The sequence below is a fragment of the Peromyscus eremicus genome, chromosome 15 (genome assembly GCF_949786415.1).
Source record: "Peromyscus eremicus chromosome 15, PerEre_H2_v1, whole genome shotgun sequence".
Classification (NCBI taxonomy): Eukaryota; Metazoa; Chordata; class Mammalia; order Rodentia; family Cricetidae; genus Peromyscus; species Peromyscus eremicus.
The window spans coordinates 39,489,385-39,561,270 of NC_081431.1; the positions used below are offsets into that span (position 1 = coordinate 39,489,385).

At 45.4% G+C, this 71,886-nt stretch overlaps 2 protein-coding genes across 2 annotated transcripts in view; one reads left to right on the forward strand and one right to left on the reverse strand.

Annotated features, from left to right (window-relative positions):
• Window positions 1-4,574: 4,574 nt before the first annotated feature.
• Window positions 4,575-44,654, reverse strand: Stx6 (syntaxin 6). The gene is made up of 8 exons (XM_059280381.1): window positions 44,467-44,654; window positions 31,842-32,011; window positions 28,776-28,870; window positions 19,435-19,497; window positions 16,075-16,197; window positions 14,476-14,582; window positions 10,514-10,608; window positions 4,575-4,894 (listed from the first exon to the last, which is right to left on the reverse strand). Exons 1-8 carry the CDS (start codon window positions 44,499-44,501, stop codon window positions 4,818-4,820), a joined length of 765 nt encoding a protein of 254 aa, XP_059136364.1. The 5' UTR covers window positions 44,502-44,654; the 3' UTR covers window positions 4,575-4,817.
• Window positions 44,655-63,301: 18,647 nt separating this feature from the next.
• LOC131925136 (major histocompatibility complex class I-related gene protein) overlaps window positions 63,302-71,886 on the forward strand; it is a 17,943-nt gene continuing 9,358 nt past the window's right edge. The window contains exon 1 of the mRNA XM_059280407.1: window positions 63,302-63,518. Coding sequence (XP_059136390.1) covers window positions 63,464-63,518 — 55 coding nt within the window. The 5' untranslated portion in view covers window positions 63,302-63,463. The remainder of the gene's footprint in view (window positions 63,519-71,886) is intronic.

The window sequence follows — 71,886 nt, forward strand, 5'->3', positions numbered from 1 at the left end:
GCAAAAAGAGAAAAAAGCAGAACAAAATAAAAAAGCAACTCCGAAGTCTCATCAGTGGATGCTGGCTACCCTCACCCGAGATGACCAGGGCACAGGCACTCTGCTTTCCCCGGGAATAAAGACACCTGCTTCTCCTGGGACAGAGCTCAGCTTCAGGGTCACACTTGCTGTTCACAAATTGATTCCAGCTGAATCTGCATTCGGCCAAGCCAGAATGAAAAGCCTGCTCTTGGTCCCACCCCAAGGCTCATGAAAGCTTAGATGGAGGGGGGGGGGGGTGGAGTGGAGGTGGGGGTGGGGGGTTCGCTTCCATCAGGGCAAGGGGGCAGGGCCCAGATATCTGGTCAGCAAACACTGAAGCCAGGTGGCCTTATTTCTAACAGCCCCCGAGGACCAAGTGGCCTTTCAGTAGACAATTCATAACCATAAGAAAACAAACTGCAAAATATACTTTCTCATAAAGCTCTGGCTGCAATTGGCAAACCAGGTCCATGAAATGTTCCTGTGAAACCCCAGCAGTGGGTGCCTGAGCAGCTAGTATGCACAACTAGGGGAAGAGCATTTCTGGATTAAGGTCAGAAGAATAGCACCAACATGTTAGCTGACAGCAGGGACACAGGCATGCATGTGCACACATGCGCACACACGCACACATGCACGTACGCGAGCTTTTTTCTTCCTTTCTCACCCTGCCCTGACAGCTGACTGTGACATATGGAGAACCTCCAAATGCAGCCAGCCAGCAGCCACCTGAACAGGCACGAAGCAACGCTTGGCTTCAGCGTTTGTCCCAAGGCAAAAACACACCATGGCGAGGAGTTGAGTACAAGTTAACATTGGTCTGAGTTTGTTACCAAGGCCAGCCTATAGTGCCTTGACTTGTCCTAAAAGGCCCCGGGCTCCCAATGGCTAAGCCCTGCGGCAATGGCTCTTCATCTTCTGATGGCACCCTGTCTCCTGTCCCACAGTCGACAGTGAAGACCGTATGGCAGAGGTGGCTCTTTCACAGCTTCATTTTGTCCTGGGTCACAGCCCTGCTGCTCAGGACACAGGAGCTCTTTCACTCCCAACTCACACTTTTCTGGATTCAAAACCAGGCAGCAAAGCTGCCCAGTGAGCTTTAGTAAGAAGTGGATGACAGCGGCATCCACGTTCATATACAACAGACCACTGTCATCTTTTTTCCTTTTAAAACAGTGTCCGTTTATGTACCTATTTATTGTGCACGTGCGCACACCCACAATGTAGCATGGGAAGACAACCTGTGGGAGTCGGCTCTCTCCTCCCACCAGGTGGGTTCTGGGGGTCAAAGCCAGGTCACCTGGCTTGGCAGCAGGTGCCCCTCACATTTCACCAGTCCCCACTGCTGTACTCTCAAGAGTGAGACCACCTTCAGGCTCAGCATGGTTTTTGGAGGTTGGGAGTTGAGTACAGACAGCTGGACATTTCAGACAGACCACCTCGTGTCTTACCACGCCCCCTCGGAAGCAAGGGTCCAGAGAGGATGCTTTGGCTGGGTCTCCAGTGGCCTAGGAAGGCCTCTTGTTAGGGAGTCTTCTCTTCAGGAACTGACTGTGGAGGGCAGGCCCAGCGATGGAGAGCTGATACATTTGGGAATTCTGGTTTTGCCTTCTCTCTACTTTTGATGGACAAAGTACACTTTAGAAAAATAAACAGAAACCCATCACTCCTACCATTTGGGAGAGAAGGCTATTCATCGAGAGAAAGGCAGAGGGAAGGGACGGGTTCCGTACTCCCCATCTGATACCCCGCTTTCCAGACCCTCCATGCCTGCTCTGCTGACAAAATCACCTTGTGGCCTAGGGTGAAGCCAAACCTCACCGAGTCCACAGAGGTGAACTCACTCCTCCCTTGAGCTCCGGATCTGCAGACGCTACGAATGCCCCTCTGGTCTCCCTCTGTGGGCAGAAAAATTTCCAAAGGGAAAACCTTGGCTGCAGCACCTTCCCTTACAGAAGGTAAAACACTCGATGGAGACAGACTCCTGCTGGATCAGACTGGATTTCTCTTCACAGCCCTTATTCGCACGAGGTGAGAAGGCATGGGAGTTGCCAAGTTGTTGGCTACCAGACCCACCAGTCTGTTTAACTCTGGCTAAAAGCAGAGAATAATGGGCAAGTTACCAAATTTCCCTGCTTCAGCTCTAGCATGAATTCTGAAATGGAAGAAAATACAACATGCATGCTCAGACATACACGACAATTCCCTTTGCCTCCCAGTCCAGAGCATAGATAGCATTGTGATTTCCCAACAAAGACAGGACCCAAAACGTGGGCTGAGAACTAAAGGTATTCTGGTTTTCCAGTTGGGTCTGCACTCTGGCAAATGCTCTCAATGGATCATCCTCCATCTCACCCCCAATCAGTTAAAGTAAAGTGTTCTTCCAGTAAACACACTAAGCTCTCTCTGTTATCCAGCATATTCTGCCAGTTCTTTAAACGTGATGGATGGAGGATCACGTGCAGAAGGCTGGGGGGTGGAGGGCATCTGCAAGAGACACTCCTGAGCAGTGTGGGCACCCTGCTGCCCACTTCCCTGTTTGAGGACACATGCTGGAAGAACCCTTCGGCTCTCTGGGTCACGAAGAAAGAAAGCTATGTCCTTGCTTTCTTTGCCACAATTTCACAGGAGCCCTGGCTCTGCAGTGACTGCCCGGGCACTAAAGGATGGGCCTGGACTAAGCCAGCTGCTGCGGGAGGATGTGGCCCAGGGAAGACCTGCATATCAAGTTGACCTTCTTTCTACATACTCCATGCTCAGCTCCAGCCTGTTTCAGGTCTACAGCACTGTTCAGCAAATAAACCAGTGAGGTCAACACGCCAGTTCAAAGTAGAGCCAACCAAACTAAGCCCCGAATCACGAAACTTCATCCCTGAACTGATGCGGAATCTTCCTGAAGAGTGGACATTTCTGAATGGGTCTGACACTCTTCTAAGAGCAGAAGAGCATGGCTTTAAGCAGGGTAATTTTAATTCTTTGACTGCTCACGGCTTTGTAATGTGGAGTGTGGGTTACAGTACTCAGACAAGGCCCACATTGATTTTTAACAAAAGGCTTCTATATTTTAATGCAAATCTAAGGACTATCTATGGTCTAAGTTCACAGAAGACTATTCAAAACCTTAAAATTCCGTGAAATATAAATAACACAGAAGCCTACATTGAAGCCCTTTGTAATATTCACATTTTCCCCTAATCTGAAAAGAAATAACGTCTCTCTATCAAACACCAGAGCTGGATGTAAACGTGGTGCTGACGACCCTCTTGGTTTTACAAATCTTTTAGCTTTCACCAACAGGTAGATTCCTTACCTATCATAATCCTAAACGAGTTAAAATAGCCTTCTTGTACAAACTGTTACAAATGTTTATTTAAAAGTGCAATTTAAAAGTTAGCTGGGCAAGCACATCACTGGGAATAACAAAACCAAAAGGGATCCAAAAATCAAAATCCCAAAGAATATGAACAACCCAGGATTTTTTCTTTTAAGTTGGCGTGCTAAGGAATGCACAGAAAGGCAAAGCAAGGGAGGTCAAAGGTCAAAGTCTGTCCAGATGCCGCTCTTGGCAGCACGGAGACGACCGGGCGGCAGCTCCTTGGTGAAAGGCCGGCTCTGGGCCCGAGAGCAACTTTAACACCAGGTTATGCATCAGGGAGGGATGTTATAAAATCCTCTACATGCGCGTACATCTGAAGTGTCTAAAACGTCACCTGAAGCCTGAGCTTAGTGTCAGCACTTCTGTTTCTTCAACCCAATCCACCATCTGTCAGTGGAGCTGGACTGGCTGGCTAGTCAAATGCACGCTGGCGTCAAGGTGCTTCTTAGAGAACCAAGTATCAAGTTCTCTTGCCCACCCACGCTATTACTCACAGAGTAAGGGACGTCTGGTCCAGAAGCAGTCTCTTTGCATCAGGACAGTGTCTACATAAATGTAATGAATGTCTGAGCCCTCCACCTCACTCTGAGTGCCACTGGAGTAAAGGCAGCTGAGGAGAAGGCATGTCCCACCAACTGAGAACTGCTGGGCTGTTCAGTGCTGTGTGGAGGGGCACTCATAATGCCCCCGCACCTCTGGGGAGAAATCCCTGGGACAGACGGTCAGCAGGTCCGGCCTGGCCTCTGGAGACATTGCCAGCCTCTCATTAAGCTGCACCAACACAGGGGCTGCTGCCCTCAGCTGCTCCTGTCCATTACAGCCATTTGTCGTCAGCACCCCAACCCTCCAGGGACTTAGCCCTGCCACAAACACATCTGGAAAAGCAACTTCATCTCAGCTCTTACCCAGCAAAAGGAAACACTGCACTTCTGTCACGAAGTGTTTCTGAGCCTTGCGTCCTCATCAACAGCCAGCTCTCAGGGGCTAAGAAATACAACAGCAGTGGGACACGTCCATCCCCAAACGCCCTCATCCTTGCCAGGCATCTTTTGAAGGGACAGCGGCACCCACCCATCTAAGCAGGGAGAGGGTCTGAGCAGAAGGAAGGGCTGCCAGGGAGCAGAGAATGAGCGACAGAGTAAGTGGGGCTGTCCTTTCTTCTGATGACTCGGTAAGGCAAAGCAGTGGCTAGCTGTCCTCAGAACCACCGGGCAGCGGGGCGTCTACTCTCCAGCAGGGAGTGCGGTCACCTCTTTCCTCTTCCACCCTTGCCCTTCCAGCGCTGGAGAGAGGCTGTCTCAGTGGTGGAGTCACACAGAGGAAGGGGCAGAGGTGTGTCGGGAGAGGAACGTGAGTGGCGGAGTGCTTGTCCCTCCTCTCCCCTGGGTCCGAGTGCAGAAAGGCCTGAGGAGGGCCGACGTCACAGCACCAGGAAGAGGATCAGCACGACCAACAGGATTGCGCAGAGGATGGCTATGGCACACCACTGGCGCCGATCTGGAAGGCAGGACACAGACGTGACCCTCACGGGTTAGGCACTCCCTCCCTGGGACGCAGGTTCGCAAACATGGCTAGCAGAGGAGGAGCAGAGCAGCCCCGCCCAGGCCCCAGGCCCCGCTGCTCTTCTGCCACTAAGTGCAGGCCCTGAGTCCACGGCCTGTGGCTCTCTGCGGCGGTCTGGGCACGGTGAAGGCTGCTGGCACTAGTGTGGCAGACAGAGTCCACCTGCTGCTGCCACAGAGTCTCCCGAAGAAATGTAACTCGGCAGTGCACACGCTCTCCATCAGTGAGGACGGGAGGGAGCGGGAAGGGGTGAAAGCCTCTGCCGTCACTTGAGGAAATGACAGCAGAGACCACAAGCTCCCACGACAGAGAACGAGAAACTCCGTACCACACCTAGTCAGGTAAGAGTCCTCAACCAGTCAGTGTGTTCAAACGGCCTACACAGTGTATCTGTGAAGGAAAGCCAGTGTCTTCTGTAACCTTCAGCCCTACCAACGCTTGTGAACAACTGGCACAGGATACAGAGGCTGGACTTCCTCTGTACGGGTGGGAGCAGGGAAGCCCTCACCAAGACAGAAGGACAGGGATGCCTGCTGCAGCCTGCCATGCTGGTGGGCGATACCAGCTGCCCCACCGGGCCCTTGTGAGGGGTTAATAACAACTATACCACATGCTGGCAGGGCCCAAGCTTGAGACGCTGAGACACCATCATCATTAGGACACATAAGGAACTTGGAGAGAGGTGGACCATGCAAGTGGCATCTCCACAGGCAAGTCCCAGTGGAGGATACAAAGAATGTTACTAAGGAGCTGGGCATGCTGGGCATGCTGTTAAGTCAGCACTAGGAAGGCTGAAACGGGAGGATTCCCACAAGTCGGCAGCAGCCTGGGCTACACAGTAACAAATCAGCCAGAGCTACACAAATTCTGTCAATAAACAAAAAGGATGACTGAGTATGCAGACTGTCCACTGCACTGGTGTGAGGACTGAGTCCAATACCCTGAGCCCAGGTGAAAATAAGGCATGGCAGCAGGAACCTAAACCCCCGGGGCTGGTGGGTAACAGGGGCAGGTGGGTAACCTTGGGACTTCACTGGCCAGCCAGTGGAGCAGAAATGACAAGTTTTCGGCCCTAGAAAATAATACTAATAAAGGAAAGTGGTAGGGAAGACAGCTGAAGCTGACCTCTAGCCCCCACCTGCACACGCACAAGTCACCGTCTCTGAAATGTAGCTGAAGCGGCAGATCGGAACAGCAGAATAAAGGGATGAGGCTGGCCAAGTCTACAGGAGAGCCTACAGATTCAGGAGCCACAGTTTGATGATCATCCTGTAGCATGGTCTGAATTTAAGAAAAATAACCATTAAAACTCTCCACAGAGCAAAACATGTACTTAGTAAATGCCACGGATATCAACATCTTAGAACTCTTCAGTGGCCAAAAGATGGGAACGCCAATAAGCACAGCCAATCCCTTTTTCCTGAACCAACACCTTGTCTACTTAGACACACCAGAAACTCACTGAGTAACTAAGACCCCGAGTCTACCCATTCCTTTTTGTCTGAAGCAGGATGGTCTGAAGGGTGTGAGAAGGCGGAGTAGGCCTCTCCCAGGGAGCAAACGCCGGTGTGTGGGAGGCGCTCGCTAGCTTTCTCTGATCTCTCTGGAGATACTGGACTACTGTTTGCAGTCCAGTGGAGGACCGTCCCTTATCACTCGGTCCTAACGAGAAAAGGTGAGCACAGTAACAAAAACAGTCCTTCTTCTATCTTCCAGAGAAGTAAAGCCACAGGAGGGCAGGCTGCCCCCCTAACAACAGAAAACCTACAGTAGACAAACAGTGGGAATCACACAGCAGAGCAGAGCAGAGCCCTTCCCCTACCTTACCCCCCCACCCCCCCCCCAGCAGTGACCACTAGAACCAGTGTGGAGCTGGGAAGCCTGAGCTGTAACCGACCAGCTGCTGGGGAGTCTGTGTGGACAAGTCTAGATCTCACCAGTTAAGGGAGACACATACTGCTGAGCTTTACTTCCAGAAGCTCCTCAGGCAGCCTGACAGAATGGGGGAGAAGTGGAAACACGGTAAGATGCTGGCTATGTCATGCTCCTCACTAGACCATTACCAACATACACATGGGCCAAACATCACTGTGTGGTTCATAAATATGTACAAATATGTGCTGACTCCAAAAGTTAAATGAACCAGGGAGTTTTAGAGAAGCACAGCTCTCCTGTATGACAGGATAATGATGCATACATGTATTTTTGTCAAAACCCATACATGGGCGTGGTGTGGTGGCACACACCTTTAATCCCAACACTGGGAGGCAGAGGCAGGTGGATCTCTGTGAGCTGGAGGCCAGCCTGAGCTACAGAGTGAGTTCCAAGCCAGCCAGGGTTGCACAATGACACCCTGCCTCAAAAACAGAAGAAGGAGGAAGAAGAGGAGGAGGGTGAGGAGGAGGAGGGTGAGGATCGAGGCCAGTTGTGATAGAGCACACCTTTAATCCCAGCACTTGGGAGGCAGAGGCAGGTGGATCTCTGTGAGTTCCAGGACAGCCTGGGCTATGTAGAGAGACCCTGACTCAAAAAGCAAACAAAAAGAGGAGGAGGAGGAGGAGGAGGAGGAGGAGGAGGAGGAGGAGGAGGAGGAGGAGGAGGAGGAAGAAAGGAAGAAAGCTCATTAATATAAAAACGTAGTAATAAATCACTGTTATTAAAAACAACTGACGCTTACCCAGGGCAAAGGCAGAAGATTGCTTCCTCCTTCCTCCCCCACAACCTCACACATACTTCCTGCCCCTCCCCGTCCAGTTCCTCAACATTCTAAGTGCCAGATTTCCTAGACTCTCTCGGCCTTGGACAGTCGCACGTTGATAGAGCACAGGCCTAGTCAAGCAGACCACCAGAGGAGCTCACCCGGCCCAGGCCTGCACTCTCAAGGCCACTTTCCTTTGAAGTGCTAAGCTGCTTCTACAGGGCATGAATGAGGTAACCCTAGGGAGCTATTACCCTAGCAGACTTCTGAGCTCTTCCTCGGGTATGGCTCCAAGCACACCGGACGGGACGGCCCTAACTACAGCAGCAGGCAGCAGGCCTGCATCTCCAGCTGAGCCTGCGTTCCACCACCAAGCTGCACCTACAGCAGAGTGTGCTTCAGTTGAGCGGAACAAAAGGAACTACGATGTAGTTTCCTTCTCAAAATATTTTCCTGTCTTCAAGAGAAGAGATGTATCCCAGACTGCTGATCGGGGAGGGGGTCTCGGCTTTATTCAAAGGAGTATTTTTCCTCTGGGTAAGAGAAAGGCAAATTAGTGTCTCTCTTGGGTCGTTTACAAAAGTGAGTGTGGTGTCTTGGCCCATTTCTCCCATGAAGCAGCCGGCCAAGAATGGCCGGGAGGGCCTGGCTCTAAGGAGCTGCTGATGTGGGCTCAGGCCTGCCCCCCAAAAAACTCTGGTGTTCTCAGACCATCTTTACATACAGGTTTGAGAACAAAGCAAGGAACTTAACCAAAAGTTATGGACAAGAAAGAGACAATTACAACACACTGAAGTGATACCATAGCAGTATTTCTTTGGTAGCAAGCAAAAATTAAAATGAAGGGTCTATCATGCTAACTGCTCTATTACCTGGCTCTTTCTGTACACAAATATAACCAAACATCTCATGTTGTTTCCCAAACTTTTCTTCCTGGCAATAGCAGAATAAAGCATGAGAAAGCCTTGGTGTTACAAACTCACTATCAGGCCTTTTCTAAACTATTCACACCCAGAAAACAAAAGACCCGGGTCACCTCTGTTCACCCACTCTTCCCTGGCAGACGTGAGGCAGAAGTGGCTACTTGAGGCTACAGCTAACACATAGACCAGTGAGAGGCCAGTGTTGAAACTGGTTATGAACACTTCCTGAAGACAACTTTCTTGGTTTTTAAATAACAGGGTACTGAGGAGATGCCTCGGTGGGTGAAGCGTCTGCTGGTTAAGCATGAGAGCCTGAGTTTGGATCCCCACAGCCATGTAAACCCCAGGAGAGTGGCATGTGCCTATCTATAACCCCAGTGCCTGGGTGGGGGAAGGGCAAGGGAGCAGAGACAGGTGGATCAGCGAGCTCACACTGGTCGGCCAGTCTAGCCAAAATGGTGAGGCCCTAGTTAATGAGAGACGCAGTCTCAAAAGAGGAAGGCTGAGAGGCTGGCAAGAGGGCTGAGTGAGGAAAGGTGCTTGCTGCCAAGTCTAAAGCCTGAGTTAGATCTCCAGACCCCACAGACTTCCTCAAGCTGTCTTCTGACCCACATGTGTATACACATACACAATACATAAATAGTAAAATTAAAATCATCTCTAGTCTACACACACACACCTACCTGCAAAAACACACGTACACACATGTATACCACATACAAACATAAAATTTACAAACAAATACATAAATAAAGTGGAGGACTAACTATATAGGTGCAGGAGAGAACAGAGGAACCAGACAATGCATTCAAACTCTTCTCTAATTCCAGGGAAGATACACTGAGCTGGTGCCTGCTTCCTGTATACTCACAGCTTAGCAAAGAACCTGCTTGAAGCATAAAGGCATTTGGCCTCGAGAGAAAGGAAGTAAATCTAGATATGAGTCTCTTTTGGTTTGGATTTGATGGTTCCTTGTCCTTTAGGGTCTTTTCTACCTTGCAACAGTTAAAAATATTTACAGAGCATAGATATACTGTTAAACACCTTTGCAATATTATTCATTCAATGCAGATCACAATGCAGAATGTGAACTGCTGCAGATTACACAGGCGTTTGTATTTTAATCTTCCATGTCACATGTACCTGACAACAGAAAACCCACAGAGGAATGAGATGTCAGGAAGGGGAAAGAGTCTCTCGATGAGAGGCATGCTACGGCCCCAAAGTACTCAAATTACCTCCAGAAATATCTCAGTTCTTCCTTTCACCAAGCAACCCCCTCCAGGTAAAGAGGAGATACTGGATAGTGACTTAAAATATCCTGTCTGACAAGGAAGGCGATTTATAGTGATCAAAAAACTGTAGTCATTAGAAAACATCTTCAAACACAGAAACTGACATGAAAACTTACTTCTCCACCCCCATCGTGGTACACATTTGCTAGGATGTCACTTTATAAGGCTTTCAGAGTCTAAAGTAGGAGGTATTTTTCTAATGATGAAGGAAGGTAGTTCAAAGGAAGGAACAACCTGGTATATCAGCTGTGGCTCTAAGTAAGATCCCCACGGCTAGTGAGATGCCTGCTGCCATGCCTGATGCACGCATGTGCTGTGGCAAGTGTGCATCCACATGCATATACACGCTAAAATAAAAATATCAAAAGAAAAACATTTAAGTTCTCTAATGCGGCAAGAGAAATAGAAAAATGTAAAAAAAGGACTTTGTAATTGCAAGGAAGTTTCTCCACCATGAGAATATTCAACAAGCGTTGGGCACAAAACCCTTCTCCAAAGTTTGATCACGAGCAGTTATGGTCTCTACACACGAGCGTTCCATTTATGACCCTAAAGTAACACAGACAAATCTGCCACAGGCAAGGGAATGTCACAGAGTGTTAAGTAGGAACTCCCAAGAGTAGTTCCACATACATACCACTGGTCATGTGAGACACTTTCGCAAGTTTCTTCATCACACTGTCCAGTCGAGACTGAGTGCTCTCCAACTCATGAGAGAAGTCATCCAGCATCCTGGAGAGGAGGAGGAAAAAGCAGGTGGTGAGCAGAACCTTGTCTTTGCTATGGATGAAGTTAGGTCTAGGCCACCATCTCCATAAAGACAAAAAGAGGCCTCTGGGACTCAGGATTGCATTCTATTACCCTAAATCCTTGGGACAACGTAACATTTTTATAAATTTGGGAAATCTACGGGTTTTTTGTTTTTTGTTTTTAAGATAAGTTACATATGCTATAGATTAGTCAATACCCCTTAGCAAGGTCTGGCGTAGTTCCCATAATCAAGCATGCTTGTATGTCTGCAGAACCCATGAGGAATCAGCGCTACAGACAGTTCAGCTGAGGTTTTTCCATCACACAAATCTGCTGCAAATTAAATCCTTGGATTTGTAGATTTCAGATTCACAGACAAGGCAGTTCGGCTCTGAGTATACAACACTACCAGCTCAGGCCATCAGAGAGCTGGCCTTTGTGTCTTGCTGCCTGGAACAAGGCACCCTATACAACTCTGAGAACCTCACAGTACAAAAAAGCACTTTATGTCAGATTCTCCTTTAAAGCACTCTTTCTTATTGTAAGTTAAAAGCCAGAGGCCTGACATCCCTGATAGTGTACGGGGTACGGTGTGGATGGTGGATGTGTGTGTGTGGTGTGTGTGTGGGTGTGTGTGTGTGTGCGTGCGCGCGCGCGCGCGTGCGAGAGACAGAGAGACAGAGAGAGACAGAGAAAGAGACAGAGACAGACACTCCATCTCTTCAGACAAGTGGTGTTTCTCCAAGGAGAACTGGAGAACCAGCTCAGGAGGCCACTGCTGTGTGTTATCCAGCACGGTGCTGGATAACACAGCACTGAATACTGCGCTTGTATTCTAGCAACCCTTACTTCGGCAATTACTGCACATTCCAGACTTCAACTTCTGACTAGAACATGATTAGTCTGAGGCTCAAATTAACACGCCAATTAGTACCAGGGCCTTCCTACAAAGACCTTACTTACTTTAACAGTGTCACCGGCAGCTAGAAAGCCTTGGTCTGGGTGCAAGCCCATAGAGGACACGTGGCAGTCCCTCGGGATCTGAAGCCACCAACCCCTCATTAAGTTACTGCCAAACTCCACACTGACAACTAACTAAGTCAGTCTTTGTTCTACACCTGAGTTCTCAGATTCAAACATGTTTAGCTCATCTCAGACTCTGGCAGCACTTTGGTCCTGTAGCTGGCAGGCATCTCCAGGCCAAGCACTGGAAGACAAGAGCTACTTGTGTGTGCTGGGTGTGACTTTTCTTTCTAAAGCTGAAACAGGCATGTCACTCAATCTTCAGTCAAGTACAGCCACAGCCAAGGTTCTGCCCAACAGAAAGACCATGAGGGTCACAAATGCCACTTTGCATTTTCTGACAACTATGCTTTTAAAAAGGTTTAAAAAAATTGAACCAGGATCTCTCATGTAGTCCAGGCTGGTCTCACACTTACAAGGATGATCCTGAACTTCTGATCCTTCTGCTTCTCCCCCCAATTGTGTGAACCACCACACCTGGCTAATGCACTGCTGGGGACTGAGTGCAGAGTTTCGTGCACACTCAACTGAGCTACATCCCCAGCCTTTGGAATTCATTTTTAACAATGTTTATCTCATCTACTATATCCAAAATATCATTTTGACATGTAATATAAAGATTATTAATAAACTCTTCCACCCCTTTGCAAACTGTAGCATTCACTTTATGCTCACAACACATCTTAGCTCAGTCTGGCCACATTCCACATGCTCAGTAGCTACATGGTGGCTAGTCTCCTATACTGCATAGAGATCAGCTCAAGGCCCATATTTCTTCTCTTTTATTTTTACCAGACACAGGAACTCCCAGTTTAAATAGGAAAACAGTCTGAGAGGGACTTTATGTTAAACTATGGTTCTCTTCTGTTCCCTCAGTCTTCCCCTGACTTCAGCCTCTTCTGGTACTTTCTCCACTTCTGAAGTAGCATGCTTGTATCTTACGATGCTGACTTTTGTCCTCAGACTTCCCTTGATGGTGCAGCACTATTAGATTAGGATTTAGCTCTAGTCCATGTAATTCCCACCTCTGAATCCTTCCCACTTCTCTGATACAGTGTGACACTATTGGATTAGATCAATACTCAACATTAAGTCACCTAAGTGCAGACTAGTCACAGCTGAGGTTTGTGGTTGGAGTCACACTGTTTCTTGTTCACACCCCACTGGCTCAGGGGGCAGCTTTCTTTGGCCTGTTGAATCCACAGCCAGCCGCCAGCCTGCTGTCCATCATCTACACTGGTATAACTGATGCTTCCTGTTCTATGTTCTCTGGAGGTTTTAAATCCTTGCAAAAACATTTCTGTTACTGCTGTGGGGACTTTGAAAGGAATGGAGCTACAGACTCCTCAGCAGCATCTTTAACAAGCTGTATCTCAGGTGGTCTCTATTCTCACACTGCCTCACCAACAACGTGGCTCAAGCCCCTCTCCATTTGAAACAGAACTCAACCTGTGTGTTTGGGTACCTGTTACTCTAGATTCCCATCTGGCATACCCGCCTGGCTCCACTCTGGTATATCATCCGAATCCCAGCTCCGGCTCATGCCGTCACTCCAAACTCCGCCTCCCCGCCCTCCCACCACACTGAAGAGGCAAAGCCCTGCCTTCTCACCACACTGACAAAGCCCTCTCTGCTGTCCACTGACTCCCTCGGGACTTCTGCTCTCTCTCTCCCCATGCTAGACACTCGACACCTTGTTCTGTGCACACCTGTACCTCTGAGCCTCCCTCCTACACACCTGCTGACATCTTTGCAGAGTCACCAGCTCACTCAACCACCTCCCTTCTCAGCATCCCTCTCTCTTGGGAAAGACAGGGCTCTCCAGTCAGCTGAACTGGCCTATCACAGTTAACAGTGGCTCTCTCCCCACCACCACCAGGAGACTACTTCCTTCATCTGTACAATGTGTGCTGTACCTGGGAAGTGACAGACACTCTGAATGGCAGGCAGAGTCTACCCAGCTCGCTCCTGTATCCCCAGAGCCTCCCAGACAGCCTGGTGCAGACAAGTACCCAGGAAGAACTGAGAGTGAGCATGTGTAACAGTGAAAATTAAGAGCGGGTAGAGTTCCTGAACCATCTTAGTAGACGCCCCACCCACCCAGGAAAAAAAAGTAGAATGGTATTATGTGGCAGCATTCAAGAAAGCTATCTTTGTTTATCATTCTTTTAGAGTGTAAAAGACAAGGCTCTTAAGCAAAAACAACTTTTAAGAGTTATGTTTCGTTTTTTTCTTTGTTTTGAGAGGGAAGACTGTTTTTGCTAGTTAAAATCAAATTTAAATGTTCTTTTATAAGATTGTAATTTATGTTTAGTGTAGTAGGGCCCTGGGATGACAGCTGAGATTCCTAACACCACCTTCACAAGTCTCTTCAGAGCACTGTCTCCAGAGTCCTATCTGTATGCCTCAAGAATCTACTCAGAGAGCCAGGCCATGGTGGCACACACTTTAATCCCAGCACTCAGGAGGCAGATTCAGGAGGCTCTCTGTGAGTTCAAGGCCAGCCTGCTCTACGGAATGAGTTTCAGGACAGCCAGAGTTACACAGAGAAACCCTGTCTCCAAAACAAAAAGAATTTGCTCAAAGAATTTTGTGAATCTTTTAAACAAATTTTAAAGTAACAGCTTTGCCTAAACAACTATTGTGAATTTTATCTGGTAGATTTGCTTCTCTGGGGGAGCTAGTCTGTGTAACAAAGTAAAAACTGTAACTCTAAGTTGCTTTTTCTCTTTCCCAGCCATGTACTTCACTGCTAGGCTCTCAGGGTCTCATGGGATGGTTCTCCCCCTCCGCATCACTGCAGATAAGGGCATTCTCACTACTCACACTGCCTGTTCTTCCAGCTCCCCTCCGATGCGCTGGGACATGTTCTTCAGCACCCCGATGCTGCCAGAGACCAGCTCCAACTGCTCATCCTGCTGTTCCACAATCAACTGGTGCCAGAGAAACGGAAATAAGCAATTAAAATCCATCTTACCTGGTTCCAAGCCCAGCACTCCAGCAGCTGCTAGTTTCTTTGCCAGCTTGGGACAATTCACATTCAAAAGCAAAGCCCAGAATCAAAGAACACAGACCATTGCCTCTGAGAACACACTGCTCCAAAGACTGGATTGTCAAGCTACCCATATCGCCTGCTGATCCAACTTGTGAACAGTCAGCAGGGCTTGAAACCACCAAGAGAGATTTACTCTGCTTGGCTGAGGTCCAGTAAGGGAACAGACGTCGGCCAAAGGCACACAAGCATATGACCACCACACCAGGGGTTGGTTAGGATGAGGAAGCCCACTGCCAAGATCGAGGTTTCAACACAACACACTGCCACAGCATGCGTGAAGGAGAGCCTAGCAAATCTCCGGATGTGGGAGGACTGCAGAGAGCCCTTTTCTTCTTCCTCAAGGACAATAACTCACCTCGATGACAACTGTGGGCTAACAAAGGCCTACTTCGATTGTGCTGTGGTCCCCTTACTCTCTATTAAAACCTTTGCTTCACTGGAACATTTTGAGAGCAAACAACTAGTTAGGCCATCACGATAATGTAAATACAACAAAATAACACAGAGTCTACATATAGACATAAAACAGTATTTACGAACCATGGTTTCAGTGGACAGGTGATTCCAATATCCTGATACCTACATAACGTAATCGCTAGCTTCCTCTTACCAGCATTGCTAGCCATCAAAGCAAGATCTCAGGCGGGCAGGTGGCCCAAGCCGAATATCTCAGCACACATGAAGCTAAAGCAAAAGAACTATGAGTTCAAGGCCAGCCTGGACTACACAGCATGACTCCGCCTCAGTAAAACAGTAACAATAAATATATAAATAAAGAATGTAACAACATGGGGACCAGCTCCTTTTCCTTCTATACCTCAACCTCCATCAAAGCAACTGGTTTTTAAATATAATGGAACAAATGAACGACTTTTAATGGACAAAACAAGAACTCAATGTTTCTGAAAGCATCTTCGTTAAAATAAACAAAATTCTGAATATACAAGGGGGGAAGAGGGATTGTTTTCTCTTTTCAAATCCTTGGCCTTATTTGGAGGTAGCACACATTTTTAAACTCTGCACCCAGAAGGCAGAAGCAGGCAGTTCTCTGTGATGGGGGCCAGCCTGCCAACCAGAGCTATACACTGAGAACCCATCTCAAAACAGCAACAAAGCCTGCACAAACCCTGGCCCTGGCCAGCTCTGATGGCAGCTCTGTGTTTTCTGAGGTCTGATCAAGTCTAGTTCTCTGGGACACCACACTTCAAGATGTTAAACCGTGTATACAATCATTACACACCCGACAACCAAGCACAGGACACGCTCAGGTCTAACCTGCTTGTCCTAAGTACTAGCCTGTGGCTGGCAGAAGAGTCAGGGGAGGCACCGTGCCCGCCACCTCCGGAACCTTGACGGGCTGTTCTCAGTACCTGCTGCTGTACCTGCTGCTCCTCGATGAAATGGGAGTTGGCCAGCTGCAGCCCGCGGTCAAGGCGGCCGGATCGGTCCGTCACTCCAGTGTTCCAGGTCTGGCTGCTGTCTCCTAGAAGCGCCTGTGTGAGCAGGGACACCCAGTCAGGAGAAACACTCAGGAGCTATTGCTGAGCACTTAAATGGTCCTTAAACCTGGACCAGGCTTTGCTGTGGCAGTGCAGGCTGGTGCCTGGTGGAACGGTTTGAGCAACACCAGGAAGGGGTCTCTCTGTCTTCGAGACATCCGGATGAGCCTCACGGAGGGACTCTGCTCCTAAGGAGAGCAGCTAGGGGAAGACGAGAAGGAGCAGTGGGGAGCAGCGTTAGGGCAGGCTGGCTAAGGTCTAGTCAAGTATCTGCCAAAGGCCCATGAGGTAAAGGCCACTTTGGCCACTGACTAGCTTCTTTGAAGGGTTCAAGGTAGAAGGGGACAAGCTGACCAATAGCCTTTCCTAGCTATAGCTTCAAAAAAGAACAGGAGGAGAGGTAGATAAGAACAACAAAAACAAACAAACAGCCCAACAAAAACAAACCCAAGCAAACAAGAAAAATAGACTTGAAGGAATATTCTACCTCACCAAAAGAAACTCAAACAAATCAGAACTTAAATTCAAGTTTAAGTTCTAGGTGATAGCTGTATATTTTTTAAAGGATTATATTTTAACAATTAGAAAGGAGTTTCTTTTCTATTTTTATCATTTTTAATTATGTGTTTGTGTGTGTGTGTGTGCGCGCGCGCATGTGGGTACGTGCATGCGGGTACGTGCATGTGGGTGAAGGCACTGGATCCCCCGGAGCTAGGCTTACAGGTAGCTGTGAGCTGCCTAATATGGATGCTGAAAGCTGAAGTCAAGTCTCAGTCCCCTGGAAAAACAGCAAGGGCTTGTAATCTCATCTTTCCAACTCCCAAAGGGGTTTCCAGTATACAAAACTCTGCCGTTTCTTAAAATACTTTCAACAACCAGGCATGGTGGCTTGTGTCTGTAATCCCAGCACTCAGAAAGCTAGGGCAGGAAGATTGTTTTTGAGTTTCAGGACAACCTGGGCTACATAGGCTAGCCATAGCTACATGCATGGCAAAACCCTGTCTCGAAGCAAACAAAACAATCCCCTCCCCCTAATCAATAACTGACAACATTTTTAAATGAAGAGGTTTAATTTGAAATGTGCTGCCAGGCGTGGTAGCCACTTGGGAAGCAGAGGCAGGTGGTTCTCTGTGAGTTCAGGGCCAGGCTGGTCTATACAGTGAGTTTCAGGACAACCAGCACTATGTAGAAAAACTCTTTCTCAAAAAAACAAAAAACAAAAAACAAAAACAAAAACAAAAAAAAAATAGGCCGGGCGGTGGTGGCGCACGCCTTTAATCCCAGCACTCAGGAGGCAGAGCCAGGCGGATCTCTGTGAGTACAAGCACTCACCTGGACTGCAGAGTGAGTTCTAGGACAGGTTCCAGAGCTAAACAGAGAAACCCTGTCTCTAAATAAATAAAAAATAAATAATGTTGAAGCACGTTAAGGATTACTCAGGTGTCTACATCAATGTCATTTATTTACTTATTTGTGAGACAAAGTTTCACTACATATCCCAGGCTGGTGCTGAGCCCACACCATGTGGACTGACTGGCCTTACACTTGTAGCCATCCTAGGAGCACAAGCAACCTCCTAGCTACATCAAAATTCAGACATGACCGTGTCATTATCAAGGAGCCTGGAGACCTGTAAAAGGACAATAAGTTATTAAGAGTCTTTAGCCGGGTGGTGGTGGCGCACGCCTTTAATCCCAGCACTCGGGAGGCAGAGCCAGGCGGATCTCTGTGAGTTCGAGGCCAGCCTGGGCTACCAAGTGAGTTCCAGGAAAAGGCCCAAAGCTACACAGAGAAACCCTGTCTCGAAAAAAAAAAAAAAAGGGTCTTTAGCAGACACCTGGCTCACAGGAGGTGCCTGAAGAGCAAAAGGTGCTGGGGGTCTGTCAGCAGGAGCAGAATTGGGGGGGGGGGGGGGAGTGGCAGAGTTGAGGAAAGCTGTCTAGAAGCTAATGTTTGTCTAAATGTCTGCCGAAGGCCAGGTGGTAAGGCCTTGGGCCCTAGCTTGTGGCACTCCTGAGAGGTAATGGAATCTTTAGATGTGTAGCTAATCACCGTAAAATCAGTACACAGATGAACCGGTATCCAAAAGCGTCTTCTTGCAGTAGATGGTAATTAACCCACGCTGGACAACATGCAGAGTCAGATTCTGGAGCACGTAGTCCTAACTCAGATGTCTGTATCATCCCCCTCCCCTCGAGGCTCAGGGACCTACACAGAAGAGGAGGTGGAAAAGATGGCCAAGGCCAGAGATGGTGGGTGACTCCAAGGAAACACCATCATGCAGACACGACAGGGCTGATGTACATACGGACTCACGGCAACTATGACAGCACGGACAAGCCCTGCCAGGGTCACACCAGACAACATCCCGGCATGGAGAAGAGGAAGTGGACACAAAGTCCCATCCCTAACAACGGTATTCACCACTAATGATGCTGGGAGAGTGAAGACCCCTTTTCTTCAATGGAGTGGCACCGGGCACTATTAACCACACTCTAGGGCAGGCAGGCCACATGCTCAGGATGTGTTCACCAACACAAAACGGACTACATGTTGTTGGCTTTGTGCGTGTGTGCTCCAGCTTGCCTTTTTGTTTGGTTTTGGTTTTGGTTTGTTTTTTGGTTTTTCGAAACAGGGTTTCTCTGTGTAGCCCTGGCTGTCCTGGAACTCACTCTGTAGACCAGGCTGGCCTCGAACTCAGAGATCCTTCTGCCTCTGCCTCCCGAGTGCTGGGATTAAAGGCATGCGCCACCACTGCCCAGCTTGGCTTCAGTTTTTTAAGAAAAAGAAAGAATATGAAATGGAGTGGGTAAGGAGGGGGAGATCTGGGAAGAGTCAGGAGATGGGCAAACAATATGAACAAAATACATTGTATAAAAAGAAAAATTTCTAAAGAAGTGGAATTAGTGAGTTTTGTGTTTTGCTGTCATGATGCCACATGCCCAAAAGCATTGAGACTAACCAATCATGGATAAAACCTGCCAAATGAGCAATGATATAACTCTGTTCTCTATAAGCTGATCAGCTCCAGAGTTTGTTATGGTGGCTTAAGTACTAGGAACAGGCAATAACAAACAAAAGACGTCACAACACCTACCCCATCACCCCTGGGCCAGTGTACACAGGTCCTGTTCTTCATCACACGATCCAGGGATGGCCAGCAATTTCAAATCCCAAATGTCTAGACACATATTTTCTTTAACGGACACTTACATTCTGATGCTTTCTCACCTGTCTGTTTTTCCTTTCAGCCAGTGCCTGCACAGATGAAGCTGACATCTGATCCTTCATGTCCTAATGAGACAGAAAGGGCAGAAAATAAAAGGAAAAATACCCTTAAAGAAAATCATGGCTAGTATTTCCCATATTAGCAAAATACACAATTGATTGTTGATCTTCAAGCAAAAAAGACAGCATTCTTTGCTTTTATTTTCAATTTCAAACACAAAAGAAATAGGAAAGACCTTCCCTTAAAAACAGGTCATTCAGACACTAAATTTAACTAGACAGAGAAAGGCAACTATCTATCAGACAGAATCAGGGCTCTCTGAACTTTCCTGAGAAGCCAAAGAGCGGATGGGATCTCCATTTTTCAGGCTGAGGGGTCTAGGTCCAGAAAGACTGATATCTTCTCAAAGTCAAACAGCCAATAAAGGACAATGTGAAGGTAGAAAACCTAAAGCCTGCGCTCAAGGACCATGTACACACATGTAAACCTGCTCTTCCTAAAGTGCACTTACCATTACTACCACGAAACTCTTGCACGTCCACTTACTTCTGAGTTGCATTCATTTACGGGACAGACTGTTTCTAACAGCACAGTGTGTTTCTAAAGTATTAGCAAAAATCAGGATATGTTATTTAACCTTAAGCAAAACTTCATTAAATATGAGTCATTTTAACTCTTACATTTAACTATAATGGAAAACACTTAAAAAAAATCTAAAGTAAATATGTTGTAATTGCAATACAATTTTTCTTTAAAAAAAGTCAAGATACTTTGGAATTTTGTTTTTTTATGAATGCTTTTCTCTGAATTTCTGAATTTCCTGAAATTTCAAGTGTACTTATTCTTACAGATGCAAATGTTAGGGTATTCAACTTTTGTTGTTGTAAACAGGGTTTTACTCTAGGGCCCTGACTGGCATGGAACTCACTACATAGACCAGGCTAATCCTGAAATCAGAGATCTGTGTGTCTGTTTCCCTGTACTGGGATTAAAGGTGTGCACCATCACACCCTGCCAGGTACCAAGACCTAAGCCAAGTGAGTGCTAGATCAGGCATGCCATGGCTTTAAAATTCCTACTATGGCTAATTCTGAAAAACCACCCTGCTTCAACTTTCAAAGTACCTGATCATTCATTCAGCAAGCATTTACTGATGTCCAATATATACCAAGCATGACAGGTGACATGTTTAGTTCTCTGCTCCCTGGAACTCACACAGTGAAGTATCCAACTCACATACCCAAGAAGTTACTAAAAATGCCCTTCTCTCTGTCCCATCCTGATCTATGCCACAGGCTCTTTATGGCAAGTCTTTATTAACAAGTCTCTCTGGGGAGTCTTAAGACTGAAACTTGAACCAGGAGATGGTGGTGCATGCCCTTGATCCCAGCACTCGGAAGGGAGAGGCAGATCTCTGTGAGTTTGAGGCCAGCCTGGTCTACAGAGCAGGTCAGCCAGGGATACACAAAGTAACCCCATCTCAAAAAACAAACAAAAGAGACTGAAACTTGAGAACCTCTGCTATATACAAATTCTAGAAACCTCAAGACAAGATGGTTATGACAGCATATCCTGGATGGCAGAATTCCCTTTATATTTATCAACTAAATTAGTTTAAGATAACATTTATTCAATCCAGAAATTACATTTATTTAATGTACATTACTATTGAGAAAGAGCAGTATCAGATATAGTCTCCAGTTCGCCAACTTTATAACAGTCTTTCTAAAACAATTCTAAGTCTTTCTAAGAAAACAATGTGCACAATACTTCCATAATGGAATCGTTGTGCATATAGAGACTGTGGCACCTTAGCCTTCAAACCTTGTTTGTAGAATTCGTTAGCTGTCTAAAGTTGGATGGTGGGGTAGGCAATGACTTGAACACACCTCCAACAGGCTCCTGAAGTACTCTATAAGCCTGCTTCATGCTTCTAGGTGCTGCTCAAATGGAGTATCCCTGTAAATAAACTCAAACTGCTTAGGACATGTGACGTTTTCTATATTGTTGTATGTCAATAAAGTATTTAAGACACTAATACTGCTCCCATATAATGGATGGATGGTAACAGGACGAACTCTTTGAAAATGAATTTTGTTGTTTTGTATCAAACAATTTAATAATATTTGCTGCCAGCTGGGAGGTGGTGGTGCACACCTTTAATCTTAGCACTCGGGAGGCAGAGGCAGGTGGATCTCTGAGTTCGAGGCCAGCCTGGTCTACAGAGGGAATTCCAGGATAGCCAGGGATACACAGAGAAACCCTGTCTTTAAAAAAAAAAAAAAAAAAGTTCCCTGTTTTGACTCCATCAATAGCAATTTATGTAAATACATTAACCAAAACAGATGTGTAAACAATTTTCTGCAGCGTCATTTACAATATAAAAGTAGAAAGAAGGAACATGTCCAAATAAGGGGAAAGAACGTACTAAACTCATACACTACAGATACACAGCATGCTTATCAGGAGATTCCTTTCTGAAAGCAGACAATATGTGAAGGACCCAGCCCACTAGTGACCAAAGCAAACCTCGAGGCCTTTTCCCAGTTAGACCAGGAGAGACCAGTTCGGGACTCAGCAATAGATGACTGGGCTAAGCTGGGAGGCTTCCTACATTCTATTTCTTCTGAGCATTTGCATTAGTAACTCACAGGGCCACTGTAGTAATTCACAGCGATCACTAAAATGGGCACATACGTAAGTATGCAGCCACTAAAAAGGATTATCAAAATTTGCTTCTGTCCAACATAGAAGTCACAGCAGCTGTAGTTCCTTCAAACAAGGTCAGTACATTATTTTAATTAACTAAAGTAAATTCAGTTATTGGTAAACTCTTTTAAGCATGCACATAAGTTGAGTTTGTAAATCTACTTTTCAATTGCAAGTTTTATAAAGTTTAAATGAAGACTGTTACTTTCTCTTTTGAGACAGGGTTTCTCTGTGTAGCCCTGATTGTCCTGAAACTCGCTATTTAGACCAGGCTGGCCTCAAACTCAGAGATCCACCTGCCTCTGCCTCCCGAGTGCTGGGATTAAGGCATTCATCACCACTGCCTAGCAAAGACTATTATTTTCAATAAAAATTTCACACTTGAACTAAAAATTTAGTTTTTTTTAAATTTTTTAAAAAAATTTAGAGTTTTTAGTATAACAAGTTAAAAAAAATAACTTTAACCTCTAATATTTCTTACATTGGCTATATGTTCAAATGATAATCTTTTGGCTATAGTAAGCTAAATCAAATATATTAAACTTGTTTTTCTAATGAGGCTACTAGACATAAATGGTTCACACTGTATTTCACTTAGACAGGGACGTTCTACATCTATCTGAATTTACACATGTATTTTGTTGTGGTAATTTGTTTTGAGACAGTTTTCACTATGTAGCTTAGGTTGGTCTTGAACTCATGATCCTCCTACTTTCATCTCCCAAATGCTAAGGCACCAGGTACAAGTCACAACACACTTTCTCCCTCTTCTGTACTCTCCTTTTCTCTTTCCGATGGGTCTGGAGATTGAACCCAGAACATCATGCATGCTAGGCAAGCTCTACAATAAAACTCTTCATAGGAAAAAAAATTACAGGACATCATATCATTTCTTTCTAAGAGTTTGTGTGTTCCAATACCAGAAAATGGTTTTAAAAAAATTATTTACTTACTTCCTTATTTAACGTGTATGGGTAGTTTGTCTGTAAGTATGCCTGTGTACTATGTGTGTGCCTGGTGCCTGTGGAAGCCAGAAGAAGGTGTAAGATCCCCTGGGACTGTACTTACAGACAGTTCGCTGAGCTCCAGTCCTCTGGAAGAGCACCCACCCAATGCTCTAAACAACTGAGCCCATTCCTCCAGCCCCAGAAAATGGTTATTTCTAAAGAGTAAATTACAGTATTGAAGGGGCATGTTCACCTTTCAAACAGAATTATTTACATTTAAAAAACACAAGCAGAGAGCATTCTGTTTGTTTGTTTGTCTGTCTGTTTGTTTTTTCAGGCAGGGTTTCTTTGTATAACAGCCCTGGCAGTCATGGAACTCATTCTGTAGCCCAGGCTGGCCTCGAACTCAGAGAGATCCACCTGCCTCTGCCTCCCGAGTGCTGGGAGTCGTAAGACTCCACATCGGCTGAGAGTACTCTTAAGACATAAACATGCACGTGATTAACAACAGGGTTCCAGTTACTCATCAACAGGAAACTACAACACAGTGCTGGGTCAGGGATTGGGTTTTTTGCTCATCTTGTTAAAAAAAAAAAAAAAAAAAAGACTCTAATTTTCTTTAATAAACATGCAATAGTTGAATGAAATATGGGTTTTAATCTCAGATTTTTAAAGTTTCTATTTGATAGAGAGAGAGTGAGAGGGTGTGAGGGTGTGTGTGTGTGTGTGTGTGTGTGTGTGTGTGTGTGTGTGTAGAGTCCTGATGGGTACATTCTCTTAATGGCTGTGTGGTGTGCCTCCTATACATGCTCACTGCTGTGGTGGAGTACAGTCTTCACGTGTGGACAGCATTTTATATAAGTAGATGGCATTATATATAGGCTAGTCACCAGACACCACACAGCAGATCACCTTCACACGGGGATATGGAATTTTAAGCTGTGTTACTAAACAGTTTTAAACATCTTGTAACAATCTATCATGCCAAACACATAATTACTCATCCTCTTTCTAACACATGAGGCTTAGGATCAGCAGTTAGTCCCAATAAAACATGATCCATCTGCCAAAAGAACAACTGCCCTGGTTATTTATGCTCCTGTTTTCATTTCAACTGCTTCCAAAGCTGAATGAACGAGACACTGTCGATCCCAGCACTCCCACTCACGGTCTCTTGTCCCAATGCTATCTGTACACCCGCTGCTTATCTTAACCTTCTAGACTAAACCAAAGCCACTTCGGCTCTAACTGATGGTAAGTTGTTCTTGGAGTGAGACACTGGACTGCTGGGTACAGGTACAGGCGTGGTTCTGAATTTCCCCCCGAAGTTAAAATCAGAGACTGTTAGTAAGGACTGTTTCACTGATAAAATGAAGGTCCAGGGAGGCTTATGGTTTGTGATGAAAATCTACTAAGGTCAGAGCTTAGCCTAGAACTCAGGTTTCTTAGGGTCTTACTCACTGTTCTTCTAGTATATGCTGCAAAACAAAATGCACTGAATTGCTAGAGTAACCCAAAGTCACTTGTGGGATCTATCTACAAAACAAACTTCCCCATGTGAAGCCTGGACTGTCGAATAGATGATTCCACAATGTAAAAAGATTGCCTGAATAAAAACAAGCCAGGATGTAGCTCAGTGCTACAGTGCTTACCTAGCATGAATAAGGACCTACCTGGGTTTGATCTCCAGCACTATGCCAAGAGAAAAGGAAGGGGCAAAGAGAGGCTGTTTTACAGAAAAAATAAAAGTTATTTTTCAGCTAAAAACTACCAGGAAAACTTAGGGAAAAAAAAATGGATAGCTTTAGAAGATGCTTAGAAAAACATACACAAAACTTTTCAAACAAGGGAAGAATATAAAGTGCATGGCCAATGAATATTAATCAGAAAGTCACTTGGGAGAAGGGCTGTGGCTGTAGCTCAGGGGCAGGGTGCTTGTCCAGCACACACAAGTAGCACACACACAAATCATACAGGAGAGAGATCTGCTTCTTCACATAAAAAGTTACCATACATCATTGACTCCTCTGTCTGACAAAGTGACACATCAAGTCAGCATATGCTCTAGAAACCAGGCAGTAGTGGTGCACGCCTTTAACCCCAGCACTCAGGGGGCAGAGGCAGGTGGATTTCTGAGTTCAAGGCCAGCCTGGGCTGCAAAGCAAGTTCCAGGACAGCCAGGGAAACACAGAGAAACCCTGTCTCAAAAAACCAAAACTAAATAAAGAGAAAGCAGAAGGATAGATGTGGTACCACACACCTTTAATCCCAGCATTTGGGAGGCAGAAACAGTGGCCAGCCAGGACTATGTAATGAGACCCTGCCTCAAAACAAATAAACAAAAAATATAGGGTAATAACTTTTCTAAACTAGAGTAACTCCCAAATGCATTCTAAATGCTTATCCGTATTCCCACAGATAAGCATAGCTCTCACTTGCATCAAAGAAGATTCTTTCTGCAGCAAATGGAGACCATGACAGGAGCCACAACTGGTCAAAACGCAGAGAACAACTGACCATGGGGTGCCCAGCCCCAGTGGGTACATCTACAACACAAGCCCACACCAAAGAAGGTTCAGGGAACATCACGGAAGAAGGGCTGGAAAGACTGTAAGAGCCAGAGGACAAGGAAGTCTGCTGTGAGATAGTGTCTCCATATATGACAGGGAAATGCAGCCATGACATTTTAACAATAGTCACCTAACAAGACCTGCACAGTGACACCACTGTGGCCGACATCCTAATGTGGATGGGGAAATATCACAGGCTCCACTCCTAGATAAAGAGCTACAGGCTATGAATGGCTGCTGGGAGGGAGATTCAGTCTTCTCCAGGGACAAGCCTGTGACAGGCTACCCAATCTTAAGTGGTCAGATCTACACAAATATACATGCAAACAACACTAAACAGAAAGAGCAGGTTGGATTTATATAAGAGCAGGTTGCATTTATATATTCACGTGAATGCATATACACAAACACATACATACATACATACATACATACATGCACACATACATACCTACATACATAGCATGTGGGTGTATATGTGTGAGCGAGTGTGTGTGTGTAACAGTAGTAATAAACAAAGAGGAGGTCATAAATTTGAGAGAATTGAGGAGGACAAAGGGGGAGTTGAAAGGCGGATAGGGGAGAGTAGAAATGCAGCCCTTATACATGAAATTCTAAAAAAAATTTAAAAAGTTAAAACATGAAAAAAAAAAAGTATGGCACTACTAAACAAAAGGTCACTAGGATCAGTGCCACCTAAGCTTGTGGTTTCAAAGTCCTTATGTAAACTTTGTCTTGTCCCATTGCCCAAATCTGCTAACTCTCTTCTCCAGTTTCTACCAAGAGCTTGAGATCTCTTCAGCTGAATTCAGAGAAACTGAAGTCAATACACGAAACTGTTTTGGTTTTTTTTTTTGTTTGTTTTTTGTTTGTTTGATTTTGTTTTTTTAAGACAGGGTTTCTCTGTGTAACAGTCCTGGCTGTCCTAGAACTCACTCTGCAGACAAGGCTGGCCTCGAACTCACAGAGATCCACCTGCCTCTGCCTCCCAAGTGCTGGGATTAAGGGCATGCGCCACCACCGCCCGGCACCTTTCTTTGTTTTTAATGGAGGTGAGTCCCCTGCTATCTCCTTCTTTTCTGTAAGACTGTCAGTTAAAAGTTATGAAAACCAAGTCAGCAAAAGTTCAGGTGTAATAACTGTTAGTAAATACTAACAGCAAATACTAACAGCTTCCCAAAGGGGAGAAATAAATTAAAACTAAGTCTACAAAGTAGTCCGTTGAAAACATAGCTGAGTGTGGTTCAGATCTCAAACTCTATAAGGATAGTAAATTTCTGATGTATTGCCATGATTTAAAATAATTCTAAGGGGGCTGGAGAGATGGCTCAGTGGTTAAAAGCACTGGCTGCTCTTCTAGGTCTTGAGTTCAATTCCCAGCAACCACATGGTGGCTCACAACCATCTGTAATGAGATCTTGTGCCCTCTTCTGGTATAAAGTTGATGGAGCACTCATAAACATAAAATAATTAAATAAATCTTTAAAAATAAGATAATTCTAAGATGTACTCTAAACAGATTTTCAAATATTAAGAAATGAACTTCAGTATCTACCTCGAGTCACAGTTCTATCAATTAAATTTTCAATGTACTGAACTCTTTGAATTCCAATTTTCAAAACCCAAACATCACCTTACAGAAAGAATAAATGCACAGATTAAAGAACATATACTTTATAGCAAGGCACCATGAAACATTAGGGTCAAGAGTAGCTTCCTTCAGAAAAACCAATATTAAAAACAGAAAGGAGGGAAGAAGAGAGAGGAGAAGTGAGGAAAGGAGCATGGGATAGAAGAAGCATGGAAGGAGGGAGGGAGGGAAGGAAAACCAACTATATGTGAGAGATAACTGAGGGTTAGAGATGACTCAGCGGTTAAGAGCACCTGCTGCTGTTCCTCAGTTTAGTTCTAGCCACATGCTGGTAGGCTCAGAGAGCCAGATGTGGCGGTTCACACCTGCAAAGCTAGTACTTGGGAGGCTAAGGCAAGTAAATCACCATGAGTCTGAGGCCAGTGTGGGCTACAGAGTGAGATCTTGTCTAAATAAGTAAATAAAAACAAATGAGGGAATTACACAGAAACGATGTCACCTAACAATGTGCTTAGCAGAACAGCATTTACAGCTGCCTAGAAAGGCAGAATGTTGAATCCAAACACTCACCGTCTCCACTGGGTTCCTGGAGTCAAAGAGCTTTCTGTTCTATTACATGTGAGCGTATATACAAACAACTTAGTTATAAGCACAGAGAAAGGCCAACTACTGAGTGAAACAAGGATGTATAAAGTTCAATGATAATCTACCATGTGAGATCTTTTCAAGAGGAAATCACATGATGAAAGTCTCTGGCAAGCACGTAGCAAGGTTCTTACCATATGTCAGCAATGGTCTGATCCCAAGTCTTTTTCTTCAAGGAAGCTCCTTTCGAGTACATATGTTAATGACAGCTGCTTCTCTTACATCTAGTTATGCTAATCAAATGGCTTAGCCATATAGTTTCAAAGTACAAAATGCATCTGAATGACACAAGATTTTACCTAAACTGTATTTCCTTGTTTATACTTTACTAGTGAGTAGTAGTCTTAATAATTTAGTCTAAAGATGTGTCTACTTGATGGCTTATTTTTACATGCCATCCTTGGCTTGCCTGCTCTGGGTAACTCCTGAGAGGTTGTCAAGCAGTTGTATATGGCAATAGTAATAACATGGGTGGTGGGAGTTCTAGAAGCAACTCAGATGGTAGAGAGGGCCACCAGCCAAACCCAGGAAGAGCCAGCCACTCTTCAACAATGCACAAAATTACCAGTTGATCAGGAGACCAAATGGCTTGTACAAGAGAGAGATTTTTTTAATCACCATTTGAAAGAAATTGGAGATATAGGCAAGTGGGATCAGGCTATTAAAGTAACCTTCTAGCCAGCATTTTTTGTCTCGTTTTCACTCTAACAAACCAGACAGTATTAAAAGTAGACACCACCACCACCACCCCACCCCACCCCACCTCCGCCAAGCCAGAGAAGTTTGGTTGTTTCAGAGTCAACCTGCTGGTCTGTGATTGAGGGAGGTTCTGAGAGGCTTGTCTATCTCCTATACATAACACCATAAGGAGTGCACCTTACCCTGACAATTTGCCGAGTACTTGTGATGAAGGCTTTTCTTATGCTCAATTCCGTTGCATCCAGGTTGAATTTCCTAGGATTTGCTTCAACTATGCGTGGGCCAAAAAGTTAAGGTGAAGCAAACGTACCATCAAAAGCCTAGCAGCGTCTTGTTAAACTACAGGACACTGAAATGAGACTAAAACAGCCCAAACCTCCTGGAAACACCCAACTTGACATAAACATTCCTAAACTTTCTCTCCAACCACAGCTTTGAGAAGATCCCTCTGTCCCAAGACAGAGATGACCTGGAAAGTTAAAAATAGCCTCTGCTAGCTAGGCTTAATGGAGCACACCTGTAATGCCAGCACTTGGGAGGTGGCTCTTGTGTTCCAGGCCAACCTGTGTCTCAGAAAACAGGGGCTGGGAATGAAGTTGGGTGAATGGGAGGGGAAGGGTGGGGTGGAAAAGAGCTACGGGGCTCACCATAAATTCATGGCTATCTGAGCACTGGGTGGCTAGGATCTTGCTGATGTTTGCCAACACTCATGTCTATCCTTTTTTGCCTTCCGCTTAGTTGACACAGGGAACCCAGAGTGGCCTGGAACTCACTCTGAAGCCAGGCTTTGACCTGTAGTTATAGCATGGCCTCAACTTCCCACGTGCTGGTATCAGAGTCGCCACAGCCAGCTTTTGTAGCCCTTTTGAGTTGCCATTCCAAGCCTCTTTTCCTATGCTAACATGCTAGCCCTCTTCCTCAACCTGAAGAGATCAGGGGAGCTGCCTTTGCTCCCTTTTTCCTCAGGCCTGGTCCAGACACTAGAAAAACCTTGTGGTCTCTTCTCTCTCATAGCCTGTAATTACAGTATCTGTGTCATTATTTATTATTTGTTCTCAACCCTAATTCCATGAGGCCTGGTAGGTAGGTAGTTCATTTGACCTAGCCTTAAAAACAAGAAAATGTTCGGTACATAGAACACTCAATACAGGATTGGAGAATGAGTGATAAATATCAAAACCTTTGCCCTTGATCTCACAGTTTCAGACAATGGCAGACTATGCAGCCAAGGCTGGCCTAGAATTCACTATATAGCCCTAAAGGCCAGGCTGGCATTTGCCTTGTGATTCTCCTGCCTCAGCCTTCCCAGTGTTAGGATTACAGGTGGACACCACCATGCCTAGCACTAACAACTTTCTGTCTTGTAGGTTTTAACACTTTATTTATCTGTAGTCTTTTAAAAACCTGGTGAGCATGCAAAGCAATGGCTTCTCTGTAACATGCCACACATATGTACATTATACCTTGCCCGTTTGCCCCCACTGCCCTCCGGTTCTCTTGCCTCACAATTTATGTCCCCCAGCCTGTCTCAGAGGAAACGATATCCCTTGAAATTGCTTTTGATCCTATCCCCTCACATTTTACTTGTCTTTTAATAACTTAAAAGGTACCATGAAAAAAAAAATGAATGAGGAAAAATTACCATTGTCACTTGAACAGCAATTAAACACTACCTATCAATTTCCTATAAGTCCGTGCTGCCTAGTGAGTGACCATTGTAGAAGCCAGTATCCTTGATGTATTATTTCAAAGAAAAACACAAACCAGAATACAGACATGGAACCAGGCTATTTTCTAACTACAGTTTTGGGTGCGGAGACTTTACAGGTGAAAACTGAAAGCTGCACAGTTCAGCTTCAACAGTTCTCCAGTTCATCGGTCAGATCTGTGGGCTTTCCCCCAGCATTAACTTCATCAATCAGAACGATGGACCTGCTCTCACCAAACACAGCTTCATGGTCCAAGGCAGCTCTGCAATGGACAGCGGCATTTTAAAGCCACTTAAGTGGAAGTGGAGTCTTTGAAGAGATGTCCCTTTGAGGTCTAACTACCAAGCTGTAACACTGGTTAGTGTGGTGTATGCACTCATACCTGTGTTTCTGCAGGGTCAGAACCCTGGTCCTCATGCGTTGGGTTAGTCAAGTACTATATTACCAAGCAGCATCCCCAGCACAACTGCTAATCTTTACAGCCAATCACTCTGGGCAGGCACCATTCTAAGCTCTGATACATCTAACTCTCTCGACACTAGAAGTTGGGCAATCTCATTGTCCTAGCATTCTTTTGAAGAGGAAACTAAAGCCAGAGTCACTGTTGTGACACTATTATCAAATATATATTCCACACTGCCTCTGGCCCAGAGCTCCTAAGGCCCTTGGAGTCTCTAGATTCTATTGGTATTGGTAGGAGATGACTGATAATTCCTACACAGTTCCTCTGATCACCAAACAAACCAACACTATAACTAGTGGCATGAACTTCCAGCCACAATTACCCCTGGGAGGAGAAAGGGACTAAAGGCTGAGCTAATCACCAATGTCCAATGACCTAATGAATAATATTTCCATGATGAAGCGTTCATTATACTGAAACAGACAGGGTTCCTGTGGAGCACCACTGGAGGATGGCATTCCTGAAGACCACACATGCTCTCCTGTGCATCTCTTCCACACACAGACTCCAACACATGGGCAACCCAAGCAATGCATTTCTCTGATCTCTACAAACTGCTCTTGAAAATTAAACAAACAGGATGTGGGTCTGAAGCGCAGGTCAGAACCTGGGGTTTGCACGTGGCATCTGATATGGGGGCTATGAATGCTACAACATCCCATGCTATCTCCAGGGAGATAGTGTCAAAACTGTAGGACCCTCAGCTGGGGTCTGCTGGAGAACTGTTTGGTGTGTGAGGGAAATCTGCACAGATATCACAAGTATTAGCATTTTACTGTGTACGAGGGAGACTGGGCACAGTGGAGTGAGAAACTGAACACCAGCAGACTGACTCCAGGGTCCAAAGTGATGATCACTGCTCTATGCAGCCTGGATAATGCAGGGTTCACCATCCACAGAAGCTCAAGGCTGTCCTACCTGAGCTCACTGGGCAGACTTCAAATGTCACGTACAAACAAGAGCCAGATCAGTCACTACAGAAGCAAACCTGTCATCTACAGCTCAAGGTCTGGACAGAACTGCCCTCTTGCCTCCGTTTGCCGAGGCCCTCCACCCTCCACCAGAAGGAAGGATATTGATGGTCTCATCCAGGTCCTCCAGATCCCACTCTATGCTTCGGAGGTTGTTCCTCAGCTCGTTGGTGGTCCAGTCGATTTCTTCCCTTGTTGCTGCAGAGGGGCCCTGCAGGAGCTCCGTCCATCTCTGAAACAACCCTTGGGCAGTGTTGACTGCTTTCTGTACCTCTCTGTAGTCAAGGTGAAGGGAAAGGAGGGAGAGGTCACACATGACTATTCCATGAATGACAGCAGGACTTAAGGCAACGTCACCACATACTACCCTCACAACCCCATCACATCACCACCACACACCACCCTCACAACCCCATCACATCACCACCACACACCACCCTCACAACCCCATCACATCACCACCACACACCACCCTCACAACCCCATCACATCACCACCACACACCACCCTCACAACCCCATCACATCACCACCACACACCACCCTCACAACTTTGTCGTACTGAACAAGGCCCAAACACACAGACTGGGTATTATGTTCCCAGCAGATGCAGAATAATTGGCCATTATTTCAGCAACTTTAACATCACATTTGTTTGAGGAAGACAGTTCCGTTTTTTTTTCTAAACAGACAATACTAAAGTGACACAAAGAAGCAATCCTATAAATTAACTAGGGGTCCTTCACATTCATTTAGCTTTCATTGGGTGTGATAGTCAATCTTTCTTTTCTTGAGATAGGAAGAGTGGAGAACTAACTACTCTCCCATGACTTGTGTTTTATAAAGTATTTGAATCTGAGACATTTTAAACTCAAAATCTCACTGGAAGATTTCTAAACATTTCAGCTTTGCTAGTATCTGCTTCCCTAGATTAAGTTACATTGTGTACCAGACTGATGCTTTTCTTGTTTAGAGTGTGGGACTAGGCCCAGAAACACTACATGCAGCATGCTTTCACAGCAGATGTAGTTAAAAGGTCTATGAATACCCCTCACTATGACTGAGCTCAAATCCCATTTAACGTTATATCCTGAAGCTACTGTACCAAAAGTCAGTATGCAGGCATAAATGTGGGCACATGCACGTCACAGGCAAACGGCAACCTCGGCACTGGTCTTGAGCAGCTCACCACCCTGGTTTGTGCCATTGTGTCTCTCACTGGCCTGGAGCTCATTAATGAAGCTGAGCTGGCTAGGGAGCAAGCCCCAGGTCACTCCCTGTCTCCACCTACCCAAGCTGGGATAACAAGCTATGGCTGCTGGAGAGCCAACTGAGGTCCTCACGCTTACCAGCAAGCGCGTTACAAATGAACTGTCTCCATAGCCCTGTCTGGGATCCTAACTACAGTAATTGCATACCCATGAGTCCATGTAATTGTGCAGAAGCAGACACTAAAAGGGGTGGATTTTATTATGGGTAAAGTAATCCTTAAAAAAAAAAAGGGGGGGGGGGGAGAGCCAGATGTGGTGATATCCCAGCCAGCACTCAGGAGGCAGAGGCAGGCAAATTTCTGAGTTCGAGGCCAGCCTGGTCTACAGAGCAAGTTCTAGGACAGCCAGGGCTACAGAGGGAAACTCTGTCTTGCAAAAACAAAATAGAAAAGGTAAATAATCATTAGTTCACATTTCTAAGGCAGATGTTTTAAGAGACCTCAAAGGTAGGTACTGTCATCAATGGCTCAGACCTTGAAAGAAAAGCCAGAGATCATAGTATATCCAGGAGCCTCAACTGGACAGTACTGAAGAGGCCTCCCAGAGAATCCAAGAGCCCAACCTGCTAGTAATGTTTTCCAGGCATGAATAAGTAATAGGGAAAAATGTGGGTCACAACCAAGTTCTCTAATGGTGGTAGGGTTTTTTTGGTTTGGCTGTTGTTTGTTTGTTTGTTTTACAAAACAAGAGTCTCTCTGTGTAGCCCTGGCTGTCCTGGAGCTCACTCTGTAGACCAGGCTGGTCTTGAACTGAGAATCGTCTGCCTCTGCCTCCCGAGTGTTCAGATTAAAGGAGTGCGCCACCACGTCTAGCTGGTGGTGGATTTTGAAAGAGTCTCACTATGTTATGTAGCCTAGGCTAACCCTGAATTTATAATCCTTCTGCCTCAGCTCCCTGAAGGCGAGCTTACTGTAAACATACACAACTATGCCTTGCAGCAAACTTTTGGAAACACTGTTCAGAACTTCCCCAAAAACTTGAAATTTCAACTATTGCCAAGAGTCACAAGCCACCTTTAATTATGACAAGACCAACCAGGACACCCCTCCACTCAGAACTGCACACAAGTACCTAGCAATAAACACTGAGTAGTACTCAGCATTTCAAGTAAGTCAATCCATAAACCTCAGCAGCACATAATCCCGCCACCCATCCATTTTCCATCCTAGAGGGCAGAAGGAGAAGTAAATGCCCTTCTTTCCTTCTCAGACTTCCCAGGAAAGGAAAGGGAGGGCCTCAGGTAAACCAGTTGAGGAGGGGCTTCCAGGAAACCACCTGCCCTACACAGCCAGCCCCATGAGCGCTTTACTGAATGAGCGGCTGTGACCCAAACACTCCTTTATTCGGACAGTCCAGCTTAGCTGTTTCCAGGTCTTCCTCCCAAATATGCAATGGGAATGATTAAAGAATACACAGGAGCACAGATACACTTTGACTTCTCGGGATTAGGCTGAGCAAGCTTCTTGGAAAGTAACAGTTGGCTCACCAACAGCATTGGAATCGTGTCTGGCATTTCAATGAAAGCTCGCTCGCTAGCTTCCTAAGAACTGGGGCTCTAGCTCCTCATGCAGAGAAGCCTTGATCAAGTCACTGAGGAAGAGAAATAACCATCTCCCCGTGAGCCAGGCAAGTTTCTGCTCATATGCTTCCAGAGTCAGTGTCAGGCACCACCCACAGGCAACAAAGCGCCGGGGTAGTGAAGCTTCAAAAACAGACTACCCACTTGCTGTCCGCCGACAGCCTGTCACAACCAAGGGACCTGACAAGTTCTCAACACCATCTACCTCATGGCCACAGGAGCACTTGTGACAGCACTTCCTCCCTGGTAAATAAAAGACTGCACCTCTGCAGAAGAGAAGAGCCACCCAAAGTTTCCGAACAAGATTCTTCACCCACTTTAAACAAAAGTTGAAGCAACAGGACTCCCCTTTGGAAGCTAACTCAACGCTGACCAGTTGCTATAGATTTTAAAGCCTCTTCCATACAAAACTCCAATCTGTCACACCCTAGTAAACGGCTCGCCACCCCAACCAACCCAGCTTGGGAGGGCTGCAGAGAATATTCCCAAATGTCACCCCCCAAAAAAAAAATCACAATGTTTTCTTACTTGTATCTAACTAAGTTTGCCAAGTGTAGGCTGGGCATGGTGGTACAACACCTTTAATCTCAGCACTCAGAAGGCAGAAAGAAGCAGGAGGATCTCTGTGCATTCCAGGCTAGCCTGGTCTAGTGAGCCCTGTCTGGAAAAGAAAAAGAAAGTTTGCCAAGTATAAAAAGAAATGAGGAATGTCTCAGCTAACAGTGAGTGCCACCCTTTGGATATGGCTTGAATGGGTCTCTAAGGGTTCATGCAGGTGGCTTGGCCCTCAATATGGCAGTGTAAAGGTGATTAGATCCTTGGGCCATGGCACTCAAAAGCCATAAAGGAGTTCTTGCGGGACCCCAGCTAGCTCCTGAAGAGAAGTTGCTACAGAAGACAGAGCTTGTGCCCTCCTTGATCTCTGGCTTCCTGCCTCCACAGTGTCTGTCCCTCTCACAAATGACTGATCATCTTGTGATACAGCCCAGGGGTTTCTCTCTACAGAACCCAATCTTGGATTTTCCATGAGATAAATAAACCTCTTTTCTTTACAAAGTGTCCAGCCTCGGTTACTGCACTACCCTAACAGAAAAGGGTTTTGTTTCTTAGTAGCTGTTATTCAGCTGTGCTAGGAAACTGCACGACTGCAGTTCCAACTTCTCTTTGGATTCTGCCGCCTTTGACCATGCAGACAGACTCTGGGTTGGCATCTGCTCCCACTGCTGTGCTTGGGCAACAATTACTCCCCAACTAAATAGTGTTGGTTGTGCTCACAGGCTCTGTGGGTGAGTAATCAGACACCAACAGGATGACCTGTCTCAGGTCTGGGATGAGAAGGTGAAGAACAGGGCTCCCCAGTCACTTCCCCCAGCAACCCGAGGTCTCTCCTCATCCCTCTGGTGGAGTGGCTTCAGTGTGGCTGACTTCCGACGTGTCAGCCGAGGCACCTAAGCTTGTGTCCTGAGAGAAGATGATGCAGGGAGAAGCTGCACTAGCTGAGACTTCGGGAACGAGTGTCACTGCTTCCTCCTGTCAATCAAGGCAGTTACAAAGGTCTGTGAGGTGCAGCACAAGGGAACACAGACTACCGACTGATAGAAATGAATACCAGCTTCCCAATTTAAGAAGCAAAGGGGACAACTCATACACTGGTGCAGCCCGTGTCTGGGACAACAAACTTCTCTGTAAGGACTTACAGACACCGTTCTGGTTCAACAACATCCAGGAGCCTAGCAAAGGCAATCGTCTGATGCAGAGGTGCAACCTCAAAGACCCAGGCTGCAAGCTGGGCAAGTCTCAGCAACCACTTGCCTCCCCCACCTCCCACGCTCCCCAAGCTCGTTCCTGCCCTGCACCCCACACACTTCATTCCACTGCCAATCACTGACAAAAGAGGAGCTCTTCCCATTGCTTGACTTCCACACACATCTGCATTTCAGGGAAAATCAACACACTCTTCCTTAGCCTAACTGCCAACAAAATTCAGTCAAATTCAGAGAAAGTCTCCACTTAATTATCTACAGTTACACACACTTTGACCCTAACTCACTTTTGCATTACTATCACCAAAATCATAGAGAGAACGAGAGAGGAGAGACCAGTTTCTGCCTCGGGGTTTCAGAAGGTTCAGTCCAGGGTCTCTTGGCCTCATGTGCTTGGGCAGAACATGATGTCAACGGGACAGTGTGGCAGAGGGGAGGTGTCCAATCATGGCAGGCAGTAGCAGAGAAAGTGAGACAGGAAGGGCCAGGGTCAGGACTCCCCCAAGGACACACACACACACACACACACACACACACACACACACACACACACACAGAGTGACTTACTTCTTCCAGCTAGATCCTCTCTGCTAACGTTTTGACAGCAGCACTAGCTGAGGCCCAGCCTGGGAATCCAAGGGCCTCTTGAGGTGGCCCTTCCTATCCAAACACAGCATGCTGCTCCCAGAGTGCCCCACAGGGCTGACACCTCTGACACCTCTGACCCTGCAGGTAGGGTCAAGAGTGAATCTGACTTGTCCTTACTTCCGTGTACTTGACTCTAGACCACCACACTTACTTTCTTGGGACAGCTTCTGTTCCTGTGACTTGTGCCTTTCTAGTGTGTACCAATTTCCCTTTCTCCCACTTAGTCCCAGCATTCCTCAGTGTTCTTTTACAACTTTTGGGTGCTCACCAGCGTGTGCGGGTTCAGAGCACCTCTTAGGCTGATGAGTTTCCAGCTGTATTTCCAACCCCGACCACTTCTCCGGGGTTAACCCCTTCCTCGTTAACCACCCACAGAACCCTACCTGTTGGAGCACCAGCTTAGAGGGCTGCACTTACCCTGCTCCCTTTTGACTCGGTGCTCCGGCATGCCAGGCCGGTCTGTGACTGCCACAGCACTAGGTGCTCTCACTTCACAGACATCACTCTGCCTATTTACACACTCAGCTTCCCAGAGTCACTGTGAGCATCTCCACTGCCTCCAGGAAGGGCTTCTCTTGGTGCCTGTCATTCATTATCACACTGCTGCTTCTTCTCGTGTCTAAGCAGACTGGGAGCACAGGGTTGGACTGGTATTTTATTTTTTTTCTCTATTTCCAGACTAGTACCTTAAATGCACAGACAGAAGCTAGCACAACTCTTTACTGGTGGTGGTGTGGGTAGAGGAGGTAGGGTGCTTCATGGAAGGCAACTCCATCAGTGGAGGGGGACACTGTGTGTTTAGGAGTCACAGAGGTGAGCGGCCAAGTGGAGTGGACAGTTTGTCGAGACATAATAAATACCTAACATTGGAAGGATGCATCTCCTGCGCCAGGAGCCCTTCATATGAACTGTCACCTTGTAAAGACAGCCAGGTAATGGAGAATTCTGTCTCATTTCAAAGAAGAGAAGCTGAGGAGTATATAGGGTCTCACTGCTAATAAACAGCTGAGGCTCCACATTTAAATAACCTAATTTCACCGAGGACAGGTAGAACAGGGTCAATTATGTTGACCCAAGGAAGACCTCATCTTGATGCCATTAGAGATTTTTGGAACTGGGAAGGAAGTGAAATCAGGGATTTAGGAATATTGGTTTGGTAGTAGTGGCTACATCAGTGTGAGGGAAACTTTAAAAGGAAGCCTTGGGAAGCACTGATTTAAGTGTGCAATGATCAGCAAGCGCTCTTGCAAGGTGGTCTGACAAACTGTCATGTCTGGTAATGGTAGTCTTTGTCATGAAATGACAATTGGAGGGGACCAATTTGGTTCCTGCTAGATGAGCTGCTCCAGGGTATAGTCTTCCATCGCAGATAATGTTGTCATCTTGTGGATAGTCTGTCCTACATAGCAGCCCTTGTAGGCCCAGAAGAGCAGGCAGTGGTTTTGGTTAGCAAAAGCAGTTTCTAAGTAACTTACATTTGTAATTTTTTCACTCTTAAATATGGTGGTAAGCTCCGTGTCCCAGATTTGTTCTGGCTTTAGGTTGTTTTCATGGATTATACTCCTGTAGCATACATAATAGCTAGCTCAGTGTACACGTACAACAAAACTTTTCACAAATACTGCCAGACTACCCAGGATGTGCAGGCCTATTTTATCAATCCTTTGCGAGTGCAGAGATTCAGTACTAATTTGCTGGGTGAAAAAAATACAGTATAGGAACTTACTCAGTATTTGATGAGTTAATTTAGTCAAGTTTTTGGTTCTTAACACACACACACACACACACACACACACACACACACACACACACTGCTACCAATCTTCCAGAATTAGCTTTTTTGAATTTTCAACCTCTAGTGATACAAGACACCAGGAAAACCATAAAATTGAGCATGTGGGGATGTGTCAGTACAGTCACGTGTTGCTTGGTGAGTGGGCTACAGTCTGAGAAACGCGTCATTAGATGATGTTGTCATTGTGAGATGACACAGACGTACTTAAATAAAATAAGAAGGCTACACCACTAGGCCATAATCTTCTAGCTTTCTGTCTTGAACTTTCTAAACTACGTTTGTATTTATCTTGTGTGCATCTGGTGGGGCATGCCACACTGAATGCTCAGAGGTCAGACTGTGGGCGTTGGGTCTCTCTTTCCACCACCACATGCTTCCCAGGGAAGGCAGCCCTTTAACCACTGAGCCATCTTACAGGCCTGGCTTCTGAGACAGTTCACCATGTTGCTCAAGACGGTCTGAAATTCAATATGCAGCCCAGGCAGACCTCAGTCCTCTGGCTTCTATCTCCCAAGTGCTGGGATTACAGGCACACACCAACCACATCTTGCTTAGAGGTGTTTTTGTTTTTGTTGTTCGTTTACCTGTTTGTGTATTTTACTATCCTCCCTCATTGGGACAAGGAAGCTTTAGGGAATGCTAAGATTTATTTATTTTATTTTATTTTATTTTATTTTATTTTATTTTATTTTATTTTATTTTATTTTATGAATATGACTGTTGTGCTCTCATGCATGCTTGGTTTCCACAGGGGTCAGAAGAGGACATCAGATCCCCTGGAACTGGAGTTATGAACAGCTGTACATTGCCATGTGGGTACTGGGAATTGAACCCAGTTCCTCAGCAGGAAAAAGTGTTCTTAACCTCTGAGCCATCTCTCCAGCTGCCCAAGTGGTTAAAAAGAAATTCCTGAGCCAGGTGGTGGTGGTGCCTTTAATCCCAGCACTCAGGAGGCAGAGGCAGGCACATATCTGTGAGTTTGAGGCTAGCCTGGGCTACAGAGTGAGTTCCAGGAAATGTGCAAAGCTATAGAGAGAAACCCTGCCTCGAAAAACCAAAACAACAACAATAAAAAAGTTCCTGTTCACTGAGTTAAAATTCCGTTTTCAAAGGCTCAAACTCAGATCTTCTGGTTCCATAAGGAAAACAGATTTGTTTGGAGGCTGAGATTAAACAGGTCTTGGTAGAGGAATGCTTTTCATACTCAAGGTCAAAAGAACTGAGGCAAGCAGCCAAAATATCTGAGCCCTGATCTCTTTAGCCGTCCCGTGGGTGAAGGCTAGCTTATCTTGAAAGTCCCTTGCAGGTCTGAGAAGTCAGCATTTGACTCAGTGGAGGTTGTACAAGAGGAGAAGAGAAAGAGTCAGTGACTCACACCTGATAGGTTTCCAGACTTGTGAAGGGCTGGCACTATTGGCTACTCCAAGAGTTAGAGAAGGAAGAAGGCGTTCTCTTTGTCTAGCTTGCCTTGCTTGGTTCAATACTTGCTTTCCTGTAGGAGACATGAGGATGCTTGGTCTTAGCAACTGGAATGTTCCTAGGTAGCTAACAAGGAAGGGGTTAACCCTGGAGAAGTGGTCGGGGTTGGAAATACAGCTGGAAACTCATCAGCCTAAGAGGTGCTCTGAACCCACAGACGCTGGTGAGCACCCAAAAGTTGTAAAAGAACACTGAGGAATGCTGGGACTAAGTGGGAGAAAGGGAAATTGGTACACACTAGAAAGGCACAAGTCACAGGAACAGAAGCTGTCCCAAGAAAGTAAGTGTGGTGGTCTAGAGTCAAGTACACGGAAGTAAGGACAAGTCAGATTCACTCTTGACCCTACCTGCAGGGTCAGAGGTGTCAGAGGTGTCAGCCCTGTGGGGCACTCTGGGAGCAGCATGCTGTGTTTGGATAGGAAGGGCCACCTCAAGAGGCCCTTGGATTCCCAGGCTGGGCCTCAGCTAGTGCTGCTGTCAAAACGTTAGCAGAGAGGATCTAGCTGGAAGAAGTAAGTCACTCTGTGTGTGTGTGTGTGTGTGTGTGTGTGTGTGTGTGTGTGTGTGTCCTTGGGGGAGTCCTGACCCTGGCCCTTCCTGTCTCACTTTCTCTGCTACTGCCTGCCATGATTGGACACCTCCCCTCTGCCACACTGTCCCGTTGACATCATGTTCTGCCCAAGCACATGAGGCCAAGAGACCCTGGACTGAACCTTCTGAAACCCCGAGGCAGAAACTGGTCTCTCCTCTCTCGTTCTCTCTATGATTTTGGTGATAGTAATGCAAAAGTGAGTTAGGGTCAAAGTGTGTGTAACTGTAGATAATTAAGTGGAGACTTTCTCTGAATTTGACTGAATTTTGTTGACAGTAGGCAAAGCAAAGAGTATTTTGATTTTGCATTTTATTCTTTAGGCAATGGGCATCCATTAAATGATATGAAGTAGGTTATACCTTCTCGGGCCGTGAAGGGCTACATTGTGCTGTCCAATATGAAATTCACATGTGACTATTCAGTTATGACCAAGGACTGTAAAAGTAGTGTCACTGAGGAACTAACATTTCATTATTTTAAAAACTGATACACAATCTGGTTGCCAAAAAATGGTATATATGTTTGGAGCAATTAGGGTATGTAAGTGTCTCTTTTTTTTTTCTTCTTTGAGACAGGGTCATATGTAGCCCAGGCTAATCTCAAACTTATTGAGATTGAACATCTGTTCCTTCTGCCACTAACTTTGAGGTGCTGGGATTACAAATGTTTCCTATCACCCCAGACTTTGAATATATCCTTTGAACTGTAAGTTTAAAGAATTCTAAATATAGGACAATATGTTCACATTTTTAACAGCCAAATTGAAATGAGATAGAAGTTTAAAATAACAAATTTTGAAGACTTAATACAAATAATCTTTAACTGCATGTTGAAGCCATGTGCATGCCTACAATCTCGGCACTCAGAAGGCTGAGCAGTAACTGCTGAGTTTAAGGTTAGCCTGGACGACACTGCAAGTACCAGGCCAGCCAGCTCTACATAACAAGACCCTATCTAAAAACAATAAAAAAAAAATCACAGCTGGTAGTAATATTTTGAATCTATTAACAAAGACATTTGCTAGGCGGTGGTGGCACGCACTTTTAATCCCAGCACTCAGGAGGCAGAGGCAAGAGGATCATTGTGAGTTTGAGGCCAGTCTAGTCTACAAAGCAAGTTCCAGGTTATTCATGGTGTATACAATCAAATATATTAAAATTGTTTCTTTCATTTTTTTTTTTTTCATTTTTTTTGAGACAGAGTTTCTCTGTGTAGCTTTGGAGCCTTTCCTGGAACTCACTCTGTAGTACAGGCTGGCCTTGAACTCACAGAGATCCGCCTGCCTCTGCTTCCCCTGCAGTGCTAGAAATAAAGGCGTGTACTACCACCACCCAGCTTAAGATTGTTTCTTAACATTTCAGTAAAAAGGTTTTCCTTCTCCCATATAAATTAAAGCAAGATAAAAGAAAAACCTTTTTACTGAATATTAAGAAACAGTTTTAATATATTTGATTGTATACACCATGGATAGTAAAGCATCTCATCTAAAATACCATTTAAATTTTCCCAGTACCCTCAACTATAAAAACAAACACAACTGGTCAGCTTTGACCACTGCACAAATAACAGCTAGGGCTGTTACGCAGAGAAACCCTGTCTTGAAAACCAAAAGCTAAAAATTGGAGGGAAAAAAAGTCATACTTGAGGTAGCTTTAATTTTTCTATTTGTGATACATTTTCAATACTATTGTTTTTTAAACTTTGTGTGTGTGTGTGTGTGTGTGTGTGTGAGTGTGTGTGTGAATGTGCATAAATTCCTGCATGTGGAGGTCAGAAGACAAGAAGCAGGACTCCTGCTATGTGGGTTCTGGGGATCAAATTCAGGTCATCAGGCTTGGCTGCATGTGCCCCTGTCTGCCGAGATATCTCACTAGCCCTCAATACTGTTAACAAATGGATATGCATGACCATGCTAGGTGTGATACCTGGAAACACCTATGTGGCTGACTTCACTTTTCTCTTGGATAACATTCAGACAACTACTCTTACTTCAAGTGCCTTAAAGATCTATGACAGTGTTCTGATAAAGCAGTGGTATCTTTACTTTATTAGTCAATAAGCAAGTGCTGGTAGACTATGGGGAGTGGGGGTCGGGGGGGAAAGAGCTATATGGCTGAGCAATGAAGAGTTTTCAAAAATCACTCAAAGGCAAGCAAATAAAAATTTTCTGGTTATCTACTCACTGCCAGAGATAACTTTTGCAACTCGAGTGTTTAAAATTTCAATTCTGGGGCTGCTGAGACCACGGCTCAGCAGGTAAAGGTGGCTGCCGCCAAGCCTGAAGACTTGAGTTTAATCCCTGAGACTCACATAGTGGAAGGTGAGAAGGGACTCCTGCAAGTTGTCCTCTGACTTCCATATGTGTACCACAGCATTCACACACACACACACACACACACACACACACACACACATACACGTAAAAAACAAAACAAAAAAGCCTTCCATTCAAGGGAAAAGTATACAACTCTAAATTAAAAAAACAAAAACAAAGCAAAAAACCCTAAATCAATTCCCTAATAAGTAACACATTTTCCCGGTAGGTAAATTTTACTGTTAAATCTATACCTTACTATTCTCCCATCTAAATTAAAGCAAGGTAAGAGAAAAACCTTTTTACTGAATATTAAGAAACAGTCTTAATATATTTGATTGTATACACCATGAATAGTAAAGTATCTCATCTAAAACACCATTTAAATTTTCCCAGTACCCTCAAGCATAAAAACAAACACCCACACAACTGGTCAGCTTTGACCACTGCACAAATAAGATGCAAGTAGCAACTAGTTAAAAGCAAGGAACCTTCACAGTCAGTAGAACTTATCCTGTCTTAACTTTGCAGTTCTCAGATTTCTGCTATTTCTCTGACATTCAAAGCTTAAAGCTGACATGTTATTAGAAATAAGTTGCGACATCATAATTGCGCTTTCTTGCATTTGTGTAATGGCTACAAAGTTGATACAACGAAGTGCAATTGATGTTTCCATCTCCCAACAATCAAAGATGGAGTCAGGACAGCTCCCTCGCAAAAAGAGGGCAGTTGGCTTCTGAAAGGGCAGACCGTGAAGTGAGGGAAACCTGTCAAACACCTAGGACGACACCAGGGAGTTCAAAAGAAACACTCATTTCCTTCGACATGGTGGGAAAATCCCGGTGGCTCACAGAAAGCCTCGGAAAGTTTAGTTTGGCTGATTGCATCTTGTTTTCTTTCCAACATCAGTACCGGGCCTGGAGGACTTTTCCTCCCCGGGGAAACTGCGAGTCCTCCCGCACCCGGCTCCCGGTTGGACGCCTCCGGGCAAGCCGCGGGGTGGCCGTCCCGAGCTAGCTCCCGACTCCACAATGGAGCTCGCCCCCGCGCACGCCCACTCCAGGAGGGCCATTTCCCTTTTCCTGCCCAGATGCTGTCCGCCCGCCCGCTCCAGCGCGTCGCTCCCCACCTGCGGCGCGAGACCCCGAGGAAGTGGCCGTGCGGGCCGACAGGAGGACCCCTGGGGGCCCAGCCCCGGAGGACGCGCGGTGTCGGGGCGCAGAGGCTGTGCCGCCCTGCCTCGATTTCCCTCCCTTCGCCCTGCGGCGGGAGTCCTCGGCCCACACTCACCCTTTCACCACAAAGAAGGGGTCCTCCATGGACATGGCGCCCAGCCCGGCAGCCCGAGCCCTCCCTGAGGTCTCCCGCAGCCAGCGCCTCGGCCGGGGTGACCCGGAGCAGCGGTGCGCGCAGACCAGGGTGCCCGTCGGCCGCCGGTCCAGCACTCGGTCAGCGCCGTGGGCCGAATCCCACTCCAAGCCGGCCCCCACGGCAGCCTCCTCCCCCGGCACCTCCGGCGCCGGGCCCCGCCCCCTCCGGCGCCGGGCCCCGCCCCCAAGGCCGTAGCCGCGACCAATCATGAATGCGTACCTCAGCTCCACTTCCGCACTCTGGCTCACGTGACCCAGATCGCCCAGGCTCTGGGCCAAAGAGGGGCGGGGCTTGGGCCTAGCGTCACTGGGCCCGAGAGGCGGAGCTCTGGGAGGTAGGGGAGGTCTTCTGCCTCTACTAAGAGAAGGCTATGGGGGTTTTAGCAGTTGCTGAATCTGTTTGCGTAGACCTCTTGTCTTTCCTCTACTTTTAAGACTTGCTTTTAACGCCATGTGATTTACGTGCCCATCTCATCCTCGACTTGCACTCTAGGATTCTCAAATAACCTGATTATGGTGAAGTCTTAGGTCATGTAGTGTGTCAAGGCTGTATAAACATCCTCAGTACTCTTTGGGGGACGATCCTATTGTTTCTATTTTGTGAGAGGCTTCAGTCTCTCCTGTACAGAGTCACATGATCCAGACATACAGAACCACAGATCCTGGCCACTTTGCCCAAAATGGACAGTATTATCTTTTGAAATACATTCTGAAAATGAACTTCCCAGCAGAGAATTGAATTGCAAAGGAGCCAAGCAGGTTAACTTCCTCTGAATCGTGATTCTAAAACGTCCGAAAAACATTTTATCTGGCATAATCAGTGAAGTGGAATTTTCAGCACGCTATACATAGCTTTCATGGTTAAGTACTGTGACCTTTCATTACTGATAACCGCTGAGCACTTACTGTGTGTTGGGCAGGATTCTAAGTTACTTCGCTATCTTCAGTAAGGTAATTACTGTTATTTATTATCTGCATTTTATGAATGAACTTTCTGAGACTCTGTGAGGTTAAGTGACTTGCCCAAAGTCTCTAGTCTCTTTGGAACTTACATCAAACAAGTCTCTTTTGAACCTGTAGTCCCTCATTCAATTCCTCATCTTTAAGATGTAAACAAGCCAGGCAGTAGTGGCACAAACCTTTAATCCCAGCACTCAGATCTCTGTGAGTTTGAGGCCAGCATGGTCTACACAGCTACTTCTAGGACAGCCAAGGCTACACAAAGAAACCCTGTCTCAGAAAAAAGAAGATGTAAACAACACCTAGCTCTTGTGTTGTTGCGTAAACTCTGAGGCAGTATAGTCAGGGACAACTGAAGGAAGCTGTTGTCCAGATGACAGTAAGGGAGAATGAAGGAGAAGGAGCAAATCAGATAGATGCTCCCAAGGAATACAAAACATAGTCCCTGGACATAATGGGAGAAGGGAAGAGAGAAGTGAAAGGCAAAGACTCTAAGCTTCACTGAACTGAAGGAGCAGTGGGTGACAGATGTAGAGAAGGAGGGCTGCTGGGAGAGTTGCAGGCTTTGGCTACCGACATACTGAGATGGGGAAAGAAAATGTTCGTGTGACAATGACATCAGAAGAGCAGATGAGCCCAGGGATTACAAATGATACTTGGAACTGATCCTTGAGTTTAAAACCTCAGCTCTGCTACTTTGAGCAGTCATGTTTGAGCAAAGTCCCTAATTGTTCACTCTCCTTCCTGTGAATGGATGGCATAGGAACTAACATCTTTCTCCTCCAGTGTCTCAAGGCCTGGGATGATCTGTGAAAAGGCCTTGGGACAAAGCCTAGCACACCTGAGCTTTTTCTCTGTTCAAGTAGGACTCAGAGATGAATACCCTCGCTTTCAGTGAGCTCTCAGGCCTGTGGGGAGGAGCATTCAGTTACAGATAATGAAAGGGCACAGGTAACCAGAGAAACACACAGATAACAGAGCTGAGATACCAGTGTATTTGTTGGTGTGTCGGGGCTGGAATGGGAGGTTCCTAAACAGCAATTAATGGCAGAAGGGGTCAGTGATGTAGACCAGCAGAGCAGCCTCCTGAAGCCAGAGCAAAGAACATTGCTGGGGTAGAAGTGTCAGGTGCATCAGGGAGACACAGCCCAACATGGTAGCTACAAACAGCCTGAGTCATTCCCTTTGGTGTTCAGGACCTCCATTCAGGTACAGCCAGAATCTTAACTATACCTCAGAAGGGTTTTCAGGATGAACTGTCATGAAATCAAGTTAGTAAATGTACTAAGTATTTAGAAATCAAGTTGTATAGGGAAGGGGCAGGCACAATCTGGAGACATGAATGTGGGCTCCTCCACAGAGAGTCACACTTGGATGTCTATATGGATGATTTTGTGGCTTTGAGAGGTTTGAACTTCTCCAAGGTCGTAATTTACAGGGTTTAAAGATTAAGCAAAGCCTAAAATTTAAAGTGTAAAAGTTAAGTAGATATATGAACTTGTTAGCTTTTTTTAAAGAATTTTTTTGTAGTAAATGAAGTTGTAAATTGATTTTATGAGGTGCATTGTTTAGTTTAGGGCTGAGCGATCTGGAGACAGCTCAGGGGTTAAGAGCTCTTATTGCAGCCTTTACTTTAATCCCAGCACTTGGGAGGCAGAGGCAGGTAGATCTCTATGAGTTCAAGGCCAGCCTGATCTACAGAGTGAGTTCCAAGACAGTAAGGGCTACACAGAGAAGCCTTGCTGGTGGGGGGATGGGCCGGGTAGGTAATAGTTTCACTAAGGTTGGTAAGTACTTGCCACCAAGCCTGAGGTCTTGAATTCAGTGCTCAGAATCCACATGATAGAAGGAGAGAACTGATTCCTGAAAATACGCCCTCTGACCACTGTAATTTTTTTTTTTTTTTTACTCTTTGGGGGCCCACCACTCAGCTCCCAAATAAATACACAGAGACTTATTCTTACTTATGAATGCCCGGCCTCAGCTTAGCTTACTTCTAGCCAGCTTTCCTTAATTTAAATTATCTCATCTATCTTTTGCCTTTGGGCCTTTACATTTCTCTATTCTACATATCTCTTTTTCCTTCTTACTCCGTTGCTGACTGTGTGGCTGGCCCCTGGCATCCACCTGTCCCTCTCGGTTTCTTCTATTTTCTCCCTCCTCTTCTTCTATTTATTCGCTCTGCTTGGCAGCCCCACCTATTTCTCTCTCCTACTAGCTATTGGCCATTCTGCTCTTTATTAGACCAATTAGGTGTTTTAGGCAGGCAAAGTAACACAGCTTCACCAAGTTAAACAAATGCAACATAAAAGAATGCAACACATATTTGCATCATTAAACAAATATTCTACAGCATAAACAAATGTAACATACCTTCAACTAATATTCCACAATAGACCACCACAGATTCATTGTGCTATGTGTATGCACAAGTATACACACACATACACACATACACGTAAATAAATGTAAATTTTAAATTAACAAAATTAAAATTAACAGACTAGTTCATTTGCTATTCTTAACATCTGCATTGAGATGTCTTTAAGAAGAATTGTCTTTGTAGGCAATTCTTTTATCCTTTGTGTTCAAGTTCCTTGATTCTGTCTGTAGGAAAGGAAAACTAGATCCCAGGGTAGGGAGGGTCTTTTTCGAATGGTTCATGAATTTCCCTTGTATTTCTGTCATGCCTGAGAAGGAGCAGGCAGCAGGAGCTAAGGCAGCAGGTGGGCAGGGCTAGCTGATTGGGCGTGTTGAATACTGTGTGTTCTGTCCTGTAAGCCTAGGAATTTCAAGAAATGGCTGGATCAGACTGACTACTGTGATTTGAATGAGAATGGCCCCCATATGCTCATACATCTGAATGCTTGTTCTCCAGTTAATGGAGCTGTTTGGGAAGGATGAAGAGGTGTGGTCTTGTTGGAGGAGGTGTGAGGACTTTGAATTTCCAAAGCCCACACTATTCCCAGCTAGCACTCCCCACCTTCTTCTTGTCTCAACACGTAAGCTCTGAGCTGCAGCTCTAGTGCCATACTTACACACCAGCTGCTGTGCTCCCCACCATGATCATGGACCCTATATCCTCTGGAACTGTGAGCCCCAAATGAAATGCTTTCTTTGATAAGTTGCCTTGGTCATGGTGTCTCTTCACATCAATAGAAAAGTAACTAAGACACTGGCACTGAGACAGATATTGCAGTGGCTAGAAAGTCATGGTCTAGCCAGGCGGTGGTGGTGCACGCCTTTAATCCCAGCACTCGGGAGGCAGAAGTAGGCAGATCTCTGTGAGTTCGAGGCTAGCCTGGGCTACAGAGTAAGTTCCAGGATAGCCAGGGCTACACAGAGAAACCCTGTCTCGAAAACCCAAAAAAAAAGAAAGTCATGGTTTAGAAGATGGATGAGAAGATCATGAGCCAGTGTGGAAATGAAGACATAGAGGGGGATGCATTTGAAAAGAGATATGGTGACCACAGAGGTAGACATGGTTGGCTCCTGATGCAGAGAAGTTGCTAAAAAGAGGATGAAAGGACCAGCGAGAAGGCTTGCAGGGTTTGGAGTCAGTGAGTAGTAGTAAGCTGCATCTCCAAGAAAGAGTCTCCTACTGAGGAAAATCAGTGGAAGTGAGGGACAAAAGGGCTAATGGGAAGGGGAAGAGTGTGATCAAAATACATTATATGCATATATGAAAATGTCACTATGAAACAGATTATGTCTAATATATGCTAATAGAAACTGTTAAATTTTTTTTAAAAGAAAGAGACTCCAGAAGGTGACCTGATTTAGGGTATGTATACATTAGATTCATGTATGCTGGTCTTTCCCACCCAACTGTAAGCTCTGGGAGGATCTGGGTACCATGTAAATGTCATCACCATATTGAGGGCTAGCACAGACCTTTATTCTCCAGCTTATGGGTTTATTAATTGAGCTACAAAGACATAAGAGTTTTACAAGTAGGAGCAGAGGATAGAGGGCAGCTGCTCAAGGAAGCTTAATAATTGGGGTCTGAAAATAGTACCAGTAGTGGAAACAATGGAGGACTGAGCATGCATGTGTGCATGGGGGGGGGGTCGCTCTCCTTCACCCTCTCTCAAACTAGAACTTGGCTTCCACTGTCCAAGGAAAGGGAAGTTTTAGCTAAATGTGAGAAACAGAGGAAGTTATTTCTTTGTTTTCTGTGTTTTCGTGCCTCCCCTAATTTAGGAGGTCCCAGGTCTTGGGTGAGAAACAATGCTTGAGAACAATGCTCAGCAAATAGCCATCGCCTTCCACACGCCCACTCCGGCCCCCGCCCTCTCCAAAAGAATGAAGATTTCTTAGAGAGTAAAAGATCCACAGGGTAGGTAGATGCTTTGGGGTAGAGCGGCAAACTTTGTGGATTGCTAAAAATACTCTGTGTTTTGACAAAGGTGTGGGGTACAAGGGTGCATGTGTTTGTCAGAATTCACCCAACCATGCCACTAAAATTCTGTTCAGGTTGCTGAGGAAGGCTAACATACCAACTCCATTTTCTGTGGAGCCCTTGAGAAAGTTTCCTGGGGAAACTCTAGTCCCTGAGTGGATCTCCAAAATTAGGGGAATGAATGGTAGGGAGAGCTCACTGGGTCCTGCCAAGATAGGGTGTGTAGAAATAAAGATATGACAATGCAAAAAATAGGGCCCAGGTGTCAGCGCCACAGAGCTGTGGGGATGAGGACCAGAGAAGATCACATCATAGCTCATAACCACAACGGACGCCAGCATTGAGGCTTACATACAGGGCCAGAGCTGTGCAGAGCTAAGTAGTCATCTTCAAAGTGTAGTCTTGCCTATCACTAACATTGTCTCAGCTCAATCTTTCCTACAACACGGTCTGATAAGTTGTCAGACCATATGAAATCTCTTTCCTGGAAACAAAGTTCCTCCTCAGAAAACAAATAAAAAAAGCCGGGTGTGGTAGCACACCCCTTTAATCCCAGCACTCAGGAGGCAGGTGGATCTCTGAGTTCCAGGCCAGCCTGGTGTACAGAGCTGAGTTCCACAACATCCAGGACTGCACAGAGAAACTCTGTTTCGAAAAACCAGAAACAAAATGAAACAAAGTTTCTCCTCTGGCTGGCACCAGGCTTCAGCCTTCTCCTTCTCCCAGCTTGAGATTCCAGGGGAAATTCCTATTTCTTGCTGATCATTGTTTCCATAGTCTGAGAGCCAAAGGGAGGGGCACAAATGTCTCTTTAAAATATCCCCATTCCTGTTGGACTGGTTACAAAAAAAACCTCTACCCCTACAAGGAATCTCTTCTACTCTAAAAGGGAAATAATAACATTCAGCCTCCTTCCTTATAAGTTGTTGTATCTAATGTGCTCATATATATGAATGCGTTTTATAAAGTATGAAATACTGGAGACCATCCAAACTCATTTAATATTACTTTTTAATTGTGGTAAAAATACTCAAACCCTAAAATCTATCATCTTAAATGTGTGTATGAATGTTTTTGTGTTCAGTGGTCCATGGGTATATGTGCATGCAAGTGTGCATAGAGGCCAATAGACAACCTTGTGTCATTCCTCAGGTATTGTGAACCTTGTCTTCTGATCAGCCTGGACCTTACCAATTAGACTAAGCCAGCCAGCCTTCGAGCTTCAGGGATGTGCTTGCTTCTGCCTCCTCAGCACTGAGATCACAAGCACATGCCACCACACCAAGTTTTTTCACCTGTGTTCTAGGGTTCAAACCTGGTGGTCCTCATGCTTGTGTGGTAAGTGCTTAACCAACTGAGTCCTTAGCTTCTCTCAGGCATTTTGAAGTGTAGAGTGATACAACCCATCTCCAGAAATACTTTGATCTTGTACCCGTGAAATGATTCCTCACTGTCCCCTTCCCCCAATCTCTGACATCAACTACCCTACTTCCTGCATCTCTGAATTTGACTGTTCTAGGTACCTGTGATGAGTGTGTTCAGACAGGATCTGCCTTTCTGTGATTTTCTGTTGTAAGCAGACTTTCTCTGCCCCTCCAGCCAGCTCCCAAATAACCACACAGAGCCTTAATACTAATTATGAATGCTCCACTGATAGCTTAGGCTTGTTACTAGCCAGCTGCCCATATTTTTTATCTATGTTCAACCACATGGCTCAGTACCTTTTCTCAGCATGGCAAGTGTAAATAAATATGTTGCAACTCTGTGAGTTTGATCCCAGATTTTGGCACCAAAATGTGAGTTTTGCAACTCTGGGGAAAGGTATTCTGACTATTTGGGGAGTCAGGCAACACCTTGAGCTGCTAAGGACAGCTCTTACAGCGGGAGCTGCAACGAGACAGCTCAGCCCTGGAAGGGAAATTTTTCTGACTACTCAGGAGAGTCACGCCTGGAACTGCTTCAGCAGGGAAGGGTATCCTGACAGTTCGGGAAAGTCAGGCTATACCTGGTGTGATGGGGGATGGTCTCCCTGTAAGGATATAGCAATCCTGCTCCTCTCCTGGAGAGCTGCTACAGCTGGGCTTTGCTCAGCCCCCACTTAAGGGGGCTTCCTAGCAGAGCTCTCCTTCTCTGGCCTAAGATGTTGCTTCTTTTGGTTCACTCTGCAAAGGGGAAACCCCTGCAAAAATGTAGCCATCTCCTCAAGCTCTGGAGAAAAGTGTTACTTTTTCAGCCCTCTCTTGCTCTGTCCACTGAGAGATGTCTCCTCAAGGATCTTCTCTAAGCCAGTGAATGACTCAAAAGTCTTTTGAGAAAGAGATTTATTTGGGAAGGAGGAGTCCAGGAGAGTAGCTGCCTCTACCACGGTGGAGAGAACAGCTCTTTTTTTAACTGACCAGGCAGGGCGGTTTACATTGGATGTCTTGGAGGTAGAGTCAACCAGGGGTTGACTTGGGGCCCAGGGTTCTACCGTCCTGCTCTGTGATTGGTTGGTTTCACAAGTCAGTTGGCCAGGGGCAGAGATGGCTCTGATCTGACTGAGCCAAACTGGGTTTCTTTCACTGGCCTTACTAAGCTTTTTGACATTAATTCTAAGGCAAGAGCACATTTGTTTCACTGACTCTGATTCTAGGGACCAGGAGTGTTTCTTTGGTACTAGTTTCAGAGTCAGGGCATGTTTCCTTGGTTCTGGGTTTGGGGATATTTCTCTGGCTAAGGTCCCAAACCCAGGCTGTATTTCTTTCCCTGGTCCTGGGCCCCAGGGCCAGGGTTCTATTGTACTGCTCTGTGATTGGTTGGTTTCACAAGTCGGTTGGCCAGGGGCAGACATGGCTCTGATTCCAAACTGTGTTTCCTTCACTGGCCTTATCTGAGCCATCTTTCCCTAGTTCTGGGCTCCAGGGTCAGGATGGGTTTCTTTAGCCAGCCCCTTTTCCCTACAGCAAGTTCATCTACTTCCTCTGAGTCTGGCTGGTGACTCCGTCCTTCTTCTTCCCAGCATTCTCTCAGTCTGCTTTCCCACCTAACCTCTTCCTGCCTAGCTATTGGCCGGTTAGCTCTTCAGTAAACCAATGAGAGCAACACATCTTCACAGTGTACAAAAGGATTATTCCACAGCATTCTGTTTCTCCAGGCATAGCGTCGGCAAGGTTCACTCATGGTGTAGTGCATTTCAGAATTCCACCACCAAAGCCGAATAATGTTCTGCTGCTATCTGCCACCTTATGTTTGTCCATTCACCCATCATGGGACAATTGGATCGCTTTCAAGTTTTGGTAATTGTGAATAATGATGCTTTGAGCACAAATGTGTAGCTATTTCTTCAGAACCCTGCCTTTAACTATTTTGAATATATACAGTAACTAAAAGTTGAATTGCTGGATTATGTGGTAAGTCCTTTTTTTTTTTTTTTTCCTTTTGGAGGGACTATTTTCATAGTGGTTATACCATGCCACTATGCACTTCCAATAGTAGTTCTCACGGATTCTAGTTTTTCCATATCCTTGCCAACAATTGTTCTTTTCTGGTCTGTTTAAGTAGCAGCCAGCCTACAGGGTGTGAGGTTGTATCTTACGGTTGTGATTTTCATTTCCCTAATGATTAATGGCATTGAGACTCTTCTCATGTGTTCAGGAGCCATTTGTATAACCTTTTGGCTTGTCAAGTCCCTGGCCTGTTTTTAACTGGGTTGTTTGTTCTGTTGAGTTCATGCTAAGTCTTTTGTGAAAGAAGATAAAGAAAAGGGTACTATGGGTATAAGATGTGATACTTTTATCATTATTGCAACCTTGACAAAAAATTTATTTGGTTGGTTTTTTTTTAATTTGTATGTGTATTTAACTGCATGAGTTAATGTGTACCATGTACATGCAAAAGCTTTGTAGGTCAGACAAGGGAGTTGGATTCCACTGGAATTGAAGTTATAGGAAGTTGTAAGCTGCCATATGAGTACCTGGAACTGAACCCAGGTCCTCTGAAAGAGCAGGAAGCATTCTTAACCTCTGAGACATCTCTCCAGCCCTCATTCCAACCTAGTAACTATGAAGTCCATGTGCATTCTCTGGGTCATTCCATGAAATATTTTACTCATATTAAATTCCATTGATCTGGCTATAATTTTTCACATTTCCACCCAACAATGGGAGTGTGCACACACATGCGCACACCGGTTGTGTTTTCTTTCCACACTTTGGTTGTCATCAACATGTCTGCTCTTGCTTTCTACATGATGACTTAAACAAGGACCAATGTTAGTCAATTTATATATTAAATGCTAAAGAGTTGATGAATAAGTTATGGAATGTTCACTTGATGGTCATCAGAAATGCTTAAAAGTATGTCACAACAAGGGAATGCCTTTAATAAAAAACAAAATTCAAGACCCTGCCCCCTCCGCGTACGAACTAGGAAGCCGTGCCCAGTCAGAGGCGCCAGGATGGCCTCCAACGGGACCCGCTCAGTTCACTGCTAGCTCCCGCTCCCCAGTCGCGGCTCCCCGCCAAAGGCGCGGGACTGACTGGCAGGACACACCGACAGCTCCCGACGTGCTCCCGTAGGGCCGTGTGGGGCCAAGGTAGGAGAGTAAAAAAGGACACCGTGGGCACGATTAGGTTTTGTTTGGCCTTTAGTCTGAAAAAGTGTTGCTCGAAAGTGTACAACAGAGAGCAGGTGCAAGCGGCTAGGGGTCACAGAGCCGCCAATAAAAAAGAATGTCCTTAAATAAAGTGTTCACAGAGTAAAAATCAAAAAAAAAAAAATTCAAGTGGTCACATATGAACAAAGAACCCCTGAAGATAGTGGTTTTAAATACTTTTTACAGTAAGGCAAGTTATTAACCAGTTTGATTCCTGGATGAATAGAGAACTGACCCACAGGTTGTCTCCTGACCTCTCCATGTACACCATGGCACTGGCACCCACACTTATAAACACAATAGTAATAAATACAATTTTTAAATTATGCAAAGAAAATAAATCTTGATTCCCCTTGAACCTTAAGGAGCAGTAAAGCTACACCATTAAATAAGTATATGAATCTTGGGAAATACAAATTTGAAAAAGAACTTATAAAAGAGAAATAGAACATGAAAGGGAGGCTCCTTAGGAAGTAGGAGAGGGGTAAATACAGAAGAAGGTTGGAGGAAGGTGTCTTAGAGTTTTATTACTGTGAAGAGACACCATGAGCACAGCAACTCTTATAAAGAAAAAGTTTCATCAGGACTAGCTTTCTGTTTCAGGTTTAGTCCATTATCGTCATGGTGCGAAGCATGGCGGCACACAAGCAGACATTATGCTAGAGAGGTGGCTGAGAGTTCTACATATGGATCAGCAGCAGCAGGAAGAGAGAGTGACACTGGGCATGGCTTGAGCATCTGAAACCTCAAAGCTGCCCCCAGTGACACACTTCTTCCAATAAGGCCACACCTACTCCAACAAGGCCACACATCCTAATCCTTTCAAATAGTGCCACTCCTTATGAGTCTATGGGGGACATTTTCATTCAAACCACCACAAAGGGTCTTTTATAAAGGAAAATATTTAATTGAGTGGCTTACAGTTCAGAGGTTCAGTCCATTATCATCATGGTAGGATATAGTCGGACTTTCTTTGGACTGCCAGCTCCCAAATAATGACATGGAGACTTCTTATTAACTATGAAAGCATGGTCTTAGTTTAGGCTTGTTCCCAATTGTTATAACTTAAATTAACCTGTTTATATTACTCTACATTCTGCCACATGGCTTGTTACTTCTCCTCCATACTGAACATCTGACTTGCTCCACATCTCACTGGTGAAATCTTGTATACCTCAGATTCTTCCCAGAGTTCCTCTCTCTCCCTGGAAGTCCTGCCTGTCCTCTCCTGCCTAGCTATTCACCTTTCAGTTCTTTATTAAACCAATCAGAAGATGTCTTGGCAGAGACACATCTTCACAGTGTACAGAAAGATTATCCCACCACAGTGGGACATAGTGGCATGTAGACAGACATGGTGCTGGAGCGGTAGCTAAAAGTTCTACATCTTGTGTCGGCAACAGGAAGTGAACTGAGACACTGGGTGAGATGAGCATCTATGAGACCTGAAAGCCCGCCTCCACAGTGACAACTTCCTCCAACAAGGCCACACCCACTCCAACAAAGCCACACTTCCTAATTATGTCACTCCCTTTGGGGGCATTTTCTTTCAAACCACCACAGAAGGTAAAGGGAAATATTAGGATGTGAGTGATCTGATAGGGGGAAATGGGAAAAAGGGAGGCTCTTTAGGGAAGGGGAGGGAGGTAAACACAGGAGATGGAGGAAGGTAGGCAAAATAGGATGTCTGAAATGTCTTCACACTTCATCAAGAATATTTCTCTTTGCTTTTTTTGGTTTTGTTTTTTTGTTTTTCAAGACCGAGTTTCTCTGTGTAGCCGCCCTGGCTGTCCTGGAACTCACTTTGTAGATCAGGCTGGCCTTGAACTCACAGAGATCTGTCTGCCTCTGCCTCCTGAATGCGGCGATTAAAGGTGTGTGCCACCATAGCCCATCTGAAAACTTCTCTTTGCAAAGGGTAGAGACCATTACAGAAAAACCACAACCAACTAAAATGTAGAATTATGGAGTCTAGTCCCAAGAGATACATGTATAAAACATTCCCTCACCCAGTGCTCAGAGAACATTGAAGAAGAGGGGCCAGGCCAGGTGGTGGCGCATGCCTTTAATCCCAGCTCTAGGGAGGCAGAGCCAGGTGGATCTCTATGAGTTCGAGGCCAGCCTGGTCTACAGAGCAAGATCCAGGACAGGCACCAAAAACTACAGAGAAACCCTATCCCAAAACCCACCCATCCCCAGAGAGAGAGAGAGAGAGAGAGAGAGAGAGAGAGAGAGAGAGAGAGAGAGAGAAAGAGGGGCCAGAAAGATTCTAAGAGCCAGATGATTAGGGAGTTGACTATGAGATTGTGTCTCCTAGTAATATCAGAAGCTACACCCATATAGTCTCACCAACATGACTGCCTGTCTTGGTTACTGTTCTATTGCTGTGAAGAGATACCATGACCAAGGCAACGCTTTTTTTTTTTTTAAATTTATTTAACTTTATTTTATGTGCATTGGTGTGAAGGTGTCAGACCCCCTGGAACTGGAGTTACAGACAGTCGTAAGCTGCCATGTGGGTGCTGAGAAGAGCAGTTAGTGCTCTTACCTGCTGAGCCGTCTCTCCAGCCCCCCAAGGTAACTCTTACAAAAGAAAGCATTTAGTTGGGGGCTTCCTTACAGTTTCAGAAAGTTAGTCCATTATCATCATGACAAGAAGCAGCCAGGCACAGTGCTGGAGCAGTAGCTGAGAACTTCACGTCTTGATCCACAGGCAGTAAGTAGGAAGAGAGAGCAACACTGGGCTTGGCATGAGCTTTTGAAACCTCAAAGCCCACCCCCAGTGACACACTTCCTCCAACAAGGCCACACCGCCTAATCCTTCTAATCCTCCTAAAACAGTTCACCCTCTGGGGACTAAGCAAGCAAATATGCACCTATGGAGGCATTATTCAAACCACCACATTACATTCTCTGGACCCCACAAGTGTACAGCCATACATAAAGCAAAATGTGTATAGTTCAACTTCAATAGTCCCCATAGTTATTTACATTCTCAATACTGTTTAAAAGTTCAAAGTCTCTTCTGAGACTCAAGGTAATCTCTTAACTGTAACATGAAAATTAAAAAAAAAAAAAAAAAAAAGCAGACCACTGGACAGTGGTGGCACACATCTTTAATCTCAGCACTCAAAAGGCAGAGGCAAGTGGATCTCTGGGTTCTAGGCCAGCCTGGTCTACAAAGTGAGTTCCAGGACAGCCAGGGCTACACAGAGAAACCCTGACTTGGGGGAAACAACAACAACAACAACAACAAAAACCAGACCACATATTTCCAACATACCGTGGCACATAATATACATTACCATTCCAAAAGAGAGGAAAAGGAACATAGTGAGGAAATACTAGACCAAAGCAAGACCCAAACCCAGCAGGGCAAACTCCAAACTCTGCATCTCCATTTCCAATGTCAAAGCTCTCTCCAGATCTCCAACTCCTTCCAGAAGTTTTGTCTACTGCAACACAGTTTCTCTCTCTCCCTCTTTCCCTCTCTCCCTCTCTCCCTCTCTCCCTCTCTCCCTCTCTCTCTCTCCAGGGCTGGTTCCACACCCTGCAGCTCTCCTTAACAGGCATGCCCCCACAGCTCTGGCATCTCCATCTTGGAGTCTCCAACTCAGTCCAGGCTTCACCTGCACAGACAGCTTCATGCCACGGGCCTCTCCAAGCCTTCACTGAGGATTGTCTTGCCAAGCACCGGGCCCCAGCTGCTCCCCTTAACCACCGAGAAAGAGTCTATAACCCCTTTCCTGTGTCTTTCTTGATAAAGCCAGAACATGTGGCTAAAGCTGCCAAGTTTTTCTGCTTGCTGGGCCTGGAACCTGGGCCCCTCCCTGACTCTCATTTGCATAAACTTTCTATTGTTGTTGATTTCCTTCACTGTTTAAGCTTTCCTTTGATTCCTTTTCACAAGTTGGAAGCACAGCTGGGTGGGGTCTTGCCCTGAGGTCACCACTCCCTTTGTTCCAGTTAGCATTAGGCTTTTCTTTAAACGTTTTATCTCCTTGAGCACAGGACTTGGCGCCAACACTTCCAGGTGCTCTTTGTATTGTTTGTTTGTTTTTGTTTTTTGTTTGGTTGCTTTTTAACAGGGTCTCCCTATGTAGCCCTGACTGTCCTGGAACTCACTATGTAGACCAGGCTGGCCTCAAACTTACGGAGGCCTGCCTCTGCCTCCTAAGTGCTGAAATTAAAGGCACCATGCCTAGACTGTTTTGTTTTGTTTTCGTCTTTTTTGAAACAGGGTCTCACTATTCCTGGTGCTCCTTTTTGCTCAAACATTTGGTATTTCTTTTTTGCCTTGATCGTTCTTTTTCATTATAGATCTGCATAAGAGTGATCACTAATAACCACAAGACACAGTCAGTACTAGGCTGTCTTGAAATCTCCTCTGCCAAAGCCATTAATCCCAAACTCTTCAATTTTACTTCATGCAGATTTTTAGGACAAGGGCAAAAAGCAACCACATTCTTTTTCTTTTTTTCTTTTTCTTTTTGTGTGCATTGGTGTTTGTCTCCTTGTATGTCTGTGTGAGCGTGTCAGCTCTTGGAGTTACAGACAGTTGTGAGCTGCCGCGTGGGTGCTGGGAATTGAACTCAGGTCCTCTGGAAGAACAGCCAGTGCTCTTAACCGCTGAGCCATCTCTCCAGCCCCACAACCATATTCTTTGCCAGAATATCACAAGAATAGTCTCTGGGCCAGACAGTAACATTCTTCCCCCTGAAACCTCTTGAGCTGGCCCCTCACATGCCGCTCTCAGCGACAACGAGGATGTCCTATTAAGCAGCGCTTAAAGCAGCCAAGCACTTTTCTAATCCCAAGCCCCAAAGTCTTCTGTATTCCTTCAAATAACTCCATGGTCAGGCCTGTCGCAGCAACACCCCCACTTCCAGTACCATCTTCTGTTTGGGTTACTGTTCTCTTGCTGTGAAGAGACACCATGGTCAAGGCAACTCTTATAAGGAAGCACTTCATTGGGAGCTTGCTTACAGTTTCAGAAGGTTAGACCACTTCAGTCGGAAGGTTTCTCCGGTCCTGCCTGGCCCCTCGCGTCCTGCAGCTGCTTATAAAATATAACTGCTCAGCCATTAGCTCAGGCTTATTACTGACTAGCTCTTACACTTAAATTAACATATAATTCTTATCTGTGTTTATCCACGTAGCTTGGTACCTTTTCTCAGTCCTGCCTTGTCATCTTGCTTCCTCTGTGTCTGGCTGGCGACTCCTCACTCCACCCTCCCTCTTCCCAGAATTCTCCTAGTCTGCTTGCCCCACCTATACTTCCTGCCTGGCTACTGGCCAATCAGTGTTTTATTAAACCAGTGTATCAGAGCATTATCCCACAGCAGTCCACTGTCATCATGGCAGGGAAACAGACAGGCATGGCACTGGACCAGTAGCTCAGAGCTTTACATCCTGATCCACAGGCAGTAAGCAGAGAGAGTGACACTGAGCCTGGCTTGAGCATCTGAAATCTCAAAGCCCACCCCCAGTGACATACTTCCTCCAACAAGGTCACATGTACTGCCACAAGGTCGTAGCTCCTAATCCTTTCAAACAGTCCAACTGGGGACTAAGTAAGCAAATAGATGAGCCTATGGAGCCAATATCATTCAAACCCCTGCACTGCCCAAATGTGAACTGAATAAGGATGACATCAATGAACATGTGAAACCGGATGGAGAAAAGGCCATGATGTCTTAACCTTACACAAAGAACTAAAGCAACTCTGGAAGGCTGGGAATGGGAGAGGCGGCCTTACCCAGGGAAGAGCACACCAACTGGTTGTCCTTTGCCAAACAGTCATCCCTGAAAGTATACATTCAGGTAATATTATACAGACTGAAGAGGTTATATTTAGGAATATATATATATATGTGTGTGTGTGTGTGTGTGTGTGTGTATGTGTATGTTTGTGTGTGTGTGCGCACGTGCACATGTGATAACAATTAGTAAAAAAAAAAAATAGGCCATGACTTTGAAGAAATGCAGGGAGTATGTGGGAGAGTTTGAGGGAGGAAAGGGAAGGGAGAAATGATGTAATCAACTTATAATCTCAAAAATAAAAAAAGGAAAACAAAATAAGGACTTATAAAGTTATGCCATTAAATATGTATATCAGTCCTAGGAAATCTAAATTTGAGAAACAATAGAGAACCACACATACATATACCTACATGCATATACACAATAAAATCATCAAAGAAATATATACTAAAATATACCAGGAATGGTATTCTCTGCTGAGTGATCCTTCCTACTCTTCACTAATTTGCAATTAGTTAAAATGATTTTAATCTAACTATTCTTTTTATAGTCCTTTTAAAGAGTACAGTGTGCATTTTAGGGGACAAGCTACTAACAGAAAAAAAATAAACCAATGGGAACAAATACCTTGGCATGGAACTCAAGCACCATTGAGCAATAACTGGACGTCTCTGGGAGTGGCCTATGGGTACCTCTAGTTCCTAGATGGAAAACCAAGAAAAAAACAAAGGAGAAAAGAAAGGAAGAAAGAGATACAAATGTCTGAGGGGTGGTCTTCAAATAACTTCATTTGGCCTTTTATGGGGAAAGGAAGACATAGCTAAAAGTGTCCTACTTTTTAAAAAGCAAAAATTAGGTGGCTAAGCCAGGCAGTGGTGGTGCACATCTTTGATACCAGCACAGGCCAGTCTGGTCTACAGAGTGAGTCCAGGACAGCCAGGGCTACACAGAGAAACCCTATCTCAAAAAACAAAAACAAAACAAACAAACAAACAACAAATAAAAAAAATTAGGTTGCTAAGAACAATATACACTTCAGGAGGCCAGAGTTCCCACAGGCAAAAGAAAATCAAATGTTGACACTTGAATTCTTTCTAGAGGGTCTGGGGTAGGATCTGTACCTTCTCACTCCAGGTCCAGGGGCCACCTGCACTCCTAGACTCATGCCCGGTCTGTCATTTACTGTCACCATCTCTGCTTCTGCTATCACAGTTCCTTTTGGGATTCTGACCCTTTGCTTCCCTGTAATAAGAACCCTTGTGGCCCCACCCCCATTGGGAGAGATGACTCCACCCTCAACATGGGTATGGAAGAACTGCCCTCCCCTCCATGGCATGGGCCTAGGAGAGCTGGCTCTAGTGTCCAGGCCTAACCAGCTCCGCTACCACCCAGACCCACATCCTGGGCTTTGGGTTGGCCCACCCTAGCATCTACCCCATCTATGACCTGCTGGAGTGCACAGGATCTCCATGAGTCAGGGTAACAGCAGGATATCTGAGAGGAGTTTTGGTGAGGGTCCAGTGATGATGGCATGTCAGAGGCCTTGAACCAGACCCATGACTCATTGCAATGAACATCTTATGGGTGGGGCTGATTGGACAAAAGTGTCTACTGCGTGACACACCGAAGCTCCGGATGCCAGGATGAATGTAGAGGTGTTAGAAAGACAGAGGAATGAGGTGATTTGTTTGTTTAATTGTTTGTTTGTTATGTTTTGTTTTGAATTAATTTCCTGGGGAAGGGGCATGCTGCAGGGGTGAGGGGAAGATATGGAGGGACTGGGAGGTGAGCGAGATTGGGGTGCATATGAAATTCCCAAAGAATCAATAAAGAATTATGTTTAGCCGGGCGGTGGTGGCGCACGCCTTTAATCCCAGCACTCGGGAGGCAGAGCCAGGCGGATCTCTGTGAGTTCGAGGCCAGCCTGGGCTAACAAGTGAGTTCCAGGAAAGGCGCAAAGCTACACAGAGAAACCCTGTCTCGAAAAACCAAAAAAAAAAAAAAAAAAAAAAAGAACTATGTTTAAAAAAAGAAAACCTGGTGATTATACTATGTCTACTAAATAATCCAGGGTCATCTCTCCGCCTTACTGTCTTTAATTCAATTGCATCTGCAAAGTCCCTTTTGCCATATACAGTGCTACTGTAGTCACAGGTTCTAAGCTTTAGGGCAGGCCATCAGTCAACTCATCACCGGAGGAAACCAGGGTGTTTGATTCTACTGCCCCTCATGTGCATGGTAAACAGAACCTTGCTGAGTCTTTCACAGTCCTGTGGGATACACACTGGATTCCTTTTAAAGTAGAAGATGCCCAGTCTAGTGCAACTTGAGATTCTGCCCCGTGTCAGACAGCTGGGATCAAACCCAGGTCCCTGGATTGGAGCCAAAGGCTGCCGGCCTAACTGCCTTCCCCCGATTCCTCTCTCCATTCTCTTGCACTTCCTCTTTCCTGTCTAGACCTGTTCCCCGCTCCCTGGACAGCTTCAGCTGCAATTTCCTAACTTCTGATGACAGTGTGACCACAGCTCAGTCTTGGAGATCGCTTTCCTTGCAAGATGATCGGCAACCTTCTGAATCCCCCCCACAGAGCCTTTCCTTCTCCCGCTTCCACAGGCACATTGGGGGCCTCTTGTTCTAGGTGAAAGAGTAGAGGAAAGACAGTTGTAAGTGAAAATTACAGGACAATCTAAATGATACATGCTGTATGAGACGGATGGATGGGGAAATCAGACTGAGCAGGGAGTCCAAATCCTGGAAACCAAGTATCATTTTCTTTGTCCGTTGGTTAAAGAAATCTAAACTCCAAGAAAGACCAAGGGCAATAATCTGAGTTATTAATCTTTGTTCCCCTGTGCCTTGCATGTAATTGTGCAACAGTTGGGAATTGGGTGGAAAGAAGCTGACGGATTGGAGCAAGCAGTGTCTGAATTCAACAAGGGGTTAAATTTTATTGCTTTCATTTTTGTAAGTCTCTATTCTACCTAGCAACTGATGACACCAGATATGTGTCCCCGTTTTCATTGGAGAAGGCCTTTTGTATTGCTCAGTTACCAAATTTCCCATGAGCCGGTAGAGTACAAGTTTTCAAAAGACTCATCAGGGGCCTGTCAGCGTCTGAGGTAAAAGAATCCGGAAAGACAAGGACTTTAGTTGGAGTTGATGATGCTCCCGTTCCCTCTCCTCACAGTACTCTTGGTGCAGCACAGCCAAGCCCGTAAGTATCCCAAGTGCTCTTTACTTCCAAATCTAAAGCTGAAGCACGGTGGCTAATTCCTAAACTTGTGGTGCAAACTACAAAAAATCCAGGGGCAAATCTGCAGGCCCATCACACCCAAGACTTGAAGGGTGATGGACCAGCTGACCTGTTGCCCAGGCGTGTGTGTGTGTGTGTGTGTGTGTGTGTGTGTGTGTGTGTGTGTGTGTTTTCCCTCTGAGAGCTGTCTCCTTACTTTTCTGCTATAGCCTTTCTTTTCCTTGTTTCTCCTCTTTTCTAACAGTGAATCTCATTGGACTGTGATGAGAGTTTCGGGGTGTTGAACAGTCCAATGGGTCCATTGTTCAGGGTAATAGATATCTTCCTCCTCCTCCTCCAGGGACTACCGGTAGCAAAAGATCCAAGAACGATAAAGCCATAGCTCTGAGATTGTTTACTGGACATAGGAAATATTAAAAAATACATTTTTAAAAATGTTCTGGGGCTGGAGAGATGGTTCAGTGGTTAAGAGCACTGGCTGCTCTTCCAGAGGACCCACGTTCAATTCCTAGCGTCCACATGGCAGCTCACAAGTGTCTGTAACTCCAGCTCCAGGGCATCCAACACCCTCACATAGACATACATGCAGGCAAAACACCAAAGTGCATAAAGATAAATAAAAATTAAAATAAAAAAATAAAAACCCCAAGAGTTCTTCGTAGTTTAAGGAGCTTGTGTCTCTAGGGAAGCAGGAACCTTGTGTTGCCACAAACACACAAGGGACCTTGTGTGACAGAAGGCACCTGTCTTCTCGGCCCTAAGCAACTACCTTCTAGCTGGTGCTGGTGCTTCTAAAGGTGCATAGGAGAATCCCAGAACTCAGACCAGACCACCTAAGCTGCTGACTAACGTGCATGCCAGGAAGGAGCTTTTTCAAATCATCTGTGTATTAATTCTACAAATATTGATTGATAGTTTGGTATGTGCCAGATGATTTGAGGACCATAACAGCTGGATGTGGTGATGCATGCTTAGGATCCTAGCTACTCCAGAGGCGTGGGGGAGGGAAATTGTGAGTTTGAGGCCAGTTTGGGCAGCATAATGAAATCCTGCCAGAGAGAGAGAGAGAGAGAGAGAGAGAGAGAGAGAGAGAGAGAGAACAATAAAGACGAGGTTGGAATTTTCTCTGGCTTAAGATTGGCAGAGTTCACATAGCAATCAGAACACAGATCTTCTGCCTTCAGTCCGGGCCTTTTCTATGACACCGCTGGATTTCTGAGTACTCGGTACTTAGATAATCTGTGGGAAATTATAAGATAGGGTGTCACTTGGTGCTGTCACTGTTTGCCTTTTGACCCCCTTAAGTGCCTTTCTGCTCTGTTACTTGTGTTCTGGAGGCTGACAGCTACAGACTACAGCACCGTCTTTTTGCAGATTGGTTTCTGCGTTGGTTCATTTGGTGGGAGACAGTAAAGAAGAGAGACCAGAACATGGAGAAAAGAGAGATTGGGGTGCGCCTTGCTGGCCCCTTCCCTGCTTTCTATGAGTCCCTGGCAGTAGCTCTCTGTGATGGAGACTGTTTTGTTTTCCTTTTTCTGAAAGCTCACTTTACAGTTTTATGGGCTTCAGTAACTCTTATTTGCTGTTCATTTCCCTTCGATCTTAGGGGTGAAAGTGTTTTTTTATGACTGTTTCATTACTGTCTCTCCATGGGACCTATCTGTGAAGGCTGTTTCCCCGCTGTGACTCTCACTAAATGAGCTTTGAGGACAATGACGGGGAAGGGATTTCGGATTTATGGAAAATGGCTTATGGCCTACTTGATATTTGTGCCCAGTGTTACCCATAAATAAATACTTTTACACCATAGATGGATGGAGGATATGGGGAAGAGAAACCAGGATGTCTGAGACATAGCTCCCAGAAATGTTAAGATAATCCCATATTACTTCCAGCATGTCTCTCTCTTCAGCTGCGCAGCCCACAAGTGACCGCCCCTGCTCCTTCCGGGGCTCGCCTAGCTCCTGTTCACAGTCCATAGCACAGTTCTCTAACTCTCTTTCTCCCAAATCTTCCCTGAGCTGCCCTCCTTAAAGGCAGGAGGAGACAACTTCATTTCTCTTTCGGTTCTGTGACCCTATCTAGTTCCCAACAGGCACTTAAATGCTTCCTGAAAGGCCTCATATTTCAAAGGAACATTCCTAAAGCATTGAAATCACCTGTTTGAGTTACAGTGAGCTTGGACAATGCTAATGAGTCCAATTTTAGAACTGTGGTCTACTGTAGCTGCCGAATTTATGTAAAAATGACTCTTTTGTGCTTCTCCAACTCTTCTTGCGCTTCATTTCAGCTGGTGTGAAACTGAACTGATGATGTGTGTCGCTGTAATCAAACTGGGGACATTGTGCATGAGATTTCTATTGTGTAGCCACATACAGTATGTGTGTTTCATCTTGATATAGCCACAGTTAGACTCTTGATGTTATTAATAATTTAGTAGATGTTAGCCCACTGCATCAATCTACTTTATAAATGATGCTTTCAGAGACAAGGACTGATCAGAGATAAGCCAGTGTACTAGTGTTAGAAGATAAACTTGTAGACCATTTGCTTAGAAATGATCTTGAGTTTGAAGAAATAACATGAGAAAATATGGACATTTGCTAAAAACTTTATTAGACTTCGGTCTGTTTCCAGGGAGCTCTTGCCCAGGTCCATACAGAAGAAATTTCTCCAAGACCTTATTTCACTTCCCTAAGGCCCTCTTCTTCAGAGGTGACATTGAATGTGTCTAAATCTTATAAATTCAGTTAATTTATAGATCTTTCTCTTAACTAGGAAGAACAGCTGTCTATTCTTGCTTGATCACAAACCTCTTACCCTAGAGGACCGCTGAAAATTGGAGGGAGGAGGTCTAGATTAAAGACCAAACACATAACTCTTTAAATGCTTTCATTTTATGAAGCCCAAATTGAGACAGATGGCAAAGGGCGTTATTTCTGACATCTAAGTTTATATTAGAAATGACCTTTTAAGAGTGTATGTATCAAATCACATTTTGTTACAACTTCAATGAATCATTTAAAGAATAAGATTCCCTGGGTGCATGCCTTTAATCCCAGCACTCAAGAGGCAGATCGCTGTGAGTTCAAGGCCAGCCTGGTCTCCAGAGCAAGTTCCAGGTCAGCCGGGGCTACACGGAGAAACCCTGTCTCAAAAGCCAATCATAAGCCAGGTGGCAGCACAGGGCTTTAATTCCAGCATTCCTGAGGCAGAGACAGGAGAATCTCTGAGTTTGAGGCCAGCCTGGTTTACAGAGCAGGTTCCAGGACAGCCAAGGCTACACAGAGAAACCCTATCTTGAAAAAATAAATAAATAAATAAATAATAATAAAAACCAATAATAGTAAGATTCACAAAATTGAGATTCTTCTGGGAAGTCCAAGACATGTGGTCATTATTGTACCAGGGTGCATGGAAGGAAAAGAAAAAGCATCTCTGCTCACTCATTCACTCTGTGGAGCATGACAGTGGTCTCCTTGATGTTCTTCCAATACGTAAAGCATGCACTCTCAAGGATTTGGGCTTAGCTGTCTGGAAGGGTCTTTGCCCATGGACTCCTCCTTCACTAAAGATATAACTCTGCTCAATATTATCTGATCATTGGAGCCTTTTCTGGTCCCTTTAACATGTTGGCTCTCTCTGTACCATCTCCTTTCTCTGCTTTAGTTTTCTTTATACAATTTATTACCATTTGACCTTGTATTATATATTTGTTGATTGGCAATATCTCACAGGACTGGGGCTTTGATTTGTTCCTTATTGTGCCTTTAGCATCTAGGACTGTGTTTACTGGAAATTCAGAAAAGAATAATGAAATGAGATCTTGGTAACCTTTGAAAGGATAGTGTGCTAGCTGGTTTTGTGTGTCAACTTGACGCAAGCTAGAGTCATCAGAGAGGAAAGGGCCTCAAATAAGGAAATGCCTTGATGAGATCCAGCTGTAAGGCATTTTCGTTCGCATTTAGTGGTCATTGAGGGAGGGCCCAGTCCATGGTGGGTGGTGCCATCACTGTGCTGGTGGTCCTGGGTTCTGTAAGAAGGTGAGCTGAGCAAGCCATGGGGAGCAAGCCAGTAAGCAGCACCTCTCCATGGTCTCTGCATCATCTTCTGCCTCTAAGATCCAACCCTGTATGAGTTCCTGTCCTGACTTCCTTCAGTGGTGAGCAGTAATGCTGAAGTGTAAGCCAAATGAACCCCTTCCTCCCCATTTGCTTTTTGGTCATGGTGTTTCATCACAGCAATAGAAACCCCGACTAAGACAGGTAGCTATGACAGAGGAGCTGTTACGGTTTCCATAGGTGTTCCTCACAGGCTTATGTGTTTAGATACTTGGTTTTCCAGATGGAGGCACTGTTGGGATATTGCAGAGCCTTTGGACTTGGGACTTAGTTTGCAGGAGTAAGGCTGTAGGAACAAGAGTTGAGAGGTATAGGTTGACCCTGCTTCTATCCCAAGCCCAGTATTTCCTGATTGTGTAATGTGAGGATAGTGTTCTGCAAGGGCCTCCCTCCCTAACGAAGTCAATCCCAGTTTCCATGTCTCCTCCGTTATCATGTACTTTATCTCCTGAAAGTGTTACACAAATAAATTCTTCCTGCCTTACGTTGTTTCTGTTAATCAAGTACCGTGTCACAGCAATAAGAAAAGGAACTCGTCCGGAATGTGGGTACCAGAGGTGGGTCACTGTGATGGTAAACATGGCTGCGCAGTTTGTAGGACTGTGGAAGCGATGTGAAAGAGTAATATGAAAAGGTTTGGCCAGGCAGTGGTGGCACACGCCTAAATCCCAGCACTCAGGAGGCAGAGCCAGGTGGATCTCCATGAGTTCGAGACCAGCCTGGTCTACAGAGCGAGATCCAGGACAGGCACCAAAACTACACAGAGAAACCCTGTCTCGAAAAAAAAAAAAAAAGAAAAAGAAAAAGAAAAGAAAAGAAAGAAAGAAAAGGTTTGGAGCTAGGGCCAAGCAAAACCTTAGAATGCTGTACATGGAGCTTCATGGGATAGTCTGGCAGGAGCATGGAAGACCAGATGCTGAAAGAAGTGAGAACAGGCAATATTTGCTCACGAGTGTCAGATGGCAGCAGGGAATTGGACTAGAGGACATTTGTGTCACATTCTGGCCAAGAATCTATGTTCTTCCTGTGCCCTGAAGGTTGAAATGAGGCTGAATTAAAAAGTAATGCGGGCTGGAGAGATGGCTCAAAGGTTAAGAGCACTGACTGCTCTTCCAGAGGTCCTGAGTTCAATTCCCAGCAACCACATGGTGGCTCACAACCATCTGTAATGAGATCTGGTGCCCCCTTCTGGCCTGCAGGGATACATGCAGGCAGAATACTGTATTCATAATAAATAAATAAATCTTTAAAAAAAAAAATAAAAAGTAATGCTTTTCTTTTTTTTTTTTTTTTGGTGAAGAAGATTTCTAGTCAGCCCAACGTTCAGACTATGGCAGTTACTATCCCATGCTTTTTAGCCATATTACAGTGATAGGCAGCAGAAACAGAGAAGAAATATTTGAAAAGTGTGTAGTTTGACAAGAAAAGGACCACGAGGAGGGTTGTGGTCAAAGCAACTGTGGAGAAAGCTGGGATAATTAATAAAGATGTTAACACAATGAAAGAAAAATCCCACATTCTGCATCAGGCCTGTAGAAGTGGTGAGATTTCTTAAAAGCAAGATCTCATTCATCAAAGGTTCCATGCACTCCCATTCCAACAGGACCACGTAAGGAAATGTTTTTTCAGGTTCAGCTGCTCAGGTGCTCGGAAGCCAGCAGAGCCATGTTGAAAGGGAGACATCTCAAGCTAGCCGCAGAACTTGGCAGCAGCATCCCCATGGCGCTGGCTTTGCAAGCATGCACAATACAGTAGTTATCAGGTTAAAGAGGCTTGCACCAAGGTCCTAGAAAGCCACCAAGGCTAGGCATTGTGTAGAAGGGTAGGATCCCTGCATGGCGCTCCTGAGTGGACTATGTGACCAGTGAAGGTGAAGCCTAAGATGCAATAAAGATCGTGGGATGTTGAAGGGCTGTGGGACATGTGTTGAGGAAAGCTGTAAGCACTTCGGGCAAGAGTGAGACCAAGTATACTGCTGGTAGCAGAGCTGTACAGGTTGGACTCCCCAAACCCACTGGCACACAAATGACATTACCACAACCCCTAGGAACTAGACACGGAGCTGAAAACTAACACCATCTCTGTCCCTCCTTCCCACAATGCCTGAAATCACAAGGCTGGTTACCAGGAATCACAATCGAATTTACCTTATTAAGGCATTGGGTTGCTTGGACAGAACAATAGATGAACTTTGTTGACCTGGCTAAAACTGTGAGCTTGCCTTGCTTCAGCCCTAGTTTTCCTGGCTATCCTTTAGTTCTTCCCCTTTCGAATGGCCATATTTACTCTATGCCAGTGTATTTTGAAAATACATAAGGTTTTTGGTGGTGTTTTTGTTTTTGTTTTACAGAGGATTGTTGCTCAAATTCTAAATTGTCTTATTAAAAAAAAATCTGGAAAGCTGGATGGTAGTGGCGCATGCCTTTAATCTCAGCACTCAGGAGGCTGAGCCAGGCGGATCTCTGCGGGTTCAAGGCCAGCCTGGTCTACAAAGCGAGATCCAGGACAAGCACCAAAACTACACAGAGAAACCCTGTCTCAAAAAAACCTGAAGCGCTGGGCAGTGGTGGTGCATGCCTTTAATCCCAGCACTCGGGAGACAGAGGCAGGGGGATCTCTGTGAGTCTGAGGCCTCCCTGGACTACATAGTAAGCAAATGCTGAAAGATCAGAGAGACAAAGGAACAGCACCTTCTCACCTTGCCAACTCCACGAATCCTCTGACTGAATGTCTCTGAGTCCTCAGCCGAAAGGGGTCCAGCCGAAAAAAGGCTTCAGCTGAAAAGGGCCTTAGTTCCTGTCTCCTCACGCCTTATATACCTTTCTCCACCCAGCCATATTACTCCCTTCTTAGTGCTGGAATTAAAGGCATGTGTGCTTCCCAAACACTGGTAGCAAAGGCATGAATGAGATCTCAATTGCTGGGATTAAAGGCATGTGACTCCCAAGTACTGGTTTGGTTTCTCTCCTAGGCTGAATCAATCTCATGTAGTCCAGGGTGAACTTTGAACTCACAGAGATCCAGATCTCTGCCTCCCAAGTGCTAAGATTAATGGTATGTACCACCACTGCCTGGCCTCTATGTTTAATCTAGTGGCTTGTTCTGTTCTCTGATCTTCAGGCAAATTTTATCAGTGTACACCATATATCACCACAGAGGTTCACAGTTAAAAGATTGCCTGATTCTTGGGAAAATTCTTTTGGACTTCGGATTTTTCTTAAAAGATGCATTTATTTGTACTTTATAGGTGAATGTTTGTCTTTTTTTTTTTTTTTTTTTTTTTTTTTTTTTGGTTTTTCGAGACAGGGTTTCTCTGTGTAGCTTTGCGCCTTTCCTAGAACTCACTCTGTAGCCCAAGATGGCCTGGAACTCACAGAGATCCGCCTGGCTCTGCCTCCCGAGTGCTGGGATTAAAGGCGTGCGCCACCACCGCCCGGCGTTTGTCTTTTTGTATGTATATGTATCACATGTGTGCTGTGCTCAGGGGAGGCCAGAAAGGGGCGATGAATCCCCTGGAACCACAATTACGGTTTTGAGCTGTCTTGTGATACTGAGGACCAACTGTGGGTCCTCAGCAAGAGCAGTAAGCACTCTTAACCACTGAGCCATCTCTCCAGCTCCAAGATTTTGGACTTTTGATCAGTGTTGGAAGTCTTAGGACTTCGGAGACTTTTACAGTAGTAAAATGCATCTTGCATTTTGAAATGGCCATGAGCCTCTGGGGCCAGGATGGAATGCTGTGGTTTGAGTATGAAATGTACCCCCAAACTTGTATATTTAAACACTAGGTGCTCGGTTGGTGGCATCTCTTGAGAAGCTGTGCAGTCTTTTGGACATGGAGCCTAGAATAGGGTCTTATGGTTAGGGTTAAGGGTTATAGTCCGGCACACTTCCAGCCTGAGCCCTCTGCTTCCTGCCCCACAGAGATGTGAGGGAACTATACCACAAGATTGGGCAAACCCAGACTAGAGTGAGTCCAGCCGCCTTGCCTTCCCACCATTATGGACTGTACCCTTTATACCACGAGCCAAAATAAGTCCTTCCTCCCTTATGTTTCTATCACATATGTTTCCATAGAGACGAGAAAAGTAATTAAGACGGTGGCTAAGAAGTCAGACCGTCACATTTGTCATTTTTAGGCTCACCATAAGGTCCTGTCACTTGGCAGTTGCTAGGAGAGAGGACTCATGGTTCCCACTAAATGTAGA

What these genes read in the sequence shown, in the direction of transcription:
- Stx6 (XM_059280381.1), bottom strand. Translation starts at nt 44,501, where the DNA reads ATGTCCATGGAGGACCCCTTCTTTGTGGTGAAAGG. An exon ending in GGACCTGGATGAGACCATCA is followed by an intron (nt 28,871 to 31,841) that starts ATATCCTTCCTT and finishes TTTTTGGCCCAC; the next exon opens with GCATAGTTGAAGCAAATCCT. An exon ending in GTACTCGGCAAATTGTCAGG is followed by an intron (nt 19,498 to 28,775) that starts GTAAGGTGCACT and finishes CTGTCTCATTAG; the next exon opens with GACATGAAGGATCAGATGTC.